At 44.3% G+C, this 72,089-nt stretch overlaps 1 protein-coding gene across 1 annotated transcript; it reads right to left on the bottom strand.

Moving 5' to 3' along the window:
- Window positions 1-15,845: 15,845 nt before the first annotated feature.
- RAP2A (RAP2A, member of RAS oncogene family) lies at window positions 15,846-48,270 on the bottom strand. The gene is made up of 2 exons (XM_056555626.1): window positions 47,645-48,270; window positions 15,846-17,220 (listed from the first exon to the last, which is right to left on the bottom strand). Exons 1-2 carry the CDS (start codon window positions 47,956-47,958, stop codon window positions 16,983-16,985), a joined length of 552 nt encoding a protein of 183 aa, XP_056411601.1. The 5' UTR covers window positions 47,959-48,270; the 3' UTR covers window positions 15,846-16,982.
- Between the last annotated feature and the right edge of the window lie 23,819 nt (window positions 48,271-72,089).

The following is a 72,089-nucleotide window of genomic DNA, read 5'->3' as shown; positions in this document are numbered from 1 at the left end:
CTGGAGACCTGGAATAGCCGTAAATTGCTGGTGTGAATTCACCGGCGATCGCCGACATGGGGGGGGGGGGGGGGTCTGAGGATCCCCAGTGCGTACAGGTATGCCCTTGGTCCTTAGTATATTATCCCCTATAGTAATGAAAGCGGGGTGCCGCAGTGAAGATCCCGGAGGTCCCCAGCAATGGGACCCCGGCGATCTGACATCTTATCCCCTATCCTTATACCCTATCCCCTTTAAGTACCAGGGAGCAAGGTCGCCCTTCGTCCCCAAGAGGTTAAGGACACAGCCAATTTTATTATAGCATTTTCGTTGTTTCCTCTTTGCCTTCTATAAATCATAACTCTTCTATATTTTCATCAACAGAACCATATGAGGGCTTGTTTTTTGCACGACCAGTTGTCTTTTGTAATGACATCACTCATTTGACCATAAAATGTATATCGCAATCAAAAAATATTATTTGTGTGGGGAAATTGAAAAAACCAAATGCAATTTAGCATATTTTGGAAGGTTTCGTTTTCATGCTGTACACTTTTACAGTAAAAATGTCCTGTTTTCTTTATTCTGTGGGTCAATACAATTAAAATGATACCCATGACTACATAATTTTCTATTATTGTAACGCTTAAAATAAATCTCAAACTTTTTAAACATAATTAGTCTGTTTAAAATCACTATTTTCATTACCTATAACTTTCTAATTTTTCCGTTTACGCGGCTGTATAAGAGCTCATTTTTTGTGCCATGATCTGTACTTTTTATCAATACCTTATTTGCTTATATGAAACTTTTAAATCACTTTTCATAATTTTTTTAAATAAAATCTGACAAAAAACTGCAATTTTGAATATATATATATTTTTTACATTTACGCCGTTCACCTTATCATTAACATTATATTATGAATTAAAAATCTGTAATATTTACAGAGCCAGTCTTAGAAGTAAATAATAAGGACATGTACATAATATTAAGGTGTAACTTAAAACAAACTGCAATATGTCATTATAGGAGTATATGCGCCAAACACCAAAACTGGATAAATATTTACGTTCAGTGCTGCGCAAGGCTGCCTTCTCTTCTACAGACAGAGTGGTAGTTATGGGTGATTTTAATCATGTGATTTGGCCATCAATAGACTCAACATAAAAAATTTCTCATGTCACAGCGTCTATGGCGAGATATTTTACATATTTTACAAGATCAAGAACTTGGAGAAACACTGTCTGTTCAAATTTCTGCCTTTTTTGATAACAACAAAGGTTCGGTTTCAAATATCACAACATTATGATGTGCCTTTAAGGCCATGATACATGAAAAAATAATAAGTAAAATGATTTATAATAGGATACAAACCAGTAAAAACACTTAGTGTTTGTAACAGAACCGGCAACTTTTTAGCAAAGCAAAGCAAAAAATAAAATAAAAAGCAAAGAGAAAGACAGAGCAAAATTTCATATCTAATCTACCATCTGGAGGGAGGGCTCAAGACCCTGAGGAAATAGCAGATGTGTTTGCAACCTATTTCGAAAAACTGTAAAATCTTAAAAATGAAAATTCGACCCCCCAACCGGTATTGTCAGTTATTGAAGACATCCATTAAAGCTAACCTTACTGTAACTTTTACAATAAAAGTCAATTAATTAATACGACAACTTCAAACTGCAAGAACTCCAGGCCCAGATGGTCTGACAAATGAATTTCATAAGTTTCATTCAACTAAGTTAGTCACTCACCTTACAGATCTTTTGAATGGGATATTGGGAACAGGTACCATTCCAAAGGAAATACTAGAAGCAGTGGTGATAAGCTTACCAAAATGGGGAAAAGCCCAACAGACCCCTCTCATTTTAGGCCCATATACTTATTAAATGGCGACTTAAAGTTGTATCCTAAATTGTTGGCAGCACAGTTGTCACAAATTCTCTGTGTGCACTTGGGCTACCTTCAGGCAGTTTTGAAAAGGTTTGGCATCTCACCACTCTTAGTAAGGGCAATTATGGCATAGTATTCTGACCAGTCAGCAAGGGTATTCACATCCGGAGTTATCTCTAGAAGATTTTCCATAAGCAGTGGTACCCAACAGGGGTGCCCCTTGTCTCAGATCATTTTTGTTTTAGTAATGGAGCCATTAGCTCAATACATACATGAAGCTTCGGAGATAGTTGGCATACCAATAGGAACCGTCGACCGCTATATCGGGCTATTTGCAGACGACGTGCTTCTATCGGTAACAGAACCCAGACGTTCTTTACAAGCACTGACAACACTATTAACTAGATTTAATGGGGTCAGTTATTACAAGTTAAATTTAACTAAATCACATGCAATGCCATTTGGATGGAAGAAGATATAATTGAAGACAAAATATCCCTTTGTGTAGATGGATAGTTCAATTAAGTATCTGGGTATTTTATTAACTGCCTCCCCTCGTTGAGCCTTGAATATTAATTTAGACAATCTTATTTCAAATTTGAAAGAAGACAGTGTTTTTTTTCTAAAATCTTAATTTCTTGCATAGGCCGTATAGGGGTAGTCAAGATGGTTCTCTAAAATATTATATTTATTTCGTAATTTACCAATAAGATTCCCGCAAGTGGCAATTAGACTACAATCTTTAGTCTTAAAATTCATATAGCAAAATAATAGAGCAAGAGTATTTTCCCAGATCCTATATATGCCTGTTGAGCAAGGAGGGTTAGGCTGTCCAAATTTTTTATCGTATTATCGAGCTGTTCAACTTACTCAGCTTCAGAGGTGGTGGCATAATGATACTACTACGCATTAGGTATCAATGTAATCATATTTAATGGGATCATTATTCCCCTTGAGATCTTACAACACCCCCTGTCAGCAGCAGGCTTGAGTGTCTGGTCATATGCCCTTTCGCATGGGATATTAAAGGGGTACTCCGCTCCTCAGCGTCCGCAAAATTCCACCTCACACTGGAACATTAAGTTCCTGGATGCTGTGTGCAAGCTTCCGTGTTCAGGCCTGCCCGATCAATGAAAGTCTATGGGAAGGGGGCGCGATGGCCGTCACGCCCCCTCCCATAGACTTGCATTGAGGGGGCGGGCTGTGATGTCACATGATGTAACGAGGGGGCGGGCGTGAACACGGAAGCCCGCACACAGCGTTCAGGAACTCAATGTTCCGGACGCTGGGGAGTGGAGTAACACGTTGGGGAGCGGAGTACCCCTTTAAATCCTATTAGCTATAATAGTACCCCATTTGAAATATAACAATCCCTACTTTCTCATACAGATTTTAATATATGGGGTATTAAAGGTGCTCGGAGATATTAGTGAGCAAGGAAAGTTATTACCTTTTAATATTATGTGACCATTATAAAATACCAAGTAAAGATTTTTTTATTTACAACTTTAAAATGGGGAATGGAAACCCCCCAGGCCCCTATGAGGTATATTTCCTTAATTCTTTAGGTGATAGAGGGGGAATCCCGAAAAAACATACAGGGGGTAATTTATCAAAGTCTGTCCAGAGGAAAAGTTGCCCGGTTACCCATAGCAAACAATCAGATTGCTTTTTTCATTTTTAACAAAGCCTCTGCAAAATAAAAGCAGCGATCTGATTGGTTGCTATGGGCAACTTTACCTTTGCACAGGTTTTGATAAATGTCCGCCCATAGAGCTTTGCAAAGTGCACAGCCCATTGAATTAAAATTTCAAGTCAGTTGGGAAAGGGATTTAGGGATATGGCTTCCTTCAAGCTTTATGGGTAAAAAATACTCTTTGCCGATTAAAGTGTCTCATAGCATATCACATTTGGAATTGCCCCCCCCCCCCCAAAATAAAAAAAAAAAGCTGAGAATGTATTCTAACACATCCTCTTTATGTTGGCTATGTGGTCTAGAAGAAGGTTCAATGATTCACAATTGGTGGCGGTGCCACCTGGTACAGAATTTGTGGAATAAAATTTATAAACTAATGATGAATTTACAAGGGGATCTTAAACAATGGGGACCTGAGGCGGCCTTATTGTCGATAGGGTTGGAGAATATGCCATTCAGAAGCCTTACTATTGTGTTACATATATTGGGCCTCATTTACTAAGAGTGTCAGGTTTTTACTAGTGGGAAATGTAGTTTCTGACTTGCAGGATTCCTCTTTATTTACTATTGGGAAAAGTCAGGAACATTTTCTGACCAGCTTTTTCTAGGTCGATATTTCCAGCCATTTACCCACAGGATTTTCTGTGAATTCAATAGTAAATCGGTCGGGTTGTGAAACCACGCCCCTTTTTCGTCTTTTCACAGTGCAATATCGGGTTTGTCAGATTTTCCAGGCGCACACATGTCTCAGACACTCTGCGCCAACATAACCAGACAAAAACTGGTCAGTTTCAGCTTAGTAAATGAGGCCCATTATCTATTACCCGAACTGCTATTGAAAAAAAAGTTGAGTTGAGATTATTAATCTTTTTAACCCCTTAAGGACCAGACCAAATCATAACACTTTTTATATTTCCATCCACAGACCCATATGAGGGCTTGTTTTTTGTGTCACCAATTGCACTTTGTAATTACATCATTTATTTTACCATAAAATACACGGCGCAACCAAACAAATATTATTTATGTGGGAAAATTGAAAAGAAAACCGCAATTTATAAAATTTTGGAAGGTTTTGTTTTCACTTTCCGGTAAAAATGACATGTTTTCTTTATTCTGTGGGTCAATACGATTAAAATGATACCCATGTTATATGCTTTTCTATAATTGTACCGCTTAAAAAAAATCTCAAACCATTTTAACAAAATTAGTATGTTTGAAATTGCCCTATTTTGACCTACATCTTTTTTATTTTTCCGTATATGGGGCGGTATGAAGGTTCATTGATCTGTAGTTTTTATCAGTACCACTTATCAATTTTTTTGGGAATAAAATGTGACAAAAAAGCAGCAATTTTGGACTTTTGAAAAAAAAAAAAATTTACGTTTACGCTGTTCACCGTACGGGATAATTAACAATATATTTTAATAGTTCAGACTTTTACACACACGGCGATACCAAATGTGTATTAATTTTTTATGCTTTTTTGGGGGTAAAATGGGAAAAACCGAGGTTTTACTTTTTCATTGGGGAAGGGAATTTTTCAAATTTTTTTCACACTTTAATAGTCCCAATAGGGGACTATTTATAGCAATCATTTGATTGCTAATACTGTTCAGTGCTATTTATAGGACATAGCACTGATCAGTATTATCGGTGATCTTCTCCGCTGGTCTGCTCGATCTCAGACCACACCAGAGCAGAAGACCCCGGGAGACAGCCAGAGCCACGTGAGGGCGATCCGATCATCCATTCAAAGTACCGCACTGCCGCTGATGCCGTGATCTGTATTGATCACGGCATCTGAGGGGTTAATGGCGGACAACCGCACAATAGCGGATGTCCGCCATTAATGGCGGGTCCCTGGTTGCTGATAGCAGTCGGGACCTGCCGCAAGCACCGCTCCGGTGCTCATGATCATGGCAGCGCGTAAGTGTACGTCATGGTGCATTAAGTACCACGGCACCATGATGTACATATACGTCCATTGTCGTTAAGGGGTTAAACAAGGATGTATTATGGAAGGAATTAGACTAGACAGACTGGGAGACTCTAAGACTTCACTTCATCAGAGCTTGATGTGGGAACAAATTATGATATGGACAAAAAATAAGAGGGCAATAAAAGGTAGATAAGCTTTATTAAGGAATGTGTAATAATACAGGCAGGTGAGAATGGAATAAGTTAGGTGAGTGAGTGAAATGTGTGATGGATCTAACAGGGACTATAGTAATAAGCAAGTCAGTCAATAGGTATGTTCGGCAACTGTGGTGATACAGAGACAATAGTGTTGGGAATATGCTTCTACTGCGGCGGCATAGACAAATGACTGTGCTCTGGCTATGCAGATAATGAAGGTATACACAAATCGAAGGAAAATGAAAGCCGGCCACTCACCATCTCGTCTTCAGATTCCTTTATTATCCAGGGGGGCTACAGATAAGCAACAAGCTCCGTTTCGCCCTGTCAAGTGCTTCTTCCGGCCATGCAACCTTATCTGAATCGGTGCATTATATATATATATACATATACATATATATATACACACACACAGGTATGGTCTACAGGTGATCACTCACTTCAGGCTACACCTACACTAGGGATCGATCGATTAGGGCTGGGCGGTATGACCAAATGTGTGTATCACGGTATTTTTTGTACTTTTTGGCGGTTCCACAGTATATAACAGTATTCCCCCCCCAAATCAATTATCAGCCCAGCCCTGTGCTGAAGCCCCCCCCCCCCAATTAATTATTAGCCCAGCGTTGCCCCCATCGGGGTAAATATTCACGTCACCCGCAAAGCGCTGCCCTCCTCGTGCTGTTTGTTGTGGCCGCCGGTGCTGAAATCCATACTGTGCGGTATCCCTATGCCCGGGCTGCAAAAGGTAAAAAAAATAAACCAACGCATGTTCCGACATTGGCCTTACGCTGGGGACGGGAACGTCGGACAGCCTTCAGCCTATCACCGTCCGCAGCGATGTTCCACCTCGGCCGGTGATAGGCTGAGCCCACTGTCACGTAAGGAGCTTTGTCCGACTCCTGACATGACAGTGGGCTCAGCCTATCACCGGCCGAGGCAGAACATCACTGCGGACGGTGATAGGCTGACGGCTGTTCGGCGTTGCCGTCCCCAGGAAGAGCATAAGGCCGGTACCGGACTAACGGGATGTAAGATAAAGTTTATTTTGTTTATTTTTTGCAGCCCAGGCATAGAGATACAGCACAGTATAGAGCAGTGGTCTTCAACCTGCGGACCTCCAGATGTTGCAAAACTACAACTCCCAGCATGCATGCTGAGAGTTGTAGTTTTGCAACATCTGGAGGTCCGCAGGTTGAAGACCACTGGTAAAGTGTCAGCGCCGGCAGCCGCAACAAACAGGAGGAAGAGGAGGGCAGCACTCGCGGGTGACATGTGAGTAGTACCCCGATGAGGACAGCGCTGGGCTAATAATTAATGGGGGGGGGGGGGGGGGGCAGAACAGCGCTCGCAGGCAACATATGATTAGTTCCCCTATGTAGGGACAGCGCAGCGCTGGGCTGATAATTCATTCATTCCCAAGGGGCCAAACCGGTATTGCGGTATGGGTTAAAATTCATATCGTGCAGCACAAAAATGTCGGTATTCGGTATGAACCCGTATACCCCCCAGCCCTACGACCGATATCGGTTTTTTTAGGGACGATATCGATAATCTGTGGCCTTTCAGGCTGATAACTTATACCGATATTCCGGTATAAATTATCGGCTATTTCTCCACTCCCCCCCCGGCCCCGAAGAAGCAGCTGCAGATCATTTATTTAAAGCGGGCGCTTTAAATCAATGAACTACAGCGGCTTTTGCTGGGCCAGAGACCGCTGCCGCCGCTTCTCTCCCCCTGCCTGTCCGGGGGTCCTCCCAACCACCACTGCCCCCATCCCCGGTTTAATAATTACCTGTTCCCGGGGCCCGCGCTACTTCTGGCTCCCGTCCTGCCCTGTCATTGTGCGCACTGATGGTGACGTCACGTGATGACGTCAGTCGTCATTGCGCTGCGCAGCGGAGCCAGAAGTAGCACGGGCCCCAGACCCCGGGAACAGGTAATTATAAAACCGGGGATGGGGGAGGCAATGGGGCAGCGGCGGTGTGCGGGGCATTATCGGATTATCGGCAAGGTAATTGCCGATACCGATAAAGTCCAAAATCATAAATATCAGCCGATAATATCGGCCAAACCCATAATCGGTCGATCCCTAACCTACACACGTAATGTTCAATGTCAGAAGATGAATTTGTCGGAGGTTCAAACACACCCTGTGTCTGTCCTCTAATTTAACCCTAAAATGAATGGACAGACATAGTGGGGGAGATTTATCAAAGGATTTAGAATGGTTTTTCCTGTCTAAATTTGTCGCACAGAAAGTCGCAGTCTAAATATGTGCGACTTTTGCTGTAGAGGATTTTTAGAACATGATGCATGCAAGTCTATTTTAGACGGAAATGCATTGGAAAATGCATTGGTGCTGAATTTATCAAGTGCGACTTTTGTGCGACAAGTCGCATCTGCCCAAAATACGCTGAAATGTCAGACCATTTTGGAGCAGGTCTAAATGCAGTTTAAGCTGTAGACCCTGAAGTCTGAGCACAGAATTTATCAAGGGCTGTGAGACCTTTCATAAATTAGGAGCACAATAGACAGGAGACTACCACATACGCTGGTCTATAAGCATACCCAGAATAGACGAGATTAGTAAATGTCCCCCAGTGTGTTTTTGAACCTCAAACAAATTCATCTTCTGACGTTGAACATCACGTGTGTGGGTGTAGCCTGAAGTGAGTGATCACCAGTAGATCTTACCTGTGTATATATATGATGCACCGACTCAGATAAGGTTGTATGGCCGGAAGAAGCATTCGACAGTGCGAAACAGAGCTTGTTGCCATCTGTGATGCCGCATCAGTTCTGGGGCAACTTCCTGTTCACACACTTGCATGTGTATAACACTTACCTGGACCATATACACCTTTAGGCCAAGGCAGGAAATGAAGCCTTTGGATCTTTTGGTGAGCAAGGAAGAGCATCTCCCTTCCTGCCGAGTCAGGCTGCGAGCAGACACTGGCATCTGCCAAGAGAGTGAAGGAGAAACATGCCTAGTCTTAGTAGCAACTTTGATTAGATTCTGAAGTTGGACAGGCCCTGCAGCATCAATGATCAAGTCCAGTGGAACTGTAGTTATTTTGGTCCTTGGACAGGAAACAAACTATAGACAATGGGAGTGTTTACCTAAAAAAAATCCTTGATCCCTTTTAATAGGGTGAGAAAGGTCTCATATTGGTGTCTTTCTGGGAACAATAGAAATCATAGGGATTTGTTGGTTGGGCCAGGACTTAGATTAATAATATGGTCACAAATATGTGACTGTACTATACACACATGAAAGCAACCAATTGGCAATTTTAGTCATTTTGCTTTGGAAAAAAATACAGCCGTTTTTAAAGCAAATTACAGGAAATCATACAAAAGGCAAGGGAAATTGAAAGTGGACCTGAGCCACCAAAACAGTCAATAGGCCCATACAGGATTCAGGGAAAGGAGTCGATACATAACTGACATCTCACTCATTATTGAATGCCTCTACCACCACAAGTGCCCAGGAGGTAGGATCTTATTAGGTGCCTAGAGCATTCTATATTAAGAGTATTTCTGGCCCCTCCTCTCAACAAGAATAGCTTGAGCATTCTCTTGCTTGTACACTCATATGATCAGTCATAACAGAGAAAGAGCTGGGAATGTTCTCAATACAGAGAGCTCTGGTAACCTAGGAAGATTCCACCCCCTGGGCACTTGCAGTGGCTGGGACATCAGGTACATATGAACCTCTTGGCACGAAGAAGGGCCACCGGCTGCAGTCATTGGACCCCTGCGATTGCTTTGCAGACTGTCCAATGAATGCCCCCAAACCTTTGGTAACTATTTGCCTGTTTCAGCACTGATCCTGGCATTTAAAGGGTTAAATATCAGAGTACTATAAATATTTGGTCACCAGGGACCTGAGGAAACATCTTTGAGCGTGAAACAGCGTTGTCGTCCAGGTGTGAAGCTCCTGCTGCTCCAGCTCTGCTTGGTTTACCGGGTGTCGGGATATTAAAGTTCATCGAATTTTGTCGAGAATAAATCTACAAAGTTATTCAGGTGTGTGCTCTGTTTTTCTTTTTTGAATTAAATATCTAAGTGATTGCTAATTTACAGCATTAGTGGCAAGTCCTGGCTGCTGGTAGCAGCTGTTACTCATCAGCATTGAAGCAAGCTGAATTTGATTCAAAGTCGCTAAGCGTGTACATGTAGTCTAAAGGTTAAGAAATAAAAGATAGGGCTATGACTGGTTACAAAGGGCCGGTATGACGCGAGCCCGCGTCATACCGGCCAGCCCCCAGCTGATTCCTGTAGCTGGGGGCCTGCGTTAATAGCCGACATGCGGCGATCGCCGGCTATTAACCCTTTAGATCGCCGCTGTCAAAGTTGACAGCGGCGTCTAAAGGTGCTTGTATGCAGTCCCTGGTGGTCCAGTGGGGAGTATCGCCCCCCCCGCAGCGTGATCGCGGGGGAGCGATCCACTACTGAGGTAGCCTGAGGGCTTACCTCTCCTGCTGCGGCGGCTCCGGCTCTCTGAATGATAAAGCCTGGCAGGGCCAGGCTTTATCAATCGAGCGCAGAGCACGCAGTTCATTGTGGTTTTATGAAACCACAATGATCTGTATGAGGAATCTAATGATTCCTCCTAAAAGTCCCCTAAGGGGACTAAAAGTGTTAAAAAAAAAAAAAGTTTTAAAAAAGTTTAAAAACACACACATTAACCCCTTCTTTATTAAAAGTTTAAATCACCCCCCTTTTCCCAAATTCCATATTAAAAATATGTAACCATAATAAAAATAAACATATGTGGTATCACCGCGTGCGTAAATGTCTGGACTATAAAAATATATCATTAATTAAACTGCACGGTCAATGGCGTACACGCAAAAAAATTCCAAACTCCAAAATAGCGTATTTTTGGTCACTTTTCACACCATAAAAAAAAGGAATAAAAAGCGATCAAGAAGTCCAATCAAAATAAAAATGGTACCGATTAAAACTTCAGATCACGGTGCAAAAAATTAGCCCTCAAACCACCCTGTACGTGGAAAAATAAAAAAGTTATAGGGGTCAGAAAAGGACAATTTTAAATGTATAGATTTTCCTGCATGTAGTTATGATTTTTTCCAGAAGTACAACGAAATCAAACCTATATAAGTAGGGGATCATTTTAATCGTATGGACCTACAGAATAAAGATAAAGTGTAATTTTTACCGAAAAATGTACTGCCTAGAAACAGAAGCCCCCAAAATTTACAAAATTGTGTTTTTTCGTCAATTTTGTCGCACAATGATTTTATTTTCTGTTTCGCCATAAATGTTTGTGTAAAATGACTGATGTCATTCCAAAGTAGAATTGGTGGCGCAAAAAATAAGCCCTCATATGGATTTTTAGGTGCAAAATTGAAAGGGTTATGATTTTTAAAAGGTGAGGAGGAAAAAACGAAAGTGGAAAAACAGAAAAATGCTTGGTCCTTAACCTGTTGGGGACGAAGGGCGTATGCATACGCCCTTGCGTCCTGGTACTTAAGGAAGAATGGCGTATCCATACGCCCGTGGGAATTTCGGTCCCCGCCGTGCGCCGGGCGGGGACCGGGCCGGGGTGACTGCTGATATCTATCAGCAGGCACCCCGTGCAAATGCCCAGGGGGGTCATTAGACCCCCCCCCCCCCCATGTCAGCGATCGGCGCAAATCGCAAGTGAATTCACACTTGCGATTTGCGCCGATTCTGGGTCATTACGGGTCTATGGTGACCCGGAATAGAAGGGGGATCGCGGGTGTCTAAGACACCCACGATCCCCCTAAAGCGATAGGAGTGAGGTGGCACGGGTGCCACCCCTCCTATCCCTGCTATTGGTGGTCTAGACGCGACCACCAATAGCAGATCAGGGACGGAGGGGTTTACTTTTGTTTTCCCCGTCCTGCCCTCCCACAATAGGCGGGGCAGAACGGGGAAAACGAAGAGGACCGGGCACCGACGTCCACTTACCCCTCCGGAGGCAGCGGAGCGACGGGGATCGGCGGGCGGCGACGGAGATCGGCGGCGGTGTGCGGCAGAAGAGGATGGCTCCCTGGATGCGACGGAAGCCGGTGAGTGGTTGCATAGCAACATCTAGAGGGCTACAGTCTGAGACCACTATAGTGGTCTCTAGCCTGCAGCCCTCCAGATATTGCAAAACTACAACTCCCAGCATGCCCAGACAGCTGTTTGCTGTGTGGGCATGCTGGAATTTGTAGTTTTGCAACAGCTGGAGGTCTGCAGTTTAGAGACCACTGCACAGTGATCTCTATACTGCCCTTTAGATCTTGCAAAACTACAACTCCTAGCATGCCCACACAGCTGTTTGCTGTCTGGGCATGCTGGGAGTTGTAATTTTGCAACATCTGGCGGTCCACAGTTTGGAGATCACTGTTCAGTGGTCTCTAAATTGTAGCACTCCAGATGTTGCAAAACTACAAATTCCAGCATGCCCACACAGAAAACAGCTGCCTCGGCATGCTGGGAGTTGTAGTTGCGTACCTCCAGCTGTTGCATAACTACATCTCCCAGCATGCCCTTCTGTGATCAGTCATGCTGGGAATTGTAGTTTTGCAACAGCTGGAGGCACACTGGTTGGAAAATACTGAGTTAGGTAACAGAACCTAACTCAGTATTTTCCAACCAGTGTGCCTCCAGCTGTTTCCAAACTACAACTCTCAGCATGTACTGACATGCCGTGCATGCTGGGAGTTGCAGTTTTGCAACAGCTGGAGGCTCACTGGTTGGAAAATACTGAGTTAGGTAACAGAACCTAACTGAAGGTTTTCCAACCAGTGTGCCTCCAGCTGTTGCAAAACTACAACTCCCAGCATGTACTGACAGACCGTGCATGCTGGGAGTTGTAGTTTTGAAACAGCTGGAGGTTCCCCCCCATGAGAACGTACAGGGTACATTCACACGTGCGGGTTTACAGCAAGTTTCCTGCTTCAAGTATGAGCTGTGGCCGCAGCGCAAATTACTAGCGGGAAACTCACCGTAACCCGCCAGTGTGAATGTACCCTAAAAACACTACACTACACTAACACCTAATAAAGAGTAAAACACTACATATACACCCCCTTACACTGTCCATCTCCCCCCCCCAATAAAAATGAAAAACCTATTGTACGGCAGAGTTTCCAAAACGGAGCCTCCAGCTGTTGCAAAACAACAACTCCCAGCATTTCCGGACAGCCACTGACTGTCCAGGCATGCTGGGAGTTTAGCAACAGCTGGAGGCACCCTGTTTGGGAATCACTGGCGTAGAATACCCCTATGTCCACCCCTGTGCAATCCCTAATTTAGTCCTCAAATGTGCATGGTGCTCTCTCACTTCAGAGCCCTGTCGCATTTCAAGGAAACAGTTTAGGGCCACATATGGGGTATCTCCGTACTCGGGAGAAATTGCACTACAAATTTTGGGGGGCTTGTTCTCCTTTTACCCCTTATGAAAAGGAAAAGTTGGGGTCTACACCAGCCTGTTAGTGTAAAAAAAAAAAAATTTTTTACACTAACATGTTGGTGTTGCCCTTTACTTTTTATTTTCACAAGAAGTAAAAGGAAAAAAAGACCCCCAAAATTTGTAACGCAATTTCTCCTGAGTACGGAAATACCCCATATGTGGGCGTAAAATGCTCTGCGGGCGCATAACAAGGCTCAGGAGTGAGAGCGCAACATGTACATTTGAGGCCTAAAATTGGTGATTTGCACAGGGGTGGCTGATTTTACAGCGGTTCTGACATAAACCCAAAAAAATAAATACCCACATGTGACCTCATTTTGGAAACTACACCCCTCACGGAATGTAATAGGGGGTACAGTGAGCATTTACACCCCACAAGTGTCTGACAGATTTTTGGAACAGTGATCCGTGAAAATGAAAAATGTAATTTTTTTTGTTTGCACAGCCCACTGTTCCAAAGAGCTGTCAAACGCCAGTAGGGTGTAAATGCTCACTGCACCCCTTATTACATTCCGTGAGGGGTGTAGTTTCCAAAATGGGGTCACATGTGGGGGGTTCCACTGTTCAGGCACCACGGGGGGCTTTGTAAATGCATATGGCCCCCGACTTCCATTCCAAACAAATTCTCTCTCTAAAAGCTCAATGGCGCTCCTTCTCTTCTGAGCATTGTAGTTCGCTCGCAGTGCACTTGACGTCCAAACATGGGGTATTTCCATACTCAGAAGAAATGGGGTTACAAATTTTGGGGGCATTTTCTCCTATTACCCCTTGTAAAAAAGTAAAATTTGGGGAAAAACCAGCATTTTAGTGGAAAAATATTTTTCATTTACACATCAGACTTTAACAAAAAGTTGTCAAACACCTGTGGGGTGTTAAGGCTCACCGTACCCCTTGTTACGTTCCTTGAGGGGTGTCGTTTCCATAATAGTGTGCGATGTTTGTTTTTTTGATGTCCTGGCACCATAGGGGCTTCCTAAATGTGATATGCCCCCCAAAAACCATTTCAGAAAAACTCACTCTCCTAAATCCCATTGTTGCTCCTTCACTTCTGAGCCCTCTAGTGCACCCGCCGAACACTTGACATACACATATGAGGTATTTCCATACTCGAGAGAAATTTGGTTACAAATTTTGAGAGGATTTTTTTTCCTTTTACCCCTTGTAAAAATTCAAAAACTGGGTCTAAAAGAACATGCGAGTGTAAAAAAAAATGAAGATTTTGAAATTTCTCCTTCACTTTGCTGCTATTCCTGTGAAACACCTAAAGGGTTAACACACTGACTAAATGTCATTTTGAATACTTTGAGGGGTGCAGTTTTTATAATGGGGTCATTTATGGGGTATTTCTAACCAGAAGACCCTTCAAATCCACTTCAAACCTGAAATGGTCCCTGAAAAATTCCGATTTTGAAAATTTTGCGAAAAATTGGAAAATTGTTGCTGAACTTTGAAGCCCTCTGGTGTCTTCCAAAAGTAAAAACTCATCAATTTTATGATGCAAACATAAAGTAGACATATTGTATATGTGAATCAATACATAATTTGGAATATCCATATTCCTTATAAGCAGAGAGCTTCAAAGTTAGAAAAATGCAACATTTTCAAATTTTTCATGAAATTTTTGAATTTTTCACCAAGAAAGGATGCAAGTATCGCCGAAAATTTACCACTAACATAAAGTAGAATATGTCACGAAAAAACTATCTCGGAATCAAATTTATAAGTAAAAGCATCCCAGAGTTATTAATGCTTAAAGTGACAGTGGTCAGATTTGCAAAAAATGCTCCCGTCCTTAGGGTCATAATGGGCTCCATCCCCAAAGGGTTAAGACAGTCTCCCCGCCCCCCCCCCCCCATTCCTTGCAAAGGGAATCCACCCTAAAAAACAACTACTTTGATGGGCTAACTTGTACTGTAGGAATCAAGTACTGTCTACATAGATGTAGGACGTTAAATACAACAGAGCTGACAGTAGTAAAATATACACTGTAAATCTTTTGCCATTTTGCAGTAACATTAGTATTTATTCACTTTTTTACATTTGTCAAACTTTGAAAGTAAAAATATATTTAAATGGAACCAAATCAAAACTAAGTTAAATATAGTTTATTTCTTGCCAGTTATTGAAAAATGTGTGCTGCAAAAACCAGTAACACCTGCTCCTCCAATGATTTTATGGAAAGCATTTCAATCACTTGCAAAGATATTTTCCAAATAAAAGAATCTTACAGGCAAAATATATTTAAAATGCATAACAGCATTTCAAGGTGCATGTCCATCTTAAAGACTTTCCTTCCAAGGCTGAAATAAGAAAAACTGCATCTTAAAAAATATAAAATAAAATCCTGCATGGAATGGAGTTTTTTTTTTTTTTTTTTTACTTCAAAATCTGTAGTGCTTTAAAAGGACATTTATAGGGGTGTCAATCACATGTGCAAAATACAATATATGACTGTAATTTCTTTACTTGGAACAAAATACAATGACTAGCTGGATAACATAGCACATTCCGTTCATTTTACTCCACTGAACAAAAAGTAAAGGGGTTAAATTGTGGATTAAATTGGGATCTGTTGAAGCAGAGATGAAACCCGAAATATATGGAAGAAAACAAAATCTTGTACATAAAAGGTAACTGCTCCTATATCTAGATAAAATTTGTTACACCCCAATGTCTGTGTTGAAAAGCAGCTAATGAAAAAAAAAAAAAAAAAAGACTATTTTCTGCCTTAAGTGACGCAACACATTCTAGTCTCAGCCACAAGAAAGCACTTCTCTGGGATAATTCAGTGCACAGATTTTACACTGTGGAACAAATACAATGAACCTCAGCTCAAATACAATAATTGTAAACCAGCATACAAATGCACAGTACATTCACACTGCTTCTCACTCGCACAAAAGAAATGAAAACTATTCTACCAAATATTAGAAGATACTAGGTTTTAGCAGAGTATGGGTGGTTCTTTTTCCATGACCATATGTAATATTGATTTTCTGCTCTCAGATTGTAAAATCATTGAAATTTCATTTCAGACAAGATTAAGCAGGTCATTTGCATTTGTGTGCAGTTGCCCATGCAAATAATAAAAGTTGTGTCCAAACGAAACGTCAGAACTTCAGCACCTTATCACATCAACATTCACTGCACAATAGCCTGTCAGCATCAAGTTAACAAAAAAAATCCTTATTCACTTTCAATCAAATTGTTATACCAAATAATAACAAGCCAATAACATAGTGAGAGCCACTTTAGAAATACTGAGGTCCATAATCATTGGGAAGCATACCGAAAATAAAACCTTGCTACCTCAACTGGATGCAACATGGCTTAAATTTCCCAAAACAAGACTATCCCATGTCCAAAGTCTTTATTTTCTGAATCCATTTTCTTCCTAGTCCATTGTTAAATAAAGTAATTCAAGAGTGGTTAGAGGTTTTTATTTTTCAGAAACACAATGGGATGTCAGTTAGCTTTGTAAAGAAATGTCCTTTGCTGTCCTGTTCAGGAAGAACGCCTGCAGTGGTTGAGGTTGCTGCTTCATGTACGGTCTTCTCTTTATCTGGTAGGAACACAGTCTCTCTATATTTAATGTGACAGAACATGATTGCTGTGTCAGCTGTAGAAATGGACGCCACAAATCAGCAACTGTCAAGTCTGAAGATCAAGATGGGTTATTCAAATAGTAACCATGTTTTAGATGCAGTCCTCTCACAATGCTTTTCTTTGGGTAAACGTGAAGAAAAAAAAATTAAAACTTTTTTTTAAACCTTTGCAGCTAAAATAGTCATTTCTACCTAAAATTACATAAAACTGCTATTGTATATTGCACGCAGAACAGCAAGGGTCATCCTTGTCAGGTTGGGCTGCATAGTTCATTTGCCTCACTATTTCCGCAAAGAGCTCATCCACCATTGTTTTACTCTTCGCTGATGTTTCCATGAAAGGACATCCCCAGTCTTCGGCCAAGGCACGGCCTTCGGTGGATGATACCTCACGTTCACTTTCTAGGTCAACTTTGTTGCCAACCAGAATTACTGGCACCTTTTCATATCTGTAGAGAAAGAGCAAATAGTTATATATATGAATATGTTAAGAGCACCAGTGCAAGAACAGGTACAAAGTACATGTCTCATTGGAAAATATTTATTATTAGACACAGTTATGGTTAAGAAGGGAAGCATTATAAGAGGTAACCCAGCATGTTTGTAACCTCTGCCCATTGTGTAGTACAAAAAATAAAAAAATAAAATATTATATATATATATATATATATATATATATATATATATATATCTCTATCTATATATATATCTATCTATCTCTCATAATAAACTTCTACTCCCCTCCAAGCACCTCTTCTGTGCCTCAGATGTCCTGCTCCTGATGTGATCCTCTTACTAATAAGTCACACTGCAGCTCATGTAGAGAAGCACACTGGAGACTGAAGCAGGACACCAGAGGAACCGCTCTAGGAGAAAAGTTTATTTTATTTTTTTTATATACTTTGCAATGGGGTTTTGCTATGATCCACTTTTCACAGCAAATTATTTTGTAAGGATGAATGAAATTAAATGTCTGTCATTGAAAAATAATGCAGACACTATCTTATTTCCTTGTCTCTGCCTTCTTTTCAGTCACTCCTCTTTTCATATAAAAATCTGTGTTGTGGATGGAGCTTCTGACTGTCACATGGTTTGCTTTGAACTTCATTTCCCAGCAGTCAGTGCAGATGCTCATTCCTGCTGCATAGAGAATCTAATCTTCATAAGTGTCAAAGTCATCTCATCTCTCCTCATACAGCGTACAGTTTTATTACAGCGATTATCCCTCCGCCATCGCCTCCTGACAAGTAAATTTTGTGTTCCAGACTGTAATATAGACAACTATAGAAGTACATAATGTATATTTCCGGGCTTAACTAACTTAACTATTCTGTCCATTTTGAAGAATTACGCTAGTTCTACATTTACTTGCTATACAGCTCTGCTGTGGATGGTCTACTTTTTCTTCTTTATATGGTCCCTCCAGGTTTAGAGTTTCCGTTCAGGTCTTGATGACGGTCTCAAGCCTATTTCACAATCCTTTGCGGCTCGAGGCGGCAGCTGGTGTTAGGAGGCTTGGCTATTTCCTGAATTTCCTCACAAGCCAGCCCCCTGATGATGTTTACAGTTCATCTGTACGTCCTGACATGCCGGCGTCCCGTGATCTCAGCAATCTGCAGAATGCGGGATCGCAGGGAACGCTGACACAACGGGATGTACAGATGGACCCGAAACATCATCAGGGGCCTGGCTTGTGAGGAAATACAAGAAATAGCCAAGCCACCCCCCCCCCCCCCCCCTGACATCAGCTGCCGCCTCGAGCCCCAAAGGATTGTGTAATAGGCTTTTGAAAAAAAAAAAAAAATCATCAAGACCTGAACGAAAATGCTAAACCTGGGGGGACCATATAAAGAAGAAAAGTAGACTATCCACGGCAGAGTCGTATAGCAAGGAAATATAGAACTAGCATAATTCTTCATAATGGGCAGGATAGTTAAAAGTTGGTTAAATGGGCACTGTCATGAAGTACAAAAATTGATATGTTGTAGTACTTAAGTACTACAACATATCTCTAATATACTTTAATTAAAAAAAGTGATTTTAAACAAGTTTAAAATCACTTAAATTCGGCCACTAGGGGTCGCCCCCCTAGTGGCCGAATACATTCGGCAGTGACGTCACTACTGAATTGCGACTCATTGAAGACTGGCAATGAGTCGAAATTCAGTCACTGTGGTGCTCGCTCCCGCCTGTCAATCAAACAGGCGAGAGCGAGCACGCTGATAGCTGGGGCTGCGCGCATTGGCCAGCTCCACTGGCCTCGCGCACGGCCCCGCCCGCCCCCTTTACCCTGTGCCCACTAGTGTCACATGTGCCCCCCGCGAGCGCTACCATCACCGCTAGCGGGGTCCCTGTGCCCACTAGCGGTGTCACAAGAATGCAGAGCGTGGCTCCGTTCCCCGTCCCCATCAGGGTACGGGAACAGATTTAAAAGCCTCGCGCGCAGCGCATGGGCAGTACTACGCAAAGAGCGTAGGGCTAACACCAGGCTCCTCACGCTGCCTACGTTAGCCCTACGCTATTTGCATAGTGCTGCGCAGTACTACGTTAGCTGCACGCGAGGCTTTTAAATCTGTTCCCGTACCCTGACCGCTGACAGGGACGGGGAACAGAGCCGCGCTCTGCATTCTTGTGACACCGCTAGTGGGCACAGGGACCCCGCTAGCGGTGATGGTAGCGCCCACGGGGGGGGGGGGGGGGCACATTTGACACCGCTAGTGGGCACAGGGACCCCGCTAGCGGTGATGGTAGCACTCGCGGGGGGCACATTTGACACCGCTAGTGGGCACAGGGACCCCGCTAGCGGTGATGGTAGCACTCACGGGAGGCATTCTTGTGACACTATGACATTAGGGTGCCTCCAGCTGTTTCACAACTACAATTCTCAGCATGGCCTGACAGCTAATAGCAATCATGGCATGCTGGGAGTTGTAGTTGGGAAACAGCTGGAGGCACCCTATTAGATAAATAAAACACTCATGCATAGACGATGTGAGGGCAGAAGCAAGCGCCCAGCAAGGTATCAGTGATATCACGCCTGCTGGGAAGCGCTGTTTCCTGCCCTGCTTTATAGAGCAGATTTAGAAGCACTAAATCTGCTCTATTAAAGCGATTAAAAACATTTTTGAAGCCAGGTAGGGGGTTAGGGCTAGATTACTACTAGGTAGGGACATATTAGATTATATAGTACTTGGTGGGAGCTACCCTTTAAGCCAGGAATACCCCTGTATGCTGCACTCTGTTTGGCTGTATAGTCACTGTGTGTAAGAACAACTGAGCATGCCTGACTAGAAAAGAAAAAAATGCCTACAAAATGTATCCCATGGCAACAAGTGCATCAGTTTAGATCTATATATCTTTATCGTAGGTCTGACTGGGGAGGGGGGGGGCCCTCTGTGCTCACGCTCCACTGCCTTGGCTGCTGGGGAGGGGTGGCAGGAGCAGTACCAGCTCCATCAGCAGCAGCCTGAGTCTACAGTCACTGATGAGTAGCTTTCTTCACCCGCATAATGAAGCAACCAATCAGCAGCAGGTAGACCTTGAGCAGGACCTGAACCAGCAGGTGGTGGCATACTTGGACATGACCCTACCAACCCACCTTGAAGATGCGCTGGACTTTTGGGCAGCCAAATTGGATTTGTGGTAACTAGCAGAGATTGCCCTGGAAAAGCTGTCCTGCCTGGCCAGTAGTGTGGCATCAGAGCGGGGGCCATAGAACCCAAAGAGAACTCGCCTGTCCACCAAAAATGTGGAGTGACTGACCTTTGCCAAGATGAATCAGGCTTGGATCAGCCAGGATTTCCACCCACCAATGCCTGATGCAGACGACTAGATTATGCATGGTGCAATACCAACACTTTGAAAAGAGACTGGTTTCTTCTGCCTACCTGCCTCAGCTACTATTCTGATCCCTGCCACCTGCCTGATGCCACACATCTGATGCCAAGTGCTCCTTCTTTCACCCACTTTTGTCAGCGGGTACCGTTATTGTCACCCACCGCCCCACTGTCACCGGGTCACTTACAGGACTCCTGATGTTGCTGCCACCTCCAGGCTCTGTCATTGTGCTGCCATATGGTCTCCTCATGCTGCTGCCATCTCCAAGCTCTGTCATTGTGCTGCTCTGCGGCCTACATAAGCTGTTGCCACTGCGCCGCCATTTGATCTCCTCATGCTGCTGGCACATTACCTTTGTTAATCTCTTCAAAATCTTCAATTGAAATTTTAAAAATCTCTACTCTCTTCAATTGTGAGGCCCTATGCTCTCGTCAGGCTGCTGCCACATCCAGGCTCCAAGGAAACGGGTTGGAGCAATAAAAATAAACCATAACATGGCACACGTGTTCAATTCAAGACATCCTAAAAATGGCCAGGAAACTTTGCATGCACTTCAGCCACTGGTACACCGCAAAAGCACACCCTCCTTAAGCTGCTTGTCATCATATATTAGCTCTGGAATTACCACAAGAATCCAAGAAAACAGGTTGGACCGATAAAAATAAACCATAACCATAATTGACACATTCGCAGTTTCATACACAGTTTCACAGTACAAGCCATGTTTACTTACACGTGCATGGCTTAATATTTAGACAAGCATATGATACTGGCAGGCTCTACCCAGTAGCCCTCCCGAGTCAGGTCTGCACCACTAAGAGGGAGAACAAACTGACACACTACTCTATCATTGTGCCACTCGGCGGCCTACATAGGCGGCCGCCACCTCCAGACTGTCATTGTGCCACCATATGATCTTATGCTGTTGGTGGCACATTAAACTCGATAATCTCTAAACTGTTCAACTGACATCACAAAAATCTCTTCAATTGTGACGCCATATGGTCTCCCGACCCTGTCGCCACATCCAAACTCTGTCATTGTGCCACTCTGCGGCAGTGATTCTAATAGCGACGCCTGTAATCTGCATGTAATACTGAATAACAGTATTATTTCACTACCCCAGCACACTCCCTATGCGTGTTACGGAAAGGTAAAGTGTTCTACACCCATATTGAGGCTCGCTGCAAATATACTCTGATCGAACCAAATTTTTTCAGAAAATTCGGCGAATCAGCCAAAACAAATTTTTAAAAAATTCGCCCATCTCTAGTCAATACGGTTACAAGGCTATACAATTTATGTAGGTTATATATTTTTTTTATTCATGCATCAGAATTAGAATGCTTAAAAATGTCCTCTTCTGACCCCTACAACTTAAATTTTTATGCATATAGGGCTATGTGAGGGCTAATTTTTGCACCGTGACATGTAGTTTTATTGATGAGACTTTTTGACCACTTTTTATAAACATTTCTTTATGGTATATGAACTGACCAAAAATGCAAAATTTTGGACTTTGGTATTTTTTTTTACATGTACAGTAGTCGACCATGCGGTTTGACTAACCTTATATTTTAATAGTTCGGATATAAAACGCATACGGCTGTATCACATGATATTTATTTTTGATTACCGTATATACTCGAGTATAAGCCGACCCGAGTATAAGCCGAGACCCCTTATTTCAACCCAAAATCCCAGGAAAAGTTATTGACTCGAGTATAAGCCTAGGGTGGGAAATACATCATTCCCCCCCCCGTCATCATCCAGACCCGTCATTAACATCCTCATCATCATCACCGCCTGTCATCATCCAGACCCTCATCATCATCATCATCATCATCATCACCTGTCATCATCCCCTTGTCATCATCCCACACATCCCCCCTTCATCATCCCCTTGTCATCATCCCCACTCCCCTTCATCATCCCCTTGTCATCATCTCCACCCCCCTTCATCATCCCACCCCCCCCCCTTCATCATCCTCTTATCATCCGCCCTCAGTGGTCTTCAACCTGCGGACCTCCAGAGGTTTCAAAACTACAACTCCCAGCAAGCCCGGGCAGCCATCGGCTGTCCGGGCTTGCTGGGAGTTGTAGTTTTGAAACCTCCGGAGGTCCGCAGGTTGAAGACCACTGCGGTCTTCGACATCATCCAGCCCCCTCTCACCCCCCTTTAGTTCTGTACAGTACTCACCTCCGCTCGGCGCTGGTCCGGTGCTGCAGGACTGTCCGGAGAGGAGGTGGTCCGGTGGGATAGTGGTTCCGGGCTGCTATCTTCACCGGGGGCGCCTCTTCTCCGCACTTCGGGCCCAGAATAGAGGCGTTGCCTTGACAATGACGCAGAAGTACGTTGGTAATGAACGTACCTCTGCGTCGTTGTCAAGGCAACGTGACTATTCTGGGGCCGGGCCCGAAGCGCTTAGAAGAGGCCTCCACGGTGAAGATAGCAGCCCGGAACCACTATCCCTACGGACCACCTTCTCTCAGGACAGTCCTGCAGCACCGGACCAGCGCCGAGCGGAGGTGAGTACTGTACAGAACTAAAGGGGGTGAGAGGGGGCTGGATGATGTCGAAGGCCGCAGTGGTCTTCAACCTGCGGACCTCCGGAGGTTTCAAAACTACAACTCCCAGCAAGCCCGGACAGCCGATGGCTGCCCGGGCTTGCTGGGAGTTGTAGTTTTGAAACCTCTGGAGGTCCGCAGGTTGAAGACCACTGCGGGTGGAGAGTTCACTCGAGTATAAGCCGAGGGGGGTGTTTTCAGCACGAAAAATCGTGCTGAAAAACTCGGCTTATACTCGAGTATGTACGGTATATTTTATTTAAAAAATAGGAAAGGGGGGGGGGGGGGTGATTCAAACTTTTATTAGGGAATTTACAAACTTTTTTTTTTTTTACATTTACATAGGATTCTTCTCATTTAGGTGCCCTAACCTTTTTTTCTCTTGTGCCTAAGCCATACTCTCTTAGGTGGAGATTTATCAAAACCTGTGTATAGGAAGAGTGGTGCAGTTGCCCATAGCAACCAATCAGATCGCTTCTTTCATTTTTAAAGATTCCTGTGAAAAATGAAAGAAGCAAGCTGATTGGTTGCTATGGGCCACTGGACAACTTTTCCTCTGTACAGGTTTTGATAAATATCCCCCTAAGTTCATATGGGCTGGTTGGGAACCCAGATAGGCGGCTACTTTTCTCACTAAGCCAAAGTTGGAAGGTTGGGTGCCCCTGATTTACACAACTATTACATTGCCACCTTAGTTGGTCTTTTACGGTGAGGGTGTAAAGAGTTACTGGATGTTCCCTGGGTAAAAATAGAGCAATGCTACACTTCTCCATTGTCAGTGAAAGATGTAGTGCTGGTCCCTTTTAGGAACCCTAAAATGTTTGTCATCACGAACACACTAGTGAGAGCATACTATTAGGGCCTGTGTAGTGTACCTCTCCCATATCACACAGAGCATATGGATTGCCATCTGCAACCCCTCTTTTTTTTAGCTGATTTCCCACACTTAGAGTTTAATGTTTGGATTACTAGTGGGGTTAGTCATGTTGGACAATTATATGAAATTAAGACCTTTTTACAATTTCAGACTCCGTTCTAAACGTTCACTTCCTTCTTTGGACTTTTACATATATCTTCAAATTCACCATTAACTGGCCCATCTGACAAACTGGTCCGATATGACAAATCTACCATGCAGTTCCTATCTGGCGGGAAAAAAAAAAGGTCTTAAACCCTCTATATAATGCCCTTATCCATACTAATATATTTCATAAAATATACCCATTGAGTTTAGGATAGGGTGTTGGGCATGACATTCACAAGGGATGATTGGAAGTGAGCTTTCCAAGCTTTGCATAAAGCCTTTAGATGTTCTACGCACATGGAGTTGGCTATTTAAACTTCTTTGAGATGGTATTTTATACCTGATCATTTGGCAACTATATTCCCAGGGGCTTCTAACTTTGCCCTGGCTCCAATATGGATGTGGTTCAGTGGGTACCCTATTTTACATTTTTGTATTTCTGTAAATCTTAATTGAAGGAATTTTTTCTACCTTTATCATTTGGGATTATGCTTTAAAAAGTACCTGTCACAAAATAAACTTTTCTAAACTAACTCACGCTATGTTCCTTTACTACTAACACTCCTCCCACCCTTACAAAAATGACAGAGCTTTAAAAAGCTGTGTATCATACACCTTACTTGCTTACAAAGTGCAATCTCCCAGCAGGAGAAAGTGGGCATTTCCCAACAGGCATGACATCATTGAAGCTTCCTGGGGGCCAATTTCCACCCTCACATGGTTGCAGGGCTGTGATGAATAGAATACCTCAAGCTCTGTGCAGCTTTCAGTGAGTCTCCGTGCAGAGAAGCCCTTCCTGAGTTTGGTCTCCTGCTAGGTCGGGAGGAGACCAAACTCACTGTATTAATTGCAGCAGGGAATAGAACAAAGCCACCAAGTGGCCGTCATTTCTAGCACATTTTAAAAATATTTATGTTGATAATTTAATAAGCAAATGAATGGGAAAGTGTCTTCCAATTACACAAGGAATATTATATTAAAAGTTTTATTTGGTGACAGGTACTCTTTAATCATTTTATTTTTTGGGATGTCCTGCCATATTTTAGAGATTTGCATTGTCTTATTTGTACTATAAGCTAAAGTAACATTTACTAGCTTCTGGAAGACAAAATATTTCATCCCTAACTGTAGTGATAATAAAAATGAACAAAACATTTCTCTACGAATGATTTATTCCTATAGGGGTGCGTTTCTACAAATGGTTCCCTTCTCTGGTGGCTTTTCTGGTTCTTGTCTTAATACTGTATTGATACATAACCAGGTACCTTTGCTTTTCATTTGTATCATGAGCTTTAGAAGATTGTTTACTTTCTTTTTTAGACTACCTGTACTCTGTTGGGAATTTATAGTGATTTCAGATTACTGTCATACTTCTCTAGAGACAGCTCTCCTATACAGATGCATGGAGGGGTGCATGTCACCTTAAGCAGGAGTCGAAGCGCTCAGTTCTTGGGGGCTGAAGGGGGTGTTGTGCAGGTAAACACGGAGGGTACCAGCAGTTTGACCTCTCACGATCATACACTTATCCCCTATCCTTTAGATAGGATAACTCCTTTAATCCAGAGCAGGCAGTGGAATAACTTGCGCTAACTAAACTGTTGGTTCAACTATGTCAAATTTCTATTTTGCAGTTTACAACCAATGACCAATTAAAGGGGTACTCCGCCCCTAGACATCTTATCCACTATCCAAAGGATAGGGGATAAGAAGTCAGATCGCCGGGGTACCGCTGCTGGGGACCCCCGGGATCTCGGCTGCACAGAGCAAACTCGCTCTGTGCGTAATGACTGGCAATACAGGGGCCGGAGCATAGTTACGTCGTGGCTCCACCCCCTCATGACGTAACAGCCCGCCCCTTCAAGTCTATGGGAGGGGGCGTGGCGGCCTTTACGCCTCCTCCCATAGACTTGCATTAAGGGGGCGGGCCGTGATGTCACGAGGGGCAGAGCCGTGACGTCATGTATCGCTGGTCATTACGCACGGAGCGAGCCTGCTCTGTGCAGTAATGATAGCGGGGTGCCGCAGCAGAGATCCCGGGGGTCCCCAGCAGCGGGACCCCGGCGATCTGACATCTTATCCCCTATCCTTTGGATAGGGGATAAGATGTCTAGGGATAGAGTACCCCTTTAATATTAGGTATAACTAATTCAAAATGGGAGATAAAAAGGTCACCTGGTACAGACAAGTGTGCAAAAGATAAAACTTTCACTGTCTACTCTTTGTGATAAGCCACTACACAGCAAATTCAGCCATTTAAAAAAAAATAAAAAAATAAAAAAAATAGAGATAGATATCTATCTATCTATCTATCTCATTTAACCCCTTAACGACCTTACGAGTGTATATTTACGCTTGTGGGCAGCTCCCGTTATGTTAACCCGGCAACCAGGGACCCGAGGCTAAAACCAGACATCGCAGATCTGGCTGATGTCCGATATTAACCCTTTAGATGCTGCAATCAAAGTTGATTGCGGCATCTAAAATGGAAGAAAAGTATCACCGGTTAGCTCAGTGGGCTGCAGTGAAATCGCGGCGTCCCGAACAGCTGAGAGGACAGGGGGAGTCTTCTTACCTTTATCCCGGCTGTCCGATCGGCACTTGATTGCTCCAAGCCTGAGATCCAGGCTTGAGCAATCGACCGCCAATAACACTGATCAATGCAATGCTATGGCATAGCATTGATCAGTATATTCAATCAGTGTAATGCATGTTATAGTCCCCTATGGGGGCTGTAACATTGCAAAAAATAAATAAATAAAATAAAAAGTGTAAAAAAAAGTTAATGTGATTTAACCCCTTCCCTAATAAAAGTTAAAATCACCACATTTAACAAAAAACATGTAAATAAAAAGAAACATATGTGGTATCGCCGCATGCGTAAATGTCCAAACTATAAAAATATATTGTTAGTTTAACCACACTATAAATGGCGTGCCTGTAAAAAATTCCAAAGTCCAAAATTGCGTATTTTTGGTCACTTTTTATACCATAAAAATAAAATAAAAAGCAAACAAAAAGACCGATAAAAACTTCAGATCAAGGTACAAAAAAAAATGAGCCCTCATACCGCCATGTATGCGGAAAAATAAAGTTATAGGGGGGTCAGAAGAGGCCTTTTTTTTTAAACGTATTAATTTTGGTGCATATAGTTTTGATTTTTACCAGAAGTAAAACAAAATCAAACCTACATAGGTAGGGTATCATTTTAATCATATGGACCTACAGAAGAAAAAAGGTGTCATTTTTTACCGAAAAATGCACTGCGAAGAAACTGTAGCCCCCAAAAGTTAAAAAATGATTGAGGTCATTACAAAGTATAATTGGTAGTGCAAAAAGCTAGCCCTCATACGGGTCTCTAGAAAAAATGAAAGTGCAAAAATGGAAAAATCTACAGGCTCCAGAAAGTTTAACAGATCTGTAAATGAATTTATTACAAAATCTTAATCCTACCAGAGGATTACAGAGGAAGTTGTGTAGTTATTTTCTGTGTGATCACAGTGCTCTCTGCTGACACCTCTCTCCATCTCTGCTGACACCTCTGTCCATATCAGGAACTGTCCAGAGTAGGAGCAAATCACCATAGTAAACCTATCCTGCTCTGGACAGTTGTCAGCAGAGAGCACTGTGGTCAGACTGAAAAGAACTTCACAATTTTTAAATAGAAGAAATTTACAAACCTTCTGCCACCAGTTGATTTTTGAAAGAAAAAAAAAAAAAAAATACGTTTTCCACCGGAGTACCCCTTAAAGAATGGGGACCCAGTCTCCCAGAACCAACCGTAAATTATCTTGATGCCGAAAAGCATCTGTTGAAATAAAGGCACACACCACCCACTAATTTTAGTAGGTACACTGCATTCAGACTTAACACTATATTTATGTGCCACCCTCACCACCTTTGTCATAAGGTATGTGGAAATGCCAAGGGTGACTACATAGTCAAAGATTTCAGACACTTTAATACAAAAAAATACATACTGGAATATATGGCAGATCTGACCTAGCATTGTATGAAGAAAAGAGCAAATTGACCAAGATGGTGCACTGGCAGAGAATCCATATTAACAAGTCTACCCCAGAAAACTAAGGAATAAGTCACAAATGACACTTAGGAGGAGGGGAGCTCAAGACTAGACTGGGGCGAATCTCTGGATGTAGCATATCTCGATTTTTCTAAAGCATTTGATATTGTGCCACATAAAAGAAGGAGAATGCTTGGACTAAGGGAAAGCGAACGTATTTGGTAAGTAAGTGATAGAAAACAGAGTGGTTATTAATGATACATACACTGGGTGACTTACTAGTTGGGTACAACAGGGGTCCATTTTTTGAGCCCTATTCTAATTACTGTACAAGCCCTTTGCAAGATCATTAATGTATATTTAAGGGTCAATATTTGCAGATGATACTAAGCCCTGTAAAGTAGGGATGTAAGAAAAAATTGATTTGCGCGGTTATCGCGATTTTTCACTTGGCGATACTGAATCGATTCAAGATATTTTTGAATCGATCCTTTTAGGGATGTGGAATTTGCATCTCCTGATGCCCGGAACAGCATGTCCCGGGCATCAGGAGATACAAGTTCCACATTTGTGGAGCCGGGCAGGCCGAATCTGACACGGCGGCGCTCTGGGTGTACGGAGCGGGCTCCGACTCGTGCCCGCTCCATACTCTGCGGCCTCCAGCTGATTTCAGTAGCCGGGGGCCGCTGATGCATCACCGCCGCTAGTATCCAACATGCGGTGCTCTGCAGTCTGTATGGAGCGGGCTCCGGACTCGTGCCCGCTCCATACTCTGCTGCCCCCGGCTGTTCTCAGTAGCCGGGGGCCGCCGCTAATAGCCAGCATGCGGCGATCGCCGCGGCTGGCTATTAACCCTTTAGATCGCCGCTGTCAAAGCTGACAGCGGCGTCTAAAGGGATCTGTGAATGCTCCCTGGTGGGCTAGTGGGGTGGATCGCCCCCCGCAGCGCTATCGCGAGCGGACAATCCACTGTGGAGGTAGCCGGAGGGCTTACCTCTGCTTCCCTGCTCTCCGTGGCTCTGTCATTGATAGAGCCTGGCTGGACCAGGCTCTATCAATGGATTGCAGATCAATGGAGTTCAATAGAACTCTAGTCATCTGTCTGGGATATATCGTGATGTATCGTCACCTAGACGGTATTGCGATATATCGGGATATATCGAATCGCCACACTGGTATCGCAATTCGAATCGTATCGCCAAATTCTTGGCGATTCACACCCCTACTGTAAAGTGGTTAACACAATAGAGGACAGTGCACTGTTACAAATGGATCTGGATAGGTTGGAGGTTTGGGCTGAGAAGTGGCAAGTGAGGTTCAACACCGATATATGTAATGTTCTGCACAAGGGTAGGAAAAATCCGGGCTGGGAATATGTATTAAATGGGATTTAGGGGTTTACGTCAACAGTTATTTATACCCAGGACTATACCTATAACAAAGGGCATCTTCTAAAAAAAAAAAGGTTTCTACACCAGCACAGACTAGTGTTCTTTAGTGTAAGAGCAGTGGGACTATGGAACTTTTTTTTTTTTGCCTTTCTCTGGATCAACACAACAGGGTAATTGGATGAACCAGGCAGATGAATGTCTTTTTCCAGCCTTACAAAAGTATGAAGGAGATTTATCAATACCTACGTGAATAAAAAGTGGTTCAGTTGCCCATAGCAACCAGATTTTAGCTTTTGTTTTTTAATGAAAGCAGCAATCTGGTTGCTATGGACAACCGCATAACTTTCTGTACACAGGTTCTGATATATTTCCCCCTACATTACTTTATATGTAAAAAATCAAAATCACAAGTTGACTTTCCAATGTACACAAAGTAACCCCAAAAATCTACAATATGAACTCTAGACAATGCACAGTTGTAAATTGGCCACTTTACAATTCTGTACCTGGTGCTTTGACAGGAGTTTGATAAATCACTAACTGTGAACTTATATAAATATGGAGATTGGTACTAGAGATGAGCGAACTTACATTAAATTTGTTTCATCACGAACTTCTCGGCTCGGCAGTTGACTTATCCTGCATAAATTAGTTCAGCCTTCAGGTGCTTCGATGGGCTGGAAAAGGTGGATACAGTCCGAGGAAAGAGTCTCCTAGGACTGTATACACCTTTTCCAGCCCATGAGAGCACCTGAAAGCTGAACTCATTTATGCAGGATAAGGCATCAACTGCCGAGCCGAGAAGTTTGTGATGAATTGAATTTACTGTAAGTTCGCTCATCTCTAATTGGTACATGTGTTACTGTTGCACCAAACAATTGGCCCAAGTGCACTGATATACACTGATCAGCAATAACTTAGAAACCACTGAATGTTGTGATAACTGTCAAGAGGTGGGATATATGGAAAAATAGGTAAGTGTAGGGCTATAAGTGACTTAGCCAAATTGTGTTACTCTGTCCCAATTGCCTAGACATCTGCAAAAACAGCAGGTCCTATGTGGCGTTCCCACTATAAAAAGGTAATACCTACCGAAAGTAGGTAGAGCAAACAGTGAACCAGCACCAGGTCATGGGCATCCAAGTCTGTATGATCCCATAGAAAAAAAAATTTTTTTGCAAAGCAAAAAAGTTAGTTTGCTGTAACGTGTCAAAACACAGAGGGCTCTGCAGCTTCATATGTAGCCACGCACTAGTGATCCCTCAACATACAATGGTCTATTCTGGACCATTGTAACTTGAAACCAGACTCAACATACAATGCTACAGATAGTCCAGATCTGCAAAATATGTCAATGACTGGAAGAACTGACCAATTAGAATGGGCATTCACCGGTAAAGCACCTGTATTACTGAAGCGTATGCACTGAATTCCTGTCTGGCATGGCCCCCTACAGTATAGGGAGGTATTACATGTTGTTTGCTACTCTTAAAGGGGTACTCCGGTGGATTTTTTTTTTTTTTTTAAATCACCTGGTGCCAGAAAATTAAACAGATTTGTAAATTACTTCCATTAAAAAAAATCTTAATCCTTCCAGTACTTATTTGCTGCTGAATACTACAGAGGAAATTATTTTCTTTTTGGAACACCGAGCTCTCTGCTGACATCACAAGCACAGTGCTCTCTGCTGACATCTCTGTCCATTTTAAGAACTGTCCAGAGCAGGAGAAAATCCTCATAGCAAACATATGCTGCTCTGGACAGTTCCTAAAATGGACAGAGATGTCAGCAGAGTACTGTGCTCGTGATGTCAGCAGAGAGCTTGGTGTTCCAAAAAGAAAAAAGAATTTCCTCTGTAGTGTTCAGGAGCTAATAAGTACTGGAAGGATTAAGATTTTTTAATAGAAGTAATTTACAACTTTCTGCCACCAGTTGATTTAAAAATAAAATTTTCCACCAGAGTAACCCTTTAGCCTATGCCATAGTTAGCTGCTCCTGTGGACACCAAGTAAGGGCGGCTCCACTTTCCTTTTTTTTTTCTCTCCCAGGACATTGCGTGTACTGTCCAGGACCCTGTGACAGTGATTTACAGCTCCCAGCAGATCTTTCTTACTTTTATATGTAAGGATTTGCTTTATCTATAGTATTTATCTACATTATTTTTGTTTAATCCTCAATTTTTCCTATTTTTGGATGACATTTTGGTGGCTTCTGAACCAATTACCAGGTTTCCATACAGTTATGGTATCAACATACAATGGTTTCAACATACAATATTAATTGGTTCCAGGACGACCATTGTAACTTGAGGGACCACTGTAATCAGTTTCAATATGGTAAATCTAGGGATTTTTATTTTCAGGTAATGATACCCTGCGCAGCATTCATTTTTCTTTTAACAGTTAGATGACACAGGGCATACATGTACACCCTGGTCGCTGTCTAGGTGTATGAGGCAAGCTCACTAGCTGCGCACACTTCTTACCCACTAAGCACTGGCTGCTATCAGCAACTGGGACTTACTGCTAATACCGGGCATCTGTGAAATCACCAATGCCCTGCATTACCCCTTTAGATGTTTCCTAGAGGAGGTAAATTACATAGCAAAATAGTTCATAAGGTTGAAAAAAGACCAGAGTCCATCAAGTTCAACCCATAACCCTAATGATTCCCTACTGAGCTGATCCAGAGGAAGGAAAAAAAACCTCATACTAGAGGTAAAAATTCCTTACCGACTCCAAATATGGCAGTCAGAATAAATCCATGGATCAAAGTTCTGTCCCTATAAATCTAGTATCCAGAAGGGGGCGTGGCTTGGCAGCCGACTGGTATGGACGCATAGCTGCACAGCTCCAGAGCCAGCGATACTCTATAAGCGACAGACGGCGCACAGAGACCAGCTAACCCTCTGAACTTCCACCCATCAGCGGGGGGAAACTCTCGGGCACGAGATGGCATCCAGAAGAAGGGGCAGAAACCACGGCAGAACAAAGAAGTTAACAGACTTCTACAGCTCCCCCCCGACCGCGGCGCTCCAAGATGGCGCTGCCGCCACTACACAGCAGGGCTTCGCTTCGCGCCAGGCGCAGCAACGGACATCACAGCCACCACGGGAGGCGGAACATGAGGAACCTCGAGCCCGTAGCAGCTCACTGCCTTCACCGGGAATGAGGTATGCAGCAACCTTACCAGAGGGTCCGGATGGGGTGGCGGAAGGGGCCCTGGATATAGAAGGGGAGCAGCCTGTCTTTACTTCGGCTCCGGTGTCACCGGCCTCCTCCACAGCGGGCAGCCCAGCAAAACAAAGGCCTCGCATGTCCTTATCTGGAGAGGCTCTATCCCAGCCAGCAGAAGTTGGTATAATTCATGACCACCCCGATATTTTCGCTTCGCTATCTACCTCTGAAGCTACAGTGACTGAAAACACTCTTAAGCAAATGCTGCAGTTGCTAAATTCCTCCATACAGAGTAACTTCTCATTGTCCCTGAAGCCACTACAGTCATCAGTGATAGCATTAGAAAATAGAGTTGGTCATATAGAGGAGAAAATGGCAGAAATGGTGGGCTCTCATAACTCTCTTATTGATGAACACTATGATTTAGAAAGTGAGGTGTGCACACTGAGATCTAAAGTTGCAGATATTGAAGACCGATCTAGGCGCAATAACATAAAACTACGAGGGGTACCTGAGGAAGTCGCCACGAAAGACTTGGTCCCATTTATTCAAGATCTCATTAAATCAGTGATCCCTGACTGCTCTCCCCGGGATTTACTAATTGACAGAGCACATAGAATCCCGAAGCCTCAATTTCTTGCAGACAATATACCCAGTGATATACTTGCCCGCATTCACTTTTATCATATAAAGGATGCTTTGATGATACGCTCCAGGAACAAGGATACTTTGCCCGCAAAGTTTTCTGGGGTTGCTATCTATGCGGACCTGTCAGCAGCCACGCTTCAACTGCGTAGAGAGCTAAACCCTATTACCCAAGCTCTCAGAGAAAAAAAGATTATGTACAAGTGGGGTTATCCGACCCGCCTGCTCATCTCTTACCGAGAAGGAACCCATGTTATTCGCACTTTCAAAGATGGGACTACTTTACTTCATAAATGGGGAATACAAATTGTGACCCCGGCTCCAAAACCTCACACGTCCACATCTCATGTTCCCCCGGATTGGCGGAGGGTGGACTCTGTCTCTAAAAGTCGCCGTTAACCCACGGTTTACGAGGCTCTACACTCTGTGACTGTCCATTAAACACCCGTTTCATACGATTGGCTTACAAGGAACTGTTGAACCCCGCTCCAACTGCGGCGTCTATCAAAGACGCCATTTTCTCTTTCCAACACCTGGTGTTGCGAGGAAACCTACTACTGGCAATGCCAGCTTATCTGTTCTTTGTTTGTTTGTTCTTGTTTGTTTATGTTTTCTTTCAGGTACATCTTATCTCGCTCCCAACAGCTGCTGTCCTATGGCATCCCATCTCCGCTGCTAGGATGAAGAAAATGGATACTGCGACTTCTATTCATACAGACTTTTGGAATGGTCTTAAAGTTTTTGTCTTTGAATACTAATGGATTGAATGTGCCCCAGAAACGTACTTATTTGTGGTCAGAGGCTAGGAAAGCTGGGTGCAACATCCTATGTGTGCAGGAAACACATTCTACAAAAAGATGCATTTAGACTTTATAATTCTGCCTTTCCCAACATATATCAAGCTCATTATGTCACTAAATCTAGAGGAGTGATGGTGGCGATAAATAGTACAGTAGCCTTCCAACAAATTAATATAATAACTGATGCTAATGGTAGATACATCATTATGGTCTGTTCTTGCAATAACATGCTTTATACAATTGTTTCGGTGTACGCACCTAACACAAGACAGCTTAGATTTTTTAACAGATTATTTAAATTGGTTAACAAACATAAACAAGGTCACTTGGTCATATGCGGTGATTGGAATGCGGTACTAGACCCAGACATAGATTCTTCCTCCACCAGTAGACATGCTCTCTCTTTCATAGGGAAGACATTTTTGATGCATGGAGAATTTTACACTCTTCTGAACGTGATTATACCTGTTATTCTCCGACGCATAACACATATTCACGTATTGATATTTTTGGTATAGATCGCAGTACCTTAGACATATTAAAGTCGTCTTCCATTTTAGAACCGTCATGGTCAGACCACTCTCCCATACTGATAGAACTGGAGGAACGCAACTCTCCCCCTCCGAATTACCTATGGAGATGCAACAACTTTCTTATGCATCATGTTCAATATGGGGGAGTACTGGAGAGGGATCTGGAGGAATACTTTGCTAGCAATGTAACTAATGATGTGTCCGCTACCACGATTTGGAATGCTCACAAAGCATACATTAGGGGATCCTTTATTAGAGTAGGACATACATATAAAAAGAAAAGGGAAGAACGTCTAAATAATCTCCTGCTTTGACAAAAACAACTAGATACAGAAAATAAAATAGGCAAAACACCTCAACTGGCGCTAGAATTAAAACTGATTAAAACGCAGATCAGGGACCTAATGCTGGATTCGTATCTCAAAATGTCAGTTAAATCCAAAGCTAAATATTATGCCTTTGATAACAAATCAGGTAAATTATTAGCTGCAAAAATGAAAGATAAACATATCAAATCCAGAATTCCATTCCTCTTGGGTGACTCTGAACACTAACCTATATAACCCATATGATATTGCAAATCAATTTATGCAGTATTATGAATCTTTATATAATCTAGATCAAGACCCAGAAATGTCTCCGCCCACAGATATAGATATAAATAGATTTCTTCAACACAAATTTACCAAAAATCTCAGACTCTCACTTATCCTTACTAAATGCTGAAGTAACCCCTCTAGAAATTAAAAAGCTTATTACCTCCCTCCCGTTGGGTAAATCCCCGGGACCAGATGGCCTGTCGACTTCTTATTACAAACGCTTTTCCCATATTCTACTACCACACTTACATAACTTTATAAATGAGGTTTTCCTAACTGGCTGCCTTCCTAAGGAGAACCAAGCGGGTATAATAGTCACGTTGCCTAAACCTGGAAAAAACCCAGACTCCCCTAAAAATTTTAGACCTATCTCTCTATTAAACGTGGATGTAAAGCTATACGCCAAATTATTGGCCTCTAGACTGGCCCCTATTTTGCCCTCAATAGTGAATGTAGACCAAGTAGGTTTTGTGCAAAAACGTCAGGCATGCGACAACACTCGGAGAGTATTGAACCTTCTTCATATAACCGAAAACAGGGGGGAGCCAGCGCTCTTTCTGTCGCTTGATGCCGAGAAGGCGTTCGACCGAATTAACTGGTCGTTCGCCTTCTCGGTACTGGAGAGAGTGGGTGTGGTGGGGACGATCTTTCAGGCTATTAAAGCATTGTACACTCTCCCGAATGCGAGAGTATTCACTAATGGGTCTCTTTCTCGGGAGTTCTTGATAACCAACGGCACCCGTCAGGGATGTCCGCTGTCCCCGCTAATTTTCGTTCTATGTATGGAGCCCCTGGCACAGGCCTTGAGGGAAGATGGAGAGGTTAGAGGTATTAAAATTGGAAATAGTGAACACTTGATTTCTTTATATGCGGATGATGTAATCCTCACCATAACAGACCCAGAGACCTCTTTACCAAGAATTTTATACTTAATTCAGCAGTTTGGATCACTTTCATATTATAAACTGAATATGCAAAAATCACAAGTGTTGCCTATTCACATGACCCAACAATTGCGAGACTGTCTAGCTAGAACACACCCCCTTGACTGGCAAACAGACAATATTATGTACCTAGGACTTAAAATACCTACCTCCTTTTCAAAGCTATATTCTTGTAACTATGTGCCATTTTTACATTCCCTGAAGAATGAGCTAGAGAAAATGGGGAGATATGAAGCATCATGGATGGGACGAATTGCAGCATTTAAGATGCTTTTACTTCCGAAATTGCTGTACTTATATAGAACATTGCCCATACAACTTCCAAGATCATTTTTTCAACAAGCACAATCTTCACTTTCCACTTACATCTGGAAACATAAGAAACCTAGAGTTTCTAATAAACTATTAATGAGGGATAGACAGAGAGGAGGACTGGACCTTCCTGACCAGCACAGATACTATGTGGCTACACTTATATCTCAATTAAAATTTTACTGGGCGGGAGCTGTGGAAACACCTTGGGTCAACATAGAATTGATCCTCAGTGGCCTGGTGGAGGTGAAAACTCTCCTTTATCTACACATATGGGACCAAAAACTGACCCAGGGGGCGTCTCCGTTAACATTCGCAGGGCTAGAATGCTGGCAGATGGCTCATAGGGGGTCGTCCCAAACGCACACTTCCCCGCCCCCACATTCCCCAATCCACATTGTTTCTTATGTCATACCTGACTTATATCTCCTGAATTGGGCAGATAATGGTTTAGTAGCTATATCCTCTATACTCCAAGATGATCATCTACATCAATTTAGATACCTAAGCTCCACATATAATTTGCCCAAATCGGACTTCTATAAATATTTACAGGTCAGACATTTGCTTCAATCACACAACAAATCTGGTTGGAAATACTCCACTGACTTATTTAGACTGTTCCAATTACACTATAAAGGACTTAAACCAATCTACAAATTATTAGATTCTGTTACTGAACCGTTTCAAGATAAGCCATACCTTAGGTGGTCTAGAGAACTTGCATGTGATATTTCACATGTAGACTGGGAACAGTCATCCAAATGGATCTATAAGTCGTTAAAAAGCGTATCACAAATTGAAGCAGTGACTAAAACGCGATTATGTTGGTATTTTCCCCCTGTACGCCTGCACGCCATGTACCATGATGCATCACCACTGTGTTGGAGGAATTGTGGACAGAGGGGGACATTGTCACATATTTTGTGGTTCTGCCCGAAGATACATACATATTGGAATAATGTTGAGTTGATCCTTAAAAACATATATCCATTGTTTCCTAATCTTTCTCCCAAATTAGCCTTGCTTCTGATAGGAGTACATGAGATACAGCTGGAGATGCGAGCTTTAACTTGCAAGGTCCTCACAATAGCTAAATTGATAATTACAAGACATTGGAAGGAGATAGAACCTCCAGATATAAAAGAGATGGTGGCAGCAGTGGACTTGGCGTGTAGGTACGAAACACTACTTGTACAACATGGAGGTGATCTAGATACGCGTACTATAGATATATGGAAATTGTGGTCGCTGCGTTCTTTGACATCTATCTAATGTCCTATGGGCAGATTTAATGCTATCTCGATGTTAAGGAGAAGTTCCGGGAGACATGGGAGATAAATGTGTCAATTATGTCATTTATGTCATATATGTCGTATATGCTTTACATGTATAAACATCTCAGCACCGAGGTGATGTACCTGCGTTCAACAGGTTAACTGTTTAATGTTCAATATTCTTTTGATGTAATACTGACGTGATACCTTAGAGAAACTGCTTGTAACCTTTCTTTTGGTTTGATACTTGTATGTTCGATAAAACCTTAATAAAAATTATTGAAACGAAATCTAGTATCCATAACCAGTGATGTTATTATTCTCCAAAAATGCATCCAGACCCCTTTTGAACTCGAGTCCACCATGACCACCTCCTCCGGCAGAGAATTCCACAGTCTTACTGCTCTCACAGTAAAAAACCCCCGTCTGTGCTGGTGTAGAAACCTTCTTTCCTCTAGATGTAGAGGATGCCCCCTTGTTATAGATACAGTCCTGGCCATAAATAGAACATGGGAGAGATCTCTGTACGGTCTCCTGATATATTTATACATAGTTATTAGGTCTCCCCTAAACCTTTTTTCTAAACTAAATAACCCTAATTCTGATAATCTTTCTGGGTACTGTAGTCCTCCCATTCTCTGTATTACCCTGGTTGCCCGTCTTTGAACCCTCTCCAGCTCCACTATATCTTTCTTGTACACTGGTGCCCAGTACTGTACACAGTATTCTATGTGTGGTCTGATTAGTGATTTGTACAGCGGTAGAATTATTTCCTTGTTGTGGGCATCTATGCCCCTATTGATGCACCCCATGATTTTGTTTGCCTTGGCAGCAGCTGCCCGACACTGGTCACTACAGCTAAATTTACTGTTAAGACTCCCAAGTCCTTTTCCACATCAGTCGTCCCAAGCACAGGTGCCTTGGGGAGGGGGTTGCGATCAGGACCTCTGAGGCTCAATCACAAGGTCCTGATAAGCCTGCACGATGGCCAGAGTTCTCTCACCTGCTTCTGTACTGTCCAATAACACTGAGTAATGCTGTGCTATGGCAAAGAATTGAACAGTATTTGCAATTGAAAGATTGCATATAATAGGACACAGGAATTTTTAATTTTTGTACTTTCATTTTTATCTCTTTGCCTTCTTATAGTAATAACATTTCCAATTATCCACCTATAGACCCAAATGAGGGCTTGCTTTTTGCGCCAATTTTATTTTGCAATGCCATCATTTATTTTACCATTTATCCCCCATCAAATCTATGGATACAAAAATAAAAATAAAAAAAAAAGTATATATATCTAATGGGGCACAATTAAGAGAAAAAAAAGGCATTATGTCACTTTTTAGGGCTTTAGTTTCTATGCAATACCCAATTCATATAGGATTTATTTTATTTTACTACTTTAACCCCTTAAGGACCGAGCCCTTTTTCACCTTAAGGACCAGAGCATTTTTTGCAATTCTGACCACTGTCACTTTAAACATTAATAACTCTGGAATGCTTTTAGTTATTCTGATTCCGAGATAGTTTTTTCGTGACATATTCTACTTTAACGTAGTGGTAAAATTTTTTGGTAACTTGCATCCTTTCTTGGTGAAAAATCCCAAAATTTGATGAAAAATTTGAAAATTTTGCATTTTTCTAACTTTGAAGCTCTCTGCTTGTAAGGAAAATGGATATTCCAATTAATTTTTTTTTATTCACATATACAATATGTCTACTTTATATTTGCATCATAAAATTGATGAGTTTTTACTTTTGGAAGACACCAGAGGGCTTCAAAGTTCCGCAGCAATTTTCCAATTTTTCACAAAATTTTGAAACTCGCTTTTTTTCAGGGACCAGTTCAGGTTTGAAGTGGATTTGAAGGGTCTTCATATTAGAAATACCCCATAAATGACCCCATTATAAAAACTGCACCCCCGAAAGTATTCAAAATGGCATTCAGTAAGCGTTTTAACCCTTTACGGGTTTCACAGGAATAGCAGCAAAGTGAAGGAGAAAATTCACAATCTTCATTTTTTACACTCACATGTTCTTGTAGACCCAATTTTTGAATTTTTGCAAGGGGTAAAAAGGAGAAAATTTTTACTTGTATTTGAAACCCAATTTCTCTCGAGTAAGCACATACCTCATATGTCTATGTAAAGTGTTCGGCGGGCGCAGTAGAGGGCTCAGAAGGGAAGGAGCGTCAAATGGTTTTTGGGGGGCATGTCACCTTTAGGAAGCCCCACATGGCATACCATTTTGGAAACTAGACCCCTCGGGGAACGTAACAAGGGGTAATGTGAACCTTAATACCCCACAGGTGATTCACGACTTTTGCATATGTAAAAAGAAATTTTTTTTTTTACCTAAAATGCTTGGTTTCCCTAAAGTTTAACATTTTTAAAAAGGGTAATAGCAGAAAATACCCCCAAAATTTGAAGCCCAATTTCTCCCGATTCAGAAAACACCCCATATGGGGGTGAAAAGTGCTCTGCTGGCGCACTACAGGTCTCAGAAGAGAAGGAGTCACATTTGGCTTTTTTGAAGGAAATTTTGCTCTGGGGGCATGCCGCATTTAGGAAGCCCCTATGGTGCCAGGACAGCAAAAAAAAAAAAAAAAAACACATGGCATACCATTTTGGAAACTAGACCCCTCGGGGAACGTAACAAGGGGTAAAGTGAACCTTAATACCCTACAGGTGTTTCACGACTTTTGCATATGTAAAAAAAAAATAAAAAAATTTACCTAAAATGCTTGGTTTCCCAAAAAATTTACATTTATACAAAGGGTTAAAGCAGAAAATACCCCCCAAAATTTGAAGCCCAATTTCTCCCGATTCAGAAAACACCCCATATGGGGGTGAAAAGTGCTCTGTTGGCGCACTACAGGTCTCAGAAGAGAAGGAGTCACATTTGGCTTTTTGAAAGCAAATTTTGCTCTGGGGGCATGCCGCATTTAGGAAGCCCCTATGGTGCCAGGACCGCAAAAAAAAAAACACATGGCATACCATTTTGGAAACTAGAGCCCTCGGGGAATGTAACAAGGGGTTAAGTGAACCTTAATACCCCACAGGCGTTTCACAACTATTGCATATGTAAAAAAAATAAAAAAAAATTTTACCTAAAATGCTTCTTTTCCCAAAAAATTTACATTTTTAAAAAGGGTAAAAGCAGAAAATACCCCCCAAAATTTTAAGCCCAATTTCTCCCGAGTACGGCGATACCCCATATGTGGCCCTAAACTGTTGCCTTGAAATACGACAGGGCTCCAAAGTGAGAGCACCATGCGCATTTGAGGCCTAGATTAGGGATTGCATAGGGGTATTCTACGCCAGTGATTCCCAAACAGGGTGCCTCCAGCTGTTGCAAAACTCCCAGCATGCCTGGACAGTCAACGGCTGTCCGACAATACTGGGAGTTGTTGTTTTGCAACAGCTGGAGGCTCCGTTTTGGAAACCGTGGCGTACCAGACGTTTTTCATTTTTATTGGGGAGGGGAGGGGGGCTGTGTAGGGGTATGTGTATATGTAGTGTTTTTTTACTTTTTATTTTATTTTTTGTGTTAGTGTAGTGTTTTTAGGGTACAGTCGCACGGGCGGGGGGTTCACAGTAGTTTCTCGCTGGCAGTTTGAGCTGTTGCAGAAAATTTGCTGCAGCTCAAACTTGCAGCCCGATACTTACTGTAAACCTCCGCCCATGTGAGTGTACCCTGTACATTCACATTGGGGGGGACCTCCAGGTGTTGCAAAACTACAACTCCCAGCATGCGCTGACAGACTGTACATGCTGAGAGTTTTAGTTTTGCAACAGCTGTAGGCACACTGGTTATGTATCACGGAGTTTGTGACCTTACTCAGTGTTTCAAAACCAGTGTGCCTCCAGCTGTTGCTAAACTACAACTCCCAGCATGTACGGTGCATGGTGTAAGGTGACTGCTGGGAGTTGTAGTTTGCAACAGCTGGAGGCACACCGGTCGTGAAACACTGAGTTAGGTTAAAAAAAAAACTCTGATTTTCACAACCAGTGTGCCTTCAGCTGTTGCAAAACTACAACTCTGTCACCGACAGCCAACGGGCATGCTGGGAGTTGTAGTTATGCAACCAGGAGATGCACCACTACAACTCCCAGCATGCACTTTAGCTGTTTGTACAACAGCTGAAGGTACACTTTTCCATAGAAAAAATGTGCCTCCAGCTGTTGCAAAACCATAAGTCCCAGCATGCCCATAAGGGAATGCTGGGAGTTGTGGTAGTCTGCCTCCTGCTGTTGCATAACTACAGCTCCCAGCATGCCCTTTTTGCTGTAACTCACCTCCTGCTGCTGCTCCATCGCAGGACTGTCCCTCGCCGCCGCTCCTGGGGCCCCGATCCCAACATGGACGCCGGGGATCGGGGTCCCCAGCACCCGGGATCGTCTTCCCGCACCCGCCCTCCGGAAGAGGGGCGGAGCGGGTGCGGGAGTGACACCCGCAGCAGGCGCCCTGATTGGTCGGCCGGTAATCCGGCCGACGAATCAGGGCGATCGTGAGGCGGCACCTCACCCCTGCAGGCTCTGGCTGTTTGGGGCCGTCAGAGACGGCCCCGAACAGCCAGTAATTCCGGGTCACCGGGTCACTGGAGACCCGATTGACCCGGAATCGCCGCAGATCACTGGACTGAATTGTCCAGCGATCTGCGGCGATCGCCGACATGGCTGGGCATAATGACCCCCCTGGGCGATATGCCGGGATGCCTGCTGAACGATTTCTGCAGGCATCCGGCTCCGGTCCCCAACCGGCTAGCGGTGGGGACCGGAATTCCCACGGGCGTATGGATACGCCCTGCGTCCTTAAGGACTCGGAATGCAGGGCGTATCCATACGCCCTGCGTCCTTAAGAGGTTAAAAAATTATATATAACTTTGTACAAAAACATTGTATTTCTTAAAATTGTCCTTTTCTGATCCCTATAACTTATTTTCTGTATACTGGGCTGTATAAGGGCTCATTTTTTGCGCCATGATCTGTAGTTTTTCCCATAAATCATCTACTAGAGATGATTCAATAACATTACCCCATATACTAATTTGTCATAATTGTTTTTTTAAATCTACACAAAAACATAAAAATTCCTGTGCTAAAGACCCCCGCGTTCAATTGAAGATGTATTGCCAGCTGCCAGACTTACACCCGAAAAAGCTTCCAGTCATTGACAAAGCTGTCACACACAACAACATACATTCAAGCCCCTCTCAACATGTTTCACAAGACCGTAGCTTTGTCACGAGTCATGTTTCACCACGGTCTTGTGGTGAAACATGTTTGTGGGGGGGGGGGGTGAATGCATGTTGGAATTGTGTGTTGTACCCACTTATGGGCTGTCCGTGTACTGCAGATACATGACAGTCAGCAGTTTCTGATCGAAGTTAAATGGGCTCTCAAATTAAAACAAATTTTTGCTATTGCATTCCTTATGGTAAATAAAAAAATTCTAATATACTTTAAAAAAAATTAAATAAATGACGTTTTCTAAAAAAGCTGCCACTAGGTGTCTCCCTACTTGTCCAGAGCGCATTTACCCCATTTTTTTTTTACACAGACTTTGGACTCCTGCTGGCCTGGCAGAAGTCCAAACACAGGAAATGCAGTCTGAAGAGCTGAGGGGGTGTGTGCAGCCTTATCAAATCATAGCTCCTCGCACACTTAACTGCCATATGCTGTTGGTTGCACAGTAAGGGAGGAAGTTCTCCCCTGTATGGCTTCAGATGATGTCACGCCTGCTGGGGAACGCCCCTTCCCAGACTGTGAACCCTAAACCTGAGGCTGAGCAATATCAAGGTAGAAAACTAACAAAATAATAAAAATAAAGGCCGGGGGTGGTTTATCATGATGGGGGCAGTGAAATGAGAGGATCATAAAATGTATCAAGTTAATGAGAGGTAGTCTTTAAGTTATGGCCCACTAGCGGACAGGGTGCAATAAAGTTTGAATTGAACAGGATGTCAAACTGTTCCTGTCGTTAACAAAAAGTTATTATAGTGTAGATAATTCCATTATATGTATATTTGTGATATACATTGGTTAAAATGTTTTTATATTTTTGTCCCTACAGCTATTGTCTGTGTGGAGTCTAAATACAGGAGGTGTGGGTGAACAAGCAGGGCTCAGTGTTTTTTTTTTAAATCAAATGTATAATACAGATGTAAATATAATAGTATTAGCTACATTATATGAAAAGTTTATGTTAACGACAGGTACACTTTAATGAAGACTTTAAAAAATTTTTTAGTCAATGGGAAATATAGACATACATACTCCTGCCCTGTCTCTAACCTGTGGCTCTTCACCTATTGCAGAACTACAATTCTCTGGCTGGCTGGGCATGCTGGGAAATGCAGTTTTGCAACAGCTGGAAAGCAACAGGTTACTTCTGTCCCCTATCCTTTCATGTTCCCAGTACATCTTTCACAGCCCAAAGCCCTATCTCCCAATCTGCCCCTCTATCTCTCTCCTTCAATCACTGTTAGTTCTTCTTTACAAGCACAGGAGGGAACAGTCAGTCATCTCTGCCATTAAAGCACGTAGCGGGATGTCACATTACATATTCCAATGGCAGGTTGCACACATAAAAAGGTAGAGACTGTACCAGTATCGGGACATCCACAAGTGCCTACAATGGGAACATGAACATCAGAACTGGATTTTGCAAGAAGGTGTCTGGATTGGAGAAGCAGGTTCTGTTTCATATCACAAGGATGATTGAAGCAGTATAATATTTTGCTGGGAAAGTTCAGGTCTTGGCATGTGCCATCTAAACATTGTTGCAGACCAGGTACACCCCTTCATGGCCTGGGCATTCCTTAATAGCAGAGGCCTCTAAGCAGGATACCCTGGACACACTGCAAAAATTGTTCAGAAATGGCATCAGATACACAAGCATTTAGGGTATTTGCCTCTTAAAGGGGTACTCTGGCGCTTAGACATCGTATCCCCTGTCCAAAGGATAGGGGATAAGATGTCTGATCGCGGGGGTCCCGCCACTGGGGACCCCAGTGATCTTGCACGCAGCACCCCAGTTAAAATCAGTCCCCTGAGCATGTTCGCTCCGGGTCTGATTACCGGCAACCACGGGGCAGGCGGCGTGTAACGTCACGCCTTCGCCCCGTGTGACGTCACACTCCGCCCCTCAATGCAAGCCTAAGGGAGGGGGCGTGACAGTCCCAGCGGCAGGACCCCCGCAATCAGGCATCTTATCCCCTATCCTTTGGACAGGGGATAAGATGTCTAAGCGCCGGAGTACCCCTTTAAAGCCCCAGATCTCAATCAAATTGAGCATCTGTGGAAGTTCGATCCATAGAGAAACCACCAGAAGCTTTGCCGAGTCTACACATTGAGGAGTCAGAGCTGTTTTAGCAACATGATGGGAACTACATAATATCAGGCTTCAGTGTTCTAGCTGATCGCTGTTATCTCCTGCTTTATATTAATGGTTAATAGATTTTTGAACCACGGGCATGAGCTCTGACGGCAATCACTGCTGTGCCCACTAGGCAATGAGAACCCAGCTCTTATTTGTACTGAAGAAACTTTTGGATCCTTCATCTGATCAGGTTTTTTCCGCTGTCAGGCTGGGTTCACACCATGTTTTTTGCAATACAGTTCCTGTATCAGGTTTTTGATTAAAAAAAAATTTAAAATCAAAACCTGACTAAACTGTATCAAAGTGTGTGTACAAATTTTTATCTGTATACGGTTTGAAAAATGATGTCTGGTTACATCCGCTTTTTAAGAAAAAAAAAAAAAAGACATCCGTTTTTAACTTTTCAGTCCATTATGAATAAAGTTTCACTTGTTAGATTGAAATTCCAAGAAAAAAAAACTGTGCAAAGTCAAAAAATGTATGGTGAAATCCGTATGGAACCATACACACATTCGGTTCGGTACGTTTCCCATGTTAAAAAAATAAAAAAATAAAAAAGGGTATACATTTCAATACGGTTTTTCAACAGGACCAAAAACCATGGTAGACTACGGTTTTGAGTACAGGGGGAAAAAAAAACTAAACACCATACAGGATGCAAAACGGACACAACCTGATGCATCTTTTGGCATACGGTTTTCAGTGGAGAGTCAATGCATACAGTTTTCAATACGGTTCCGTACGGTTTTCCAATTGAAAACGTATACGGGAACTATATTGCAAAAACGTGGTGTGAACCCAGCCTCACTTGTATCCACATGACAAGAAGTTAACCCCTTGGTTCATATTCCTCAATAAAAGTAAAGTGACTTATAGGGGTAGTCCAGCGCTGAAAAATGTATCCCCTATCAGAAGAATACGGGATAAGTTACAGATCGCGGCGGGGGGGGGGGGGGGGGGGGGGGGGTGTTTGGGGTCCAACCGCTGGGGCCCCCCCACAATCTCCTGTATGGGGCCCCGGCTTGCTGGCCAGATAGCGGGTGTCGACCACCGCACGAAGCGGCGGCTGACAAGCCCTCTCAATACATCGCTATGGCAGTGCTGGAGATTGCCCAAGGCAGCGCTCCGGCTCAGAGTTGTATTGAGGGGGCGTGTCAGCCGACGCTTTGTGCTGTGGTCAACACACCCCCTTCCCGCGGTCGGACCCCGACGATCTGAAACTTATCCCCTATCGGGATAAGTTGTTCAGCACTGGATATCTCCTTTAGGCTTTAGCTTTGTATTGATATACAGACCATGTTTGCTTTGTTAACAGAAACCGTCAAAAGTGACTTCAAGAATGTGAACTTTTTCACCATGGAATAAAAGATGTAGACAAAAACCTACATTTTGTCCAGGATTTTACAATGAATGCCCTATACTTTACCTTCCCCCAATGATCACAATGCAGGTCTGCAATGTCCCTGTCCCAGTCATTGTTACCAAGTGGCTCATCCTATACAAATGGTTGTGACTGGTCCAGTGCTGAGCGAAACATTTTTGTTTACATCTAGATCAGTGGTCTCAAATAGTGACCCTCCAGATGTTCCAAAACTTCAACTCCCAGCATGCCCGGACAGCCAACGGCTGACCACTGATCTAGAGCCTGAAACCCGACACAGACCAGAAACTAAAAGATGCAGATGAAATGCTGTATATTGCAATATTCTGGTCAAAATCTGCTAAATAAGACAAAGGGATCTGTCCGGCTCAGCTTTCTGCCCTGAACGCAGGTGTGAACAAGGTCTATCACCTTTTCCATTCACTGACTGCAAACAGACCTTTAAATTTTACAGTACTGAAGCAAATCCATTGTTGTCTAACTTCGCATTGTACAATACAAACTAAGGTAGGTTGTGATCACCTCAGTAATGTGTCAGCACACTGCAGTGATGTCCTCCATACAGACATGATCACCTGTCTCCTATATGAGGACAGGTCCCAGCAGTGGCTGGAGGAAGAGATGAGAATACCGCAGAGTTCCCTCTCACAGGCTGGGCCACTGTCTAGTAACCTGACATCCATCTAACAACCTCTGATTTCTGACAGGTCTCATCATACAGGAGAGCAGCCGCCTGTAACCTAGAAGGGGACAATGAAATATTCACAGCTGATCAGCAGATAGTGAGGCCCCAGATCAGCAGATAGTGAGGCACTGTTGGCAGACAATGCCAGGGCTGTCAGACTGCAGGGGACAATGGATGTGCATCCGCATGTATGGTGCAGGCCGGAGCCCACCGCAGAGCCCCCCGATAGCCCCGGTGACACACACACACCACGCCCTGTGCATCGCCTGGAGCCCCAATAGCCTTGGCCCCCACCTTTTGACGCGGATGATCTGGTCCCTCATGGGCTTGATGTCCTGGAAGCTCTGCTGGTTGACCAGGCTGTAGACCAGGATGAAGCCCTGGCCGTTCTTTATGTACAGATCCCGCATAGAGGCGAACTGCTCGGTACCGGCCGTGTCCAAGATCTCCAGCACGGAGGGGGACGAGTCCACCTCGATCTCCTTACGGTAGAAGTCCTCAATGGTCGGGTCGTACTTCTCGATGAACGTTCCGGTCACGAACTGCACGGTCAGAGCCGACTTGCCGACCCCGCCGCTCCCCAGGACCACCACCTTATACTCGCGCATCGTCCCCCTCCACTCCCCGGCGGCATGCACCGCTCCTCACACCACGCCGCTTCTCCGCCTCCTCCTCCGTCGTCGCCGCCGCCCCTCTGCAGCGGCTTCCCGAGGCATGGGAGAGAGGCCGGGCTGCTTGGCCCGGTACCCGGAGACCTGCCCCCCCCCCCCCTCCTGCGCCCACAGAGCGCAGTTTATCCGCTAACCGCCCCCGGCGTATCGCGCCGGCCTCCCTCCTCCTCCTCCTCGCTGGGTTCCCAAGCCTCGCCCCCGGCGCGTCACATCACACCTGCCATGTCTATTGGCTCTCAGGTCTATGTCCATAGCAACTGTCTGTCCTCCAGACAAGAGGGTGGAGCCAAGTGACAGGACCAATCACCGCCTCCTCGGCACAGGAGGATGCGACGGGAACTAGCGGCAGCCGCATCCCTGGCCAATCGCTGCGTCGCTTCGCTGTCCAGTCACGGCGAGCCCCGCCCACTGACGTAACGAGGTTGCTCAGGCAAGAGGAAGATGTTGGTTGCGGAGGGGTCACGGTGTGTGCGGCAGAGATTGTGACGAGGCGCTGTCTAGGGAGAGTGTTGTATCTGTACTCGTCTTATGCCAGCCTGGGTGTGTGGGGGTGATACACATATGGCTCTGTTCACACCACACTTGCCAGAACTAGACATGTATTTTTTGTGCTGTTTAGAAATGCATAATCTGTTGTGTCCTACACGTAGAATGTATTTTATACTGTGTATGCCTGTGGTCTCCAAACTGTGAACCTCCAGATGTTGCAAAAATACAAAAAAAATGGAGGATTGTAGTATACCATCTGATTAAATAGTATCCACCATGGACCTCATCTGGACTGACCCAACACTATAGATATGCTTCTCTTGGGCTGGCACTAAGCTTATAGATTATGGGCATGTAAGTTCCAGTTACCCATCCCTGATTAACCCCTTAAGGACCCAGCCCATTTTCACCTTAACCTCTTAAGGATTCAGGGCGTACCTGTACGCCCTGAGCCCAGTCCCGGTGTTTAAAACGGGGTCACGCCATGACCCCGCATCACATCGGGTCGGTCCCGGCTGCTAGTCATAGCCGGGACCCTGGGCTAATAGCGCACGGCACCAATCGTAAACGCTTCTCGGCAGCTCAGGCAGGCTGATCGGGACATTGCGATAAAATCGCGATGTCCCGATCAGCTAGGACACGATTGGAGACCCCCCTTATATTGCTCCGTCGCGTCCAATCTGGGTTTCATTGCTCCAAGCCTGAGCTACAGGCTTGAGCAATCGAGCTCCTATCTCGCTGATCCCTGCAAAGCTATGGCTTTGCAGGGATCAGGGTAAGAGATCAGTGTGTGCAGTGTTATAGGTCCCTATGGGAGCTATAACACTGCAAAAAAAAAGTGAGAAAAAAAGTTAACAAAGGTCATTTAACCCCTTCCCTAAAAAAAGTTTGAATCACCCCCCTTTTCCCATAAAAAAGCCTGTGTAAATAAAAAAAAACATATGTGGTATATGTGACATTTACGCGTGCGTAAATGTCCGAACTATAAAAATATATAATTAATTAAACCATACGGTCAATGGCGTACGTGCAAAAAAATTCCAAAGTCCAACATAGTGTATTTTTGGTCACTTTTTCTATAATAAAAAAATGAATAAAAAGCGATCAAAAAGTCAGATCAATGCAAAAATGGTACCGATAAAAACTTCAGAACGTGGCGCAAAAAATGAGCCCTCATAACGGCCCGTACGCGAAAAAATAAAATAGTTATAGAGGTCAGAAGATGACAATTTTAAATGTATACATTTTCCTGCATGTAGTTGTGATTTTTTCCAGAAGTCCGACAATATCCAACCTATATAAGTAGGGTATCATTTTAACCGTATGGACCTACAGAATAAAGAGGTGTCACTTTTACCAAAAAATGCACTGTGTAGAAACGGAAGCCCTCCAAAAGTTACAAAATTACATATTTTCTTCAATTTTGTCGCACAATTAATTTTTTTCCGTTTCATCGTGGATTTTTTGGTAAAATGACTAATATCACTGCAAAGTAGAATTGGTGGTGCAAAAAATAAGCCATCATATGGAATTTTATGTGCAAAATTGAAAGCGTTATGATTTTTAGAAGTAATGCAAAGACAGGCTTCAACAGACACATGCACAGGCATAACAAGAGACACATGGATGGTGAATTTATCCAGGAGGTGAGCGGACACATCAGAGGGGAGGGGAGGGAAAGGGGGCAGGGAATGGGGAAGAAAAACTCAGACTATCCCCTCACCACCGGGCAAATTCTACCGTACAAATATACATACAGAAAAATATATAACAAAAGTATATGTATAAAACAACTATAATAGACCAAATACAAAAGGAACAACAATGTAAAAATATACAAAATATGGTGAATGAGAGAATAGGGAGCGATCGGTAATTTCAACGAGCATTCTCTATGGTCTCATTCAAACCATGCGCTATTAAAGTAGATAAAGTAAAAATCCAATATGATTCGATAGATTAAATACTGAAAACGATTGGGTTTAGAAAGAGGGACAGATTCTAAAATAATTAGACTTAGAGACGATGTGGCGCTTTTATGAACAAGGGTAAAATGACGTGAAACACTGTGAAGTGTGAATTGGTTCTTAATATTAGATCTGTGTTTGGACATGCGACAACGTACCGTTTGAATCGTACGTCCAATATATTGTAAATTGCAACTGCAAGATAACTAATATATTGCAAATTGCATATTACAATTCAAACATTGCTGAATTTTAAAATATTTTTTTGGATAAGAAGAAGAAAATTTATCAACAAATGGATCCATCATATTACAACATAAACAACAAATTTTTTACATGGCGAGCAACCCCAAGTAGATGGTAGAAAAGAAGTGTTATTAGATGAAATATTTTTTAATCTATTAGGGGCCAATACATTTTGGAGGTTTTTTGATCTACTGTAAGTAATGCCCGGTTTAGAGAGGACTATATCCTTGAGGATCGGATCATTCAGAATAATGTACCAATTACGTTTCAAAATGGCACCAATCGAAGCAGGCACCCCTGTTGAAGCCTGTCTTTGCATTACCTCTTGATCTGCCGGCTGGCTGCGGACACTACATGTGCTCACCATTGTTGTGTATGAGGGTACACAACAATACCAGGTGAGCGTCCTTCTTATTGCACATTTTGCCATACAGGTCACTCTTATATTTCACCATGGAGTGCTATGTTTTTTTGTCTTTTCTAATGATTTTTAGAAGGTGATGAGGAAAAAACGAAAATGCAAAAACGGAAAAAACACTGAGTCCTTAAGGGGTTAAGGACCCGGCCATTTTTTGCACATCTGACCACTGTCACTTTAAGTATTAATAACTCTGGGATGCTTTTACCTTTCATTCTGATTCCGAAATAGTTTTTTTCGTGACATATTCTACTTTATGTTAGTTGTTAGTGGTAAAATTTTATCGATATTTGCATTATTTCTTGCATCAAATTTAGCATTTTTTTTTTTACTTTCAAGCTCTCTGCTTATAAGGAAAATGGATATTCCAAATAAATTATATATTGATTCACATATACAATATGTCTATATTTAGACATGTTTGCATTGTAAAGTTGAAATGTTTTTACTTTTGGAAGACATCAGAGGGCTTCAAAGTTCCTCAGCAATTTTTAATTTTTTTCACAGAATTTTCAAAATTGAAATTTTTCAGGGACCATTTCAGTTTTGAAGTGAATTTGAAGGGCCTTCTTATTAGAAATACCCGATAAATGACCACATTATAAAAACGGCACCCCTCAAAGTATTAAAGATGACATTCAGTAAGTGTGTTAACCCTTTAGCAGCAAATTGAAGGAGAAAATTCAAAATCTTCATTTTTTACACTCGCATGTTCTTGTAGACCCAGTTTTTGAATTTTTACAAGGGGTAAAAGGAGAGAAATCTTCCTTAAATTTGTAACCTAATTTCTCTCAAGTAAGGAAATACCTCATATGCTGATTGTAAAGTGCTCTGTGGGTGCACTAGAAGGCTCAGAAGGGAAGGAGCGACAATGGGATTTTGGAGAGTGAGTTTTTCTGAAATGGTTTTTGGGGGGCATGTCACATTTAGGAAGCCCCTATGGTGCCAGGACAGCAAAAAAACAAACAAAAAAAAAACCCCCACATGGCATACTATTTTGGAAACTACACCCCTCAAGGAACCTAACAAGGGGTAGAGTGAGCCTTAACACCCCACAGGTGTTTGAAAACTTTTTGTTAAAGTTGGATGTGTAAATTATTTTTTTTTCACAAAAATGTTGGTTTCCCCCAAATTTTACATTTTTACAAGGGGTAATAGGAGAAAATGCCCCCCAAAATTTGTAACCCCATCTCTTCTGAGTATGGAAGTGCCCCATATGTGGACGTCAAGTGCACTGCTGGCGCACTACAATGCTCAGACGAGGAGTCACATTTGCCTTTTGGAAAGCAAATTTTGGTGAAATGGTTTTTGGGGGGCATGTCTCATTTAGGAAGCCCCTATGGTGCCAGAACAGCAACCCCCCCCCCATGGCATACTATTTTGGAAACTACACCCCTCAAGGAACGTAACAAGGGGTACTACAATGCTTAGAAGAGAAGGAGTCACATTTAGCTTTTGGAAAACAAATTTTGCTGAAATGTTTTTTGGGGGCATGTCCCATTTAGGAAGCCCCTATGGTGCCAGGACAGCAAAAAAACAAAAACACATGGCATACCATTTTGGAGACTACACCCCTCAAGGAACATAACAAGGGGTACAGTGAGCCTTAACACCCCACAGGTGTTTGACGACTTTTCGTTAAAGTTGAATGTGTAAATTATTTATTTTTTCACTAAAATGCTGGTTCCCCCAAAATTTTACATTTTGAAATTGGGGGGCATGTTGCAGTTAGGAAGCCCCCATGGTGCCAGAGCAGCAAAAAAAAAAAAAAAACATGGCATACTATTTTGGAAACTACACCCCTCAAGGCACGTAACAAGGGGTACAGTGAGCCTTAATAGCCCACAGGTGTTTGATAAATGTTCATTAAAGTGGGATGTGAAAAGGAAAAATTAGATTTTTTTACACTAAAATGCTGTGGTTACCCCAAATTTTTCATTTTCACAAGTGGTAACAGGAGAAAATGTCACCATAAATTTGTAAATACATTTCTTTGGCGTAAGGACATATCTCATATCATATAAACAGTGCTGCAGGTGCACACCATTCTCTGAGGAGCAGGAGCGCAGTCAGGGGCCTTGAGCTTCTACATAGCTCCCAATGGAGCCAGAACAGGGGGACCGCCTCTCAAGGAGCGTTACATGGGGTAAATTACTAAAGTGGGGTACAGTGGGACGTAAAATCATAAAACGGGTTATGTTCCCAGAATGATTACCCAGAGCATAGCCAAACAAAAAATTATGCCCACCCCAAACCCTATGCTCTGAATCATCATTCTGGGAATGTAATGTGTGTGGCCGTCCCTAACCTGTTGCCTCAAATGTGCACCCCGCTCAGGTGGAGAGAGAGCGCTGCGCATTTGAGGCAACATAAAAAAGTCCCCGATGATAGTGACTCAGTGACCCATAACCCATTTTTGGAAAAAATACCCCCAGAGGTGTTATAATTTTTTTTTTTTTTTTTGATGAAACATTTTTTGGGGCAATTTAGTGGTGTTATGGGGTTAAAACTTGGAATGTACTCTGGACTCGGTACATTGGAGTTAAATTATGGGAAATTAAAATGAATAGGGAAAATTTAGTACTCCGTGGAAGTGTGATACTCCCTGAAGCAATCCTTAATGCAGAGGCCCGGATGATCGGGGCAAGTGTCACATTGAGTGGTGGTGTCCTTCCAAATCCCCCTTCTGTGACACACTCTGCATTTTTTCTGGGATCATCCCTTCTTTCCAGTGTGGCACCTATAACTTCAGTTCCTTGGGAACTCTGGCCTGCTCTTTCCCGGTCGCCAAAGATCAGGACCTTTAGGACTTCTTCTTGGAACTGAAGGTATGTCCCTGTGTTGCCAGCGTACTGGGACAGTACAAAAGAGTTGTACATGGCAACCTGTACTAAGTAGATCGCAACTTTTTTGTACCAAACCCGTGTTTTCCACATGGCCATGTATGGCTTGAGGACTTGATCAGAGAGATCAACTCCCCCCCATATACCCATTGTAGTTCAGAATACAATCGAGCTTGAGGACCGTTGTTGTGGTACCTCGCACAGGGACAGGTGAGCTGCCGTTACCATGAATTGTGGTCAGCATAAAGACATCCCTCTTATCCTTATACCTGACAAGCAACAGGTTTTCATGAGTAAGGGCACAGGACTCACCCTTGGGCATAGGTGTCTGGAGAAAATTTAGAGGGAGGCCTCTCTGTTTCTTCCGAACGGTCCCACAAGCGGACGTGGATCTGGCGGCAAGGGATGTGAACAGAGGGATGCTGGTATAAAAGTTGTCCAATTAAAGGGGTACTCCGCCCCTGGCATCTTATCCCCTATCCAAAGGATAGGGGATAAGATGTTAGATCGCCGCGGTCCCGCTGCTGGGGACCCCGGGGATCGCCTCTGCAGCACTCCGCCATCATTACTGCACAGAGCGAGTTCGCTCTGTGCGTAATGACGGGCAATACAGGGGCCGGAGCAGCGTGACTTAATGGCTCCGCCCCTCATGACATCACGGCCGTTGCCTTAATGCAAGTCTATGGCAGGGGGCACGCCCCCTTCCCATAGACTTATATTGACGGGGGCGGGCCGTGACGTCACGAGGGGCGGAGCCGTGTATTGCCCGTCATTAAAACTGATAAGAGACACATCTACTGAGAGCTCCGAGAGGGTATGTAGGCCTCCAAAAATTTGGCCCCAAAGTGATCGATGACTGGCCTCACTTTGTAAAGCGGTCATAGGCGGGATCACTTCGGGGGGAACGTGCGGCATTATCAGTGTAATGCAGGCATTTTCGAATGGCCTTGAACCGCTTCTGTTTCATAGCCATACTGTAAAGGGGGTCTCAACACCCCTGATCACAATGTATCTACGGGTCATTGGGTCACATGTGACCCGTATGACCGGAGTCGCTGCAAATCGCCAGTGTGAATTCACCGAGGATCTGAGGTGATAGCCGACATGGGGGGGTCTCAGGACTCCCCTGGGCATTTGCACGGGGTGCCTGCTGATAGATATCAGCTGTCACCCCGGTGCGGTCCTCGCCCGGCGGGGACCGAAATTCCCACGGTCGTACAGGTACGCCCTGGGTCCTTAAGTGGTTAAAGCCACACAGGGGATGGGTGATGTGCACAGCTAAATACAGCTAAAGGGTGAAGCATGCTACTAGGTGCTTCATCTGGCTATCTAGCAATCGGTGGGGGTCTCAGCACTGAGTTCTCAAACAATTAAAATTTATTGACAGTAAGGTTAGGTTAACTCTATGGAAATTCTTTCAGTGCTAGGACCGTGTGGACATTGCTACCCCAAGCTCATTTTTTTTTTAGGTGGAATTTCTGCGGGGGAGTATTTGTTGCAGACATTCTGTAGTGTGCACTGTGCAGCAGAATCACATTGCCAGCAAAGGGGTTCTACTGCACAGGATTTCAGAGTAGAATTCCACTCAGTAATTCCATAGTGTGAACCTAGCCTAAACACTTAAGCATATTAAACCCAGAGCACCATCGCACTTCACATGGTAAACCAAATTAAGATAAAAAATGCCCACCCAACATATGAGTCACAGACAAAGGGGTAATACGGTGAAAAAAAAATGTTTTTAAATCAAATAGTGCAAGAATTTTAAACAGATTTGTAAATTACTTCTATTTAAAAATCTTAATCCTTCCAGTACTTATCAGCTGCTGTATACTACAGAGGAAGTTGTGTAGTAGTTTTTTTTTTGTTTTACCACAGTGCTCTCTGCTGCCACCTCTGTCTATGTCAGGAACTGTGCAGAGCAGGAGAGGTTTGCTATTACTGTTGAGCACGAATATTATTTTTTTCACATGCCAATTTTTATGCAAATTTTCATGAAAATTTTTGTGTTTTTTTTCACATGCAAATTTGTATGCAAATTTATCATGCAAATTTTCGCATGGAAAAAAAAGTGAATGAACATAGCGAATATGCGAATTTCGCAAATATTGGACGAATAAACATCAATATATTGGCAAAATATTGCAAATTCGAATATGGCCCCTGCTGCTCATCACTATTTGCTATAGCAGTGTTTCTCAAGCACGGTCCTCAAGTACCCCCCAACAGGTCTTGTTTTCAGGATTTCCTGATTCACTGACCATAATTATATCACCTGTGAAAGACTAAGGAAATTCTGAAAACAAGACCTGTTGGAGTACTTGAGGACCGCGCTTTAGAAACACTGCCATAGCAAACCTCTACTGCTCTGGACAGTTCCTGACACAGACAGAGGTGTCAGCAGAGAGCACTTCCTGTAGTCCAGAGCAGTTTGGTGTGCAGCTCATTCGGGTGTGTGTTCTCCAGAGACTTCCAGCAGACCAGAGCAGGTGATTCATCAGCCTCCCCGGGAGTGTGGCAGCCTCCTCGGGAGAGCCTCCGTGCATGGCGTCCCTGGCCTCCACCTCCCGTTCTTCAAGGCTGGCGGGGGGTGGAGAGCAAACAGCAACAGCCATTCCGGCCCAGGGGAGAAGATCTGGCAGAGTCTGCAGTAATGCAGGCTCTGCTCCCCCGGCAACGGGTGCCAGCCAGAAATCTGGTGGAAGGAAGGCACGGAGGAAAAGCTTGGAAATGTGGGCTGAGTGAGGGCCCAAGGAATCGAGCGCAATATACTGCTCCCGCAGTGCGGCAAGGAGATGAGGATGGCCTGAGAGGATCTTCGTGTTGCTCAGAACCTGGCGAACACAGCGTCCAAAAAGAATAGGCCAGAGCTGAACAAGAGGATTACGGCTCTGAAGAGTGAGATTGCAAAGCTGGAGGAGAGGAGAGCAAAGATACTTGAGGGGAGCGGTCTCTTGAAGGAGAAGCTGGTGAATGGAGACCGGTTTGCCGCCATGAAATCCCCAGGTAAGGTGGAGGTGGATGATGGGGAGAGTAGTGGCGGTGAAGAAAGTGAGGATGGTGGTGAAGGTGTAAAGGAGGTTGAAGAAAATTCACAAGTGGTGGAGATGGATGCTGTTCCTGTAGCTACTCCCTGTGACACCCAGGACAGCTACATCGAGCCAGCACAGGTGGCACTACCATCAAGCGATAGTGAGGAGGACGATGTGGAGAGTGAGGCTGGGGGTGTATTAAGGACGATTGTTATGCAGGAGTCCCCAGCCCACTTCCAGAATTTCACCTTTGGAGACGACCAGTGTGAGGATGTGGTGGTGAAACGTAAAGCAAAGAAATAAAAGACCCAGGAAACAGTGCAGTATGTGTTTGTTCCTTTCCACCAGTCTGGGCCAGCTGCAAAGCTGGTTCAGGCTGCTGGGTCCCCCAGACTGCCAGACTCTGTTTCTGTGGTGGAATGGAGCCAGCATGGGGGATACAGCATGGCGTCAGAAAAGACTGCGGACGCAATAGATATGAAGCCCACCCATCCTGCCGGTAGGGAGGGGCAGGATGGGCTCATGGTGCGCAGTGGCGGGGTAAGCTATGCTGCCGTGTGCTCGGGGGGCGGTTCCCCGAGTGCTGTGGGCATTACCAGCACTGCAGGGCACTCCCCTGTGAGGGGGGGGAGTGTCCGGGTGCCGATGGAGGAGAGTGGTAGGTCTGTGTGCTCGGGGGCGGTCCTCCAAGTACTGTGTAGTCTGTGGGCGCTGCAGGGCACTCCTCTGTGAGGGGGGGAGTGTCCGGGCACCGGCATCATCCACAGAGCCCATGCAGTCGGGCAAAGCAGGTGCTGGCACTGTGGGAGGAGCTGGGGTGCGCCCGGAGATGCAGCCCCAGGCTCCGGAAGTGACTTCAGCCAAGGAGAAGGAACTATCAGCATCGACCCCGGCAGCTAAGCCAGCAAAGAAAAGTGTAATAAAACCTGCAACACTACAAGTCCCAGCCAGCCCAGAATCTGTTAGTCAGGATAAGAGTGCAGGATGTGAGAATGAGTGTGGAAGTGTTGTGGATAAGAGGAGTGTCAGTGGAGTGAATGATGGTGGGAGTAGTTGTGGTATGAATGGGAGGTCTGGTATGGATGGGAAGAAAGATGATGAGAGAAGTGGTGTGAATGATGTTATTAGTGGTTCTTGGTCTGGTCCGGCTGCCCCCCCCCCCCCCCCCCGGTAGTGACTGCTCCTAGGAGCTATGCTAATGTCACTGCCGGGGGTTCAAGGGGGTCCTCGTCTCCGTCCGGCCCTGGGGGCCATTTGCAACAGCGCCTCCTGGAGGCTCTACGCAGGGATGACAGGTCGATCCAGGTGGAGGGAAGGGGTGAGGTCGACCTCTCTTTCTGGATAGAGAGGCACGGTTTGGGGGCTTTCCGAGAGCAGAATGGGGAGGTGGTCTGGTCCCTCCCGACGCCCGGGCAGGACAATAACCGTAGGAATGGAGGGGCGAGGATGCGTGCCCACCTCGCACTAAAGTGGTTGAACTCCTCCTTCAGATGGAATTCAGGGCGAGTGACATCTTTGCCCTGATTCATCCCTACGGTTTGTCTGAGTTTGACGTCAGTTTCGTTCGGCCAGAGGATCTTGAACTCTTCTGGTCAAACTACGAAGTGGCGAAGAACGAGCCCGGCTGGCGGGATTTTGCCGTGAAGGCGATTTCCCATCAGAACTCTGTCAAGAAAGTGACCGTTTTGACCCGTAATGAGTCGCTTTCTTGTTATAACAACATGACCTGGCTCGGACAGTATGGGGATGTGACGGACATGCCCAAGAAAAACTTTGATGAGCACGGGATCTGGTCTGGAGCCTGGACGTTTTCCGTCAAACTCAAGCACTCAGGTAGTACGGTTCCCCACATTCCGTCAGCCGCCTTCCTTGGACGTGATAGGATCCAGGTCTTTTACCAGGGGCAACCTAAGGTCTGTCACAGGTGTGGCAGCCCCACCCACTTTAGCGCAGCCTGTACTGTGCAGGTCTGCGCTTTGTGTGGTGGGTCATCTGGCCGCATCCTGTCGGCAGATTCGGTGCCACCTGTGTGGTGTCCTCGGACACCCTTTAAGCCACTGTCCTAGCGCCTTCGCCCGTGCAGCAGCCACTACAGCTGAGGAGAGCTGTGAAGTTGCCTCGGCTGGGGAGGGTATGGGCAGGGATGGGGGCGCAACAGGGCAAGTGAGGAGGAAAAAGGGCCCCGCCAAACTAAGGCGGGAGGAAAATTGTAGAAGGAGTAGGGAGCTGGAGAGTGCCCAGGTGGCGGGGGTAGCTTCAGTCCCTGCTCCTGAAGCTGGCCCTCTAACTGCTGAAGCCTTGGAGTAGAATGTGCTGGATGAGATCAGGAGACTTCACAGAGAGGAAGGCAATATGGCCGACCCTTCCGATTCCTCCCACTATGAAAGTGTGGATGAGGAGAGTGGGGTGAGGCCCAAAAAGAAAGTTAAGGGCAAAAGGAAAGGGAGAAAGAAGAGGTCAGAGCCCTCTGAAGTTCCTGGTACTACGGGCCAGGTCCAAAGCGGAAGCCTGGCTGCCCCCCCTCTGATTGACCTGTCAAACCGGTACCTCGTCCTCGATACCATCTCCTCCCCCTCCTTGGAGGGGGAAGGTGAGGGCGGGGGGCCTCAGGAGAAAGAGCCTCTGGGGGGAACTGGGCCCTGTCCTGTCGAGGCACCTTCCTCGGAGGGCAGGGCTAGACCGGGGCCGGACGGAGACGAGGACCTTATGGACCAATCGGAGTAAAAAAAAAGATGTAAGAGTGGTCCTGCCCTCTTGTCGTCTTCAGGGGATGAGGGGGCTAAAAAGAAGGGGAAAAAGAAATAAAGGGTGAGGCCATCTAATTCAATCACCCTCTATGGCGGCATTCACTCCATTGACGCTGGCATCTATTAATTGTGCCAGCATAAAGTCTGATACGGCTAGATTTGCAGCCTTTGATTTTCTTGGCCGCGCTGAAGCCGACATTTTCTTTTTACAAGAGACCAGGTTGTCAGATCTAGCCTCTCTGGTAAAAGCCAGAAGAGAGTGGAGGCGCGGTCCCTCCCACTGGTCTCTTGCGGCTGAGCCGTATAGTGGGGTGGCGGTCCTTTTTACCGCTCCTGTTGAATGCCGACGGGTTATTGAATTAGAAATGGGGAGGTGCCTGATCTTAGATGTCTTCATGAAGGGACAAGAGCTCCGGCTCATTAACATCTACGCCCCGCAAACAAAGCGGGGCCGTAAAGATCTCTTTATGAGGATTAAGCCCTTCCTTTTTACGAGTCGGCACGTGATCTTTGGAGGGGACTTCAATAATGTCACGAGGTCCCAAGATAGGAGAGGCTCCAATGATCCGCTGACTTGCGATAGTGTGGCACTGATTAGCATAGCTAGAGAAGCTCGCCTAAAGGACGCCCACATCCGGAGCCCCTCGGGCCACGCGGGTTTCACCTATCATCAAGGTAGTCGCAGGTCTAGGATAGGTTTTATTTAAAGGAGGCAGCCTTCTCTTCCGCAGTGTCCGTGGTTGAGGTGGAGTTCTCTGATCACTGTATGATTTTGTTTTCCCTGAATGTTTCAGAGACCCCCCAGATGGGTAAAGGTTATTGGAAGCTGAATTCGTCCCTCCTAGAGGAAGCAGAGGTAAGACAGTCCTTTGAGGATTTTCTTCAGAGTCAGGTACCTTTACTGGACCTATGTAGTAGTAAGTCAGAGTGGTGGGAGATATTCAAGAAGCAGGTTGCGGGGTTCTTCCGCCAGCTCTCGAGCCTCAGGTCCCTGAACAGGTACTGCTTGTATCAGGGTCTGAGGAGGAAACTCGAGCTTCTCGTTTCGACTGGAGGTAGCCGAGAGGATATCTCCAGAGTAAAATCCTTGCTGATGAGGTGTCAGTACGATAGGCACGCATCTTTGGTTTTTGAGAGGGATTTCGGGAAGTACCGCTTGCCCGACCCTTACAGAAACTGTAAGATGTCAGTGAGTAGTAAAATCATTTCAGGACTGATTGATAGTACAGGATCTCTGAATCGGTCCAGATCGGGGATCTTGGAGGTCGTCAGATCCTTCTACTCCCACCTCTTGGGGAGGAAGGATCTAGATCGAGACAGGATGTCGGTTTTCCTGGCTGAAACCATTCCTGAGCCTGGGGTAGACCCCTCTCTTGGTGTTTTGGCAGAAGAGATTAGGGAAGAGGAAGTGAGACTGGCGATCGAGGGGCTTGCCCCTAAGAAGTCGCCAGGTCCGGATGGCTTAACATCTGAGTGGTACAGGACCTTTAAGGAGTCTTTAGCTCCCCTCTTGACTGAGGTATTCAATGAGTGTCTCTCCTCGGGCACTCTGTCGAAGTCAATGAGGAGGTCAGCCCTGATTCTTCTCTCAAAGGGTAAAGATCCCAGCCGTATTGAAAATTGGAGGCCCATAGCTCTTCTCAATACAGACAGGAAGCTTCTGGCCAAGATACTGTTTAATCGGCTGGTGAAGTTTGCACCACGGCTCCTTTCGGAGGCCCAGCACTGCACTGTTCCAGGCCGAAGCACCTTAAGTGCTGTCCTTAGTGTCAGGGAGGCAGTGGAGCGGAGTAGTGCAGATCTCTGGAAGGGGTACTTGCTGTCCTTTGATCAGGCCAAAGCATTTGATCGGGTGAACCACAAGTACCTGTGGTCCGTCCTCCTGAGATATGGCTTACCGAGTACTTTTGTTAATTGGCTTAAGATCTTGTATGCAGGGGCAGAGAGTTTCCCGCTGGTGAACGGGTGGTCTGGCTGCTCTTTTGAGGTGGGGTCCGGAGTCCATCAGGGTTGTCCTTTGAGCCCACTCTTATATGATGTGTTCGCGATCGATCCCTTCCTTAGGAGGGTGAGTCGTGGACCATTGGCAGGAGTCGGTATGAGTCTGGCAGAGCCGGCTGTCACCCAGAGAGTGGTGGCGTACGCTGGCGATGTCACTATTTTCGTCTCCTCGAGAGAGGAGGTCGATGTGGTGATGTTGGAGGTTAACCGCTACTCGGAGGCATCCGGGTCTAAGATCAACCGGGATAAGTGTGAGAGTCTCTGGCTGGGAGGGGGGGATCCCACGTTTGATCTCCCGGACACCCTTCCAGGGCCCCAAGAATCAGCAAAAGTCTTAGGCATCACATTTGGCCAGGATGATTATCCCACCAAAGACTGGGATGGTAAGCTCCGGGATGCCGCTAAGAAGGTGGACCAGTGGAAGGGTACACCTGATCAAATCGTACCTGCTCCCCTTGTTTATCTGGGCAGCGTATGTATCTTGCCAGAGGCTTACTATACTAGGATCTACAGCCTGTTTTTCCAACTGTTATGGGGGAACAGGATGAACCTAGTCAAGAGGGAGGTTATGTACCGCACGAGGAGACTAGAGGGTTTATCTATGGTAAACCCGGTGGTGTTCTTTACGAACACCTTCTTGAAAGCTAACATCGCTAACCTCTGGAAAGAGAGGGCTCCTCCGTGGGTACTCTCCTGCAGGGAATGGTTTGGGCCTTTCTTCCAGGAATGGGAGAGAGGAGAGCGAGTGAAGGACCTCCGTACGCCCCATGGATATCTTCCGGATTACGCTAGCCTGACTCTGAAGGCGATACGTCGGTGGGGTCTGGGAGTGTGGGAGAGCAGGACCCAGTCAAGGCAGTTCCTTGACAAACGGGTTCACGGGTTCTGTTGACCCACTTCCTCAGGGATTGCCCAGGTCGGGATCTAAGGGGGGGGGGGGTTGTACCTTTTGAACATGAAAAAGATCCCTCAGAAGTTTTGGGACTTGGCCTGGCGCTGCTTTCAGGGGAAGCTGTATGTGAGGGACAATTTGAAGTGTAGGAACTCTGATGATCGGGGATGTCCCCGTGAAGAGTGTGGGGACACACTGGAAAGCATGGACCACTTCCTGCTTCATTGTCCCTTTAATATAGGGGTCTACAACCGGGTGGGCGCTTCCATTGGCTGGAGTCAACTTGCCGGCCTTACCTACCCGGAGTGGGCTTATGGGGCATTTAGGAACCTGGGTGGCCGAGACCGGGGCACTTTATTCTTAGTTAGCTTAGTGGTTAGGTACTACACGTGGAACGCACGTGTTTAGTGTCGACCCAACAGAAAATCCTCTCCTGTCTGTAGGAATATCACAGGTGACCTCGGGAAGATCAGGTCTTTGGAGTATGGCAGTCTTGGTACCAGTAGGGCTTCTCTGCTGTGGAGAGGTTTTTCTTTTGATGTGCCCTAGGTACTAGACCTTTTAGGTAGAGTACCTTTATTTTGGTTAGGGGCAGTGTTATAGGGATAGTGATAGGGTTAGAGCAGGGTCAGTTTTAATGGAGGGATAGAATTAGGGAAAATTGTACGGGGGAGTTAGGGAAAGAGTTTAAAATTATTTTCATGTATCAAGTCTGCCATCCTTCTTCCTGGTGGTGGGCTAATGCATGTGCACGCTAGCTTTTTGTTTAATTTTAAGCTGATATGGTAAGAAGGGCTTACAGGTGACCAAACTTGGGCCTAAGGTGGTTTTGGTTCAGTGTGTTTATGTTAGTATGTATAAGTTTGTGTGTAAGTTGGTTGGGAGGCGTGCAAGGTGGGGAGGGTGTATTTGTGGGTGGTGGTGTTTTGCTTTTCTTTTGGGGACCTGACATGTGTCAGTTAGGTACAGGACTTTGTGTATGAACGGTATGGACTCTGACCCATGTGCAGGAGGGGTGGTGTGGGAGAGGGTACAGTTTTAGTGAAGGGATTTTGGTATTGCTTTCTATTGTTTTTGTAGGTTTTCTGTAGTGTATATATTTATTTTTAGTTAAATACTATATTATTATGTTCATGTGATTTTGTATGTATATTGTTTATATATTGTTTTTATATTATAGCATTACAGTGGTTATGGCAGTCGGACCAGTTATTATGTTGTTACGTGGTTTATTTGGTTTATTTCAGTTTATTTGGTATAGTGTATGGTATAGTGTATGTGTATTTTTGTAGCCAGGTAGTGCTAAATTTTATGTTTATATTTTGCTAAGCCAAGTTGTGCTTTTGTATATATATATATATATATATATATATATATATATATAAATTATTATTATTATTATTATTTTTTGTAGCAGTGTGCTTGTTATGTTTTCTGTTTTGTTTTCTCGTTGTGTTTCCCGAGTATGGATGGTTTTGAGTTGTAGCCAGGTAGTGCTAAATTTTATTTTCATATTTTGATAAGCCATGTTGTGCTAATTTAATGTTCATTTTTGGTATATGTGTGTGAGTGTGTTGTATGGTTCAGTTAGGTGGGTTGGCATATTTTAGGTTTTTGTAAAGCTGGGCTGGCCGGTTAGGCAGGGTTTTGTTTTTGTGTTTTGGTACCTGTGTATTTCTTATTTATGTTATAGCTGGTTAAGCTTGTTTTGTGTTTTTGTATACGTTTTGTACTTTTATAATAAAAAAGAGTGTCAGCAGAGAGCACCGTGGTCAGACTGGAAAGAACTATACAACTTCCCCTGTAGTATACAGCAGATGATAATTACTGGAAGGCTTACAGAGGCATTGTCATTATTAAAAACTTTTTATATTTTGTAGTACTACTGATAAGATTACTTTTTAACCCCTTGGGGACGGAGCCCATTATGACCCTAAGGACGGGAGCATTTTTTGCAATCTGACCTCTGTCAATTTATGCATTAACTTTTTCAGTTTTTGCATTTTCGTTTACCTTTTAAAGATCATAACCCTTTACATTTTCCACCTAAAAATCCATATTATGGCTTTTTTTTTTGCACCACCAATTCTACTTTGCAGTGACATTAGTCATTTTACCCAAAAATCCACGGCGAAACAGAAAAAAAAATCATTGTGCGACAAAATTTACGAAAAAACGCCATTTTGTAAATTTTGGGGGCTTCCATTTACGGTAAAAATGACACCTTATAGTTATTCTGTAGGTCCATTTGGTTAAAGTGATACCCTACTTATATAGGTTTGATTTTGTCGTACTTCTGGAAAAAATCGTAACTATATGCAGGAAAATTTATGTTTACAAATGTCCTATTCTGACCCCTATAACTTTTTTATTTTTCCGTGTATGGGGCGGTTTGAGGGCTATTTTTTTGCGCCGTGATCTGAAGTTTTTATCGGTGCCATTTTTGTTTGATCGGACTTTCTGATCGCTTTTTCTTAATTTTTTTATGGTATAAAAAGTGACCAAAAATACACTATTTTGTACTGTGGAATTTTTTAACGTGTACGCCATTGATCGAGCGGTCTAATTAACAATATATTTTTATAGTTCGGACATTTACGCACACGGCGATACCACATATGTTTATTTTTATTTACACAGGTTTTTTTTATGGGAAAAGGGGGGTGACTCAAACTTTTATTAGGAAAGGGGTTAAATCACATTTAGTAATACTTTTTTTTTTTCTTTTCTTTTTGCAGTGTTATAGCTCCCGTAGGGGGCTATAACACTGCGCACACTGATCTTTTACACTGATCACTGGCATTTATTAACATGCCATTGATCAGTGTTATCGGCGCTTGACTGCTCCTGCCTGGATCTCAGGCACGGAGCAGTCATTCGCCGAACGGACACCGAGGAGGCAGGTAGGGATCCTCCCAGTGTTCTGTAAGCTGTTCGGGGCGCCGCGATTTCATTGCGGCGGTCCCAAACAGCCTGACTGAGCTGCCGGGATACTTTCATTTCAGACACGGCGGTCAACTTTGATCGCCGCGTCTGAAGGGTTAATACAGGGCATCACCGCGATCAGTGATGTCCTGAATTAGCCGCGGGTCCCGGGCGTTGATGGCCGCCGGGACCGACCCGATATGACGGGGGGTCACCGCATGACCCCGCGTTATATCACGGGAGCCGACGCAGGAGGTAATTACATGTCCTGCGTCGTTAAGGAGTTAATAACTCTGGGATGCTTTTACTTATAAATTTGATTCCAAGATAGTTTTTTCGTGACATATTCTACTTTATGTTAGTGGTACAGTTTCATCAATACTTGCATAATTTCTTGGTGAAAAATTTGAAAATTTCAGAAAAATGTGACATTTTTTCTAACTTTGAAGCACTCTGCTTGTAAGGAAAGGGGACATGTCAAATAAATTACATATTGATTCACATATACAATATGTCTACTTTATGTTGGCATCATAAAGTTAACAAGTTTTTACTTTTTGAAGACATCAGAGGGCTTCAAAGTATAGCCGAAATTTTCCAATTTTCCACAAAAATTACAAAATCAGAATTTTTCAGGGACCAGTTACGTTTTGAAGTGAATATGAGGGTCTTTATGTTGGAAATCCCTTATAATGGACCCCATTATGAAAACTGCACCCCTCAAAGTATTCAAAATGACATTCAAAAAGTTTGTTAACTCTTTAGGTATTTCACAGGAATAGCAGCAAAATGGAAGAGAAATATCTAAATCTCCATTTTTTACACTAACATGTTATTGTAGCCCTATTTTTTTTTTTTTTTTCATTTTTACAAGGGGAGAAAGGTAAAAAAAGGCCCACCAAAACTTGTAATTAATTTTCTCTCGAGTACAGAAATATCTTTTGGATAGCAAATTTTGCTGAAATGATTTTTGGGGTGCATGTCGCATTTAGGAAGCCCCCATAATTCCAGAACAATAAAAAAAAAAAACACAAGGCACACTATTTTAGAAACTACACCCCTCAAGGAACGTAACAAGGGGTAAATTGAGTCTTTATACCCCACAGGTGATTGACGAACTTTCGCTAAAGTGGGACGCGAAAATGAAAAATTTGATTTTTAACACAAAAATGCTAGTGTTACCCCAAACTTTTCATTTTCACAAGGGATAATAGGAGAAAATGCCCCACTTGTGAAAATGAAAAATTTGGGGTAACACCAGCATTTCAGGAAAAAAAACTAATTTAAAATTTTCACATCCAACTTTAAAGAGCACCTGTCATCAACAAAAACTTTTAATATGTTGTTCATAATCATTAATGAAGAGATATTGTAATATATCTTCATTAAAAAATATTAATATTTATACCAGTTTTTTCATTTTATACTTTTGGCCACTATGGGTCACTCTTCTATGCCTGGTCTGCAAGCAGCATCCTATGCTTTTCATAGTAAGTGTACAGCTTTTAGGACTAATGCTGAAGGGCTCTGGTCCTTCCACCGGAAGTTCAGTGCTCTCAGCTCAGGACTCGCTCCCAGCCTGTGAGCTACAAGCCTACACATGCCTCTCATATAACAGCCAGTCACCTCCTCCTCCCCCCTGCTCTGTGTTCTCCCTGCCCCTCACCACACGTTATCTTATACATTGTATCATCTCACTGCACTCCCTGCTCTGTGCCCCCCCCCCCTGACATTCATCTTAATCACTGCCTCTGTAATTGCTCCCACCGCCCCTGGTTCTCAGCATTGACTTTTTAGTGCAGAGAGACACAGGAGAGAGAGAGACAGGCTGCTGTCCCTACCCTGTACTTAGTCTGTATGCACACTGCAGAGCAGTGTTTCCCAACCAGGGTGCCTCCAGCTGTTGCAAAACTACAACTCCCAGCATGTCTGGACAGCTGTTGGCTGTCTGGGCATGCTGGGAGTTGTAGTTTTGCAACAGCTGGAGGTGCCCTGGTTGGGAAACACTGCTGCAGAGGGAGAGCAGCATACAGGAAGACTGGCAGAAGCAGAGTCCCGGCCAGGCTTCATGTGACATTATGCCTGCTGGGACCCGCCTCCTTCCACCCCTCAGAAAGACAGTGTTCGTGAGCTAATGAAGAGGGATAAAAAAAAGGTATTTCCACAGCGTTTTAAACCTCAATAAACACAGGGATAGGCACAGTTAGAGAAGGGGACAGATGGGAAGGGGGATGAGGGAAAGTTTAGATGATGACAGGTACTCTTTAACAAAAATTCGTCAAAGACCTGTGGGGTGTTAAGGCTCATTATACCCCTTGTTACATTCCGTGAGGGGTGTAGTTTCCAAAATGGGGTCACATGTGGGTGTTTTTTTTTTTTTTTTTTGCATTTGTCAGAACTGCTGTAACTATCAGCCACCTCTGTGCAAATCACCAATTTAGACCTCAAATGTACATGGCGCACTCTCACTCCTGAGCCCTGTTGTGCATCCGCAGAGCATTTTACGTCCACATATGGGGTATTTCCTTACTCGGAAGAAATTGTGTTACACATTTTGGGGGTCTTTTTCTCCTTTTACCTCTCGTGAAAATGAAAAGTATGGGGCAACACCAGCATGTTAGTGCAAAATTTTTTTTTTTTTACACTAACATGCTGGTGTAGCCCCTAAATTTTCCTTTTCATAAGGGGTAAAAGGAGAAAAAGCCCCCCAAAATTGGTAACCCAATTTCTCCCGAGTATGGAAATACCCCATATGTGGCCTTAAACTGTTGCCTTGACATACAACAGGGCTCTGAAGTGAGAGAGCATCATGCACATTTGAGGACTAAATTAGGAATTTGCAATAGGGGCGGACCCGGATTGGCGCTTGTTTGTATCAAAATCCTACGGCAGTGTTTCCCAAACAGGGTGCCTCCAGCTGTTGCAAAACTCCCAGCCTGCAAGGACAGTCAATGGCTGTCCGGCAATACTGAAAGTTGTTGTTTTTCAACAGCTGGAGGCTCCGTTTAGGAAACACTGCCGTATGAGAAGTTTTGAATTTTTATTGGGGAGGGGGGGGGGATGTGTATATGTAGTGTTATACTTTTTATTTTGTGTTAGTGTAGTGTAGTGTTTTTAGGGTACATTCACACGGGCGGGGGTTCACAGTGAGTTTTCCGCTGGGAGTTTGAGCTGTGGCGGTAAATTTTCTGCAAATCAAACTTGTAGAAGGAAACTCACTATAAACCACCGCCCATGTGAATGTACCCTGTACTAACCTTCAACTGTTGCAAAACTACAACTCCAGGAATGCACTGACAGACCATACATGCTGGGAGTTGTAGTTTTGCAACAGATGTAGGCACACTGGTGGGGAACCATTGAGTTAGGAAACAAACTCTAGCTGAGTGTTTCCCAACCAGTGTGCCTAAAGCTGTTGCAAAACTACAACTCCCAGCATGCACTGACAGACGAAAGGCATGCTAGGAGTTGTAGTTATGCAACAACTGGGGAAGAACAATTTGGAGACCTCAAAGTAGTGGTCTCCAAACTGTAGACCTCCAGATGTTGCAAAACTACAACTCCAAGCATGCTCAGACTGTCCAGGCCTGCTGGGAGTTGTAGTTCAGCAACATCTGAAGGGCCAGATGTTGCAGCACTACTACAACGCCCAGCATGCTTGACTGTCTGGGCATGCTGGAAATTGTAGTTTTGCATCATCTGGAGGTCTACAGTTTGGAAACCACTGTATAGTGGTCTCCAAACTTTGCCCCTCCAGATGTTGCAAAACTACAACTCCCAGCATGCCAAGACTGTCCACACATGCTGGGAGTTGTAGCTCTGCAACATCTGAAGAGCCAGATGTTACAGAACTACAACTTCCAGCATGCCTGGACTGTCTGGGCATGCTAGGAGTTGTAGTTTTGCAACATCTGAAACCACAGTTTGGAGACCTCTGCACAGTGGTCTCCAATCTGTGGCCCTCCAGATGTTGCAAAACTACAACTCCCAGCATGCCCAGACAGTCAAAGACTGTCTGGGCATGCTGGGAGTTGTAGTTTTGTAACTTCTAGCAGGACACAGAGAAGATCACTCACCAAAGAGGATCTTCACTGTGGCCCGCAGTCTCCGCCAACGCCACAGCTCTTCCTGTGTCTGCAGTCGCTGCTCCTGACCTGCCTGCTGCCGCTGCCCTTTCCGAGTAAGACCCCCGTGATCTGTTCCAGAGCTGAGCAGGGGATCTAAACTTTAACCCCCCCCCCCTGCCCCCCTCCTGAAATTGGTCAGTCAGTCAGTCCTAGGAGGAGGTGGCATTCCTGTCACCTCGCTCATATCCTTTAGGATGATCAGGGCTGTCTCTGATAGCTCTGATCATCCCTATTGGGTCATCAGAGACCCGATCAGCCTGGAATAGCTGCGAATCGCTGATCTGAATTGATCGGAGATCGCTGCCATGGGGGGTCTCAGGACCCCCCTAGACGATGTCACGGGATACCTGCTGATAGATATCAGCAGTCATCCCAATCCGATCACCGCCCGAGGAGCGGCGGTGATCGGAAATGTGGAGGACGTACAGGTACGCCCTCGTCCTTAAGTACCGGGACGCGAGGGCATATCCATACGCCCTCCGTCCTCAACAGATTAAAATAAAAATGTATAAAAAAAAAAGTCAATTTTAATAAAAAATGAAAATAGCCGCCACTTGGGGTCATCTGTCTTTATGCAGACAAACTACTCTATAATTTGTAGCATACTGGATACCGGCTGTAAAGTGTGTTGGTATCCAGTATAGGAGATCGCCATTGCACCACTACAGCCTTCAGCTGTTCCTAAACTGACACACCCATGATGGGAAACATAGAAACTTCCTGATATTACTTTTAAACCTTTGCCCCTCTAATTTAAAACAATGTCCTCTTGTGGTAGTTTTTCTTCTTTTAAATATACTCTCTTTCTTTACTGTGTTGATTCCCTTTATGTATTTAAAAGTTTCTATCATATCCCCTCTGTCTCTTCTTTCTTCCAAGCTATACATGTTAAGGTCCTTTAACCTTTCTGGTAAGTTTTATCCTGCAATCCATGTACTAGTTTTGTAACTCTTCTCTGAACTCTCTCTAGAGTATCTATCCCTTCTGGAGATATGGCCTCCAGTACTGTGCACAATACTCCAAGTGAGGTCTCACCAGTGTTCTGTACAGCGGCATGAGCACTTCTCTCTTTCTACTGCTTATACCTCTCCCTATACATCCAAGCATTCTTCTAGCATTACCTGCTGCTCTATTGTATTGTCTGCCTACCTTTTAAGTCTTCTGAAATAATTATTCCTAAATCCCTTTCCTCAGATACTGAGGTCAGGACTGTGTCAAATATAATATATTCTGCCCTTGGGTTTTTATGCCCCAGATGCATTATCTTGCACTTATCCACATTAAATTTCAGTTACCAGAGTTCGTTCTGACCATTCTTCTAGTTTGCCTAAATCCTTTTCCATTTGACGTATCCCTCCAGGAACATCAACGCTGTTGCAAATCTTTGTGTCATCAGCAAAAAGACATACCTTACCATTGAGACCTTTTGCAATATCACTAATGAAGATATTAACCTCTTAAGGACCCAGGGTGTATCCATACGTCCTGGCGTTTTCCGGTCCCTGCCGCGTGCTGGGCAGAGATCGGAAGCGGATGCCTGCTGAAATGCTTCAGCAGGTATCTAGGGCAAACGCCCAGGGGGGCCATGTCTGCCCCCCATGTCGGCGATCGCCGCAAATCGCGAGGGAAATCGCCCCTGCGATCTGCGGCACTACCGGGCTGATCGGGTCTCTGAGACCCGACCGCCCGGTAATTTTGCATGATCCCGGTTGTCATAGACAGCCAGGACCATGCTGAAGTATAGGAGCGAGATGGCAAGCCTGCCATCTCCTCCTATCCCCTGCGATTCTTCGGTTAGTTAGTAGCTAACCGACCAATCGCAGGGGGGGGGGGGGGGGGTTACTTCCTCCCACCCTGCCCAGCCCCTGGAAGTCCGGAGAGAACGGGAGGAAGACCGGAGGACACGGCGGGGGACGGTGGAGTGCTGGGGCCTGGCCCCGGTACTTACCTCGTCCCTGAAGACCCGGATCCCGGCGGCGGTGGCGACAGGTGAGTGGATCTTCACCGGCGTTGCGGGACCTTTGCAGCAGTCTAGACCGCCGTAAAGCGATCTGGACTGCTCCATCTGGTCCCCTTACACTACAACTCCTAGCATGCCCAGACAGCCCTTGGCGTCTGGGCATGCTGGGAGTTGCATTTTTGCAACATCTGGAGGTCCACAGTTTGGAGACCACTGTGCCCTTCCAGATGTTGCAAAACTACACATCCTCAGCATGCCCTTACTGTCCAGGCATGCTGGGAGTTGTAGTTCTGTAACATCTGGCCCTTCAAATGTTGCAGAACTACAACTCCCAGCATGCCTGGACAGTTTTGGCATACTGGGAGTTGTAGTTTTGCAACATCTGGAAGGGCACAGATTGGGAACCACTGTATTAGTGGTC

The sequence above is a fragment of the Hyla sarda genome, chromosome 2 (assembly GCF_029499605.1).
Source record: "Hyla sarda isolate aHylSar1 chromosome 2, aHylSar1.hap1, whole genome shotgun sequence".
Taxonomy (NCBI): Eukaryota; Metazoa; Chordata; class Amphibia; order Anura; family Hylidae; genus Hyla; species Hyla sarda.
Note: the sequence above shows the minus strand (reverse complement) of the source record. Positions and strands in the feature narration are given on the sequence as shown.

Coding starts and splice junctions, on each gene's coding strand:
- RAP2A (XM_056555626.1), bottom strand. CDS start 47,958: ATGCGCGAGTATAAGGTGGTGGTCCTGGGGAGCGGCGGGGTCGGCAAG. Junction 17,221..47,644: donor CAGATCATCCGCGTCAAAAG/GTGGGGGCCAAG, acceptor CTTTCTCTACAG/ATATGAAAAGGTGCCAGTAA.